We start from the raw sequence: 63,736 nt of genomic DNA on the forward strand, positions 1-63,736 counted from the left end.
GAACCTGTTAAGAGTCATCAGTTGCTTCCAAGAGTGGTTCACTTTGGTCTTGTGGGACAGGGACAGCAGAGTTGGCCTGACCTTCACCACCATTAGCAGCAGTGGGTTGTGCAGCGGCAGCCGCTGTAGTAGCAGCCTCTGTAGCTGTGCAACCTCTTCATCAGCAGCTCTCTTTGGACAGTTCCTTTTGGTGTGTCCTGCTTTACCACAATAACGACATCGACCTTTTTTATAAATTCTTTTCATCTTGGTCTTCAACTTCTTACTCCCACTTGGCTCCTCATCTGCATCCTTTCTTCTTTTTTTCTTAAGTGGTCCTAGCTTATTTCTAAATTTTGGTGCTTGTGGTATGTTATATGAAGACTTTTTTCATAGTGCTTGACCTGGAATTAGATTGATATGGAAGCCATATGTGTTATTATATGCTTCCATGGTCAACAACTGATGACAAAACTCCTCCGGTCTCTTCTCAACCCTTGCCAGTGCAGCACACGCATGCACACATGGCATCCCTAAACAACATTCACACAACAACAAAGACAACAACAGTAAGCCAACAACAAAGGCTGATAATGATAATAAGACTAAAACAATGAATTTAAAAAACATTACCACTCAGTTGCCAGAAACCACATGTGCAGAGCCTCTTTTTCAAGTCCACAACTATGTTAGTTGGCCAGCCATGAACTTCGAACTTCTCATAGTCTGCGTCACCAGACCACATCGGGACCCAACTTTTTTATTCCTTCTGTATCTTTTCTAACCTGCTGCGCTGTATAGGAGGTAGAATTCCAGTGTTTGAATTAAGCTTCACCTTGTTCCTAGCTATCGATCTCATTGCATACATCCTGACTTCTTCCAAGAGTGTGATAATAGGCTTAGCTCTAGTATCTTTGTTCCTGGAGTTGAATACTTCACAGGCATTATTGCAGATGTTGTCTATTTTAGGTACATTACTGAAGAATGCCCTGCTTTAAGAGTCTCTAAGCCACTTGTTCAAATACTCCCAGGCTTTCTTATTAACCCTCTCAATCTTTTTGATGATTTCAAGGAATCCATCTTGGCTAGTACACCTTGCACAATCCCATAGTAGCCCTCTAAGCTGGAGATCCTTCCATTGGTTATTAAAGTTTTTCCACAAATGCCAAACACAGAATTTGTGATGGACATCTAGAAAACCTCCTTAACTGCATTTATAAGGCCCTGTTTTAGGTAAAAAAAAAAGGTGTCAGATACTTGTTGTCGAGCACCACGATAGTCCCTACACTTAGTATAAGTGATATCAAACTAGTCCCTAAACTTATGTAAGTGACATCAAACTAGTCCCTACACTTATGTAAGTGACATCAGACTAGTCTCTAAACAACACTGTTACATACAAACAGAACATTATGCAGCATGTTATCAGCCCAAGAATAATTTATCATGTATAAACAGCAGCCCAGTTTATAAACAACATGTTGAAGCACACCCAATAAGTAACAACTAATAAGTAACAATAGATTCACACTTAATAAGTAAGAACTAATAAGTAACAACCAATAAAGACAATAAATATTGCATACCTTATGCATATATGAGATAAAACACAGCTTGTTCTTCTTATAATCCCTCAAGTTTTGATGAAGTAATTCCAAGAACCATCTCTAGTTCTCAGTATTCTCAACAGGGATAATTGCATAGGCAATCACATATATATGGTTGTTTGCATCTTGGCCAATAGCAGACAGGATCTGACCACAATGTCGGGTCTTTAGAAAAGCTCCATCCAAGCCTATGAGGGGTCTGCAACTAGCCAGAAATCCTTTTTTATATCCCTCCAAACAAACATACATCTTCTCAAATATTGGATCATCATCAAGGTTGGACTGAGGTATAACACCAACTGTGACAGTGGAGCCTGGATTGCTCTTCAGCAGTGTCAGCCCATAATCCCTCACCATGCCATATTGGGCAGCAGCATCACCATACACAATAGATCTAGCATCTCCTAAGGCCCTGGTCAGTGACGACTTGTTTAGATCCAAATCACATTTTGTCTTAAAATATTGTGCAGTATCGGAGTGTCTCAGATTCATATATTTTCTTAGCTTCTTCACCAATTTGCAGGCTAGCCACTTCCTATTAGCTAGTCTATTTTTTGTCTCTCTTGCACAGGTGTGGTCATCTATGAACGTCTTGATCTGCCAGCAATTGTTCTCAGTATTATTAGAAGCATACACAAGCTAGCCACAGCTCTCATCCTTACACACAGCTCTCATCCTCACGTTATCGTTCTTCTTAAACCAAATCCTTCTACCCTCTTGTATACAATATTCACGCACAGCCTCTTTGAACTCCATCTTTGTAGTGAATGTCATTCCAACCTCAAGCCTAAGCTCTCCAAACCTCCCTCCTTTTCTGAACGCAGGGAAGACGTCATCTGAACCAACTTCCTCCAACTCATCCTCAGAGTTCGGAGGAGTCTTCATTTCTTTCGAGTGCCATGAGTCTCCACCATCAGAATCATTATAAGCCTCATCCTGCACATCATGATAAGGAGAAACTGATGATCTAAACTTAAGAATCGGTCCAAAAATGATTTCATCATCCTCAGAATCTGAGTCTGCACAAACAAGACCATCATCTTCAACCATAACAGCATTCTTTACTTTTGTAAGTTTTTTGTCTGTCCTACTTCTCAGTTTCACATTAGTCTTTGTTGCTGATCTATTCAGAGGCAAGTCTTTATCACTGGACACCTCATCACCACCAGGTCTATATGGTTCATCCTCTGCACTATCATCACTGTCATGGCTGTCTGAGGATTCATCTGAACTAGACAAAGCAACAAAGGCTGTTTTAGCCTGTTTTCCCTTACGAATTGTTCTTGCAATATTTCCAGTAGCAGCAGCTCTTGTCAGTGGCCTCCTTCCACATGTTGCTGCTATTTTTACATTCTTACAGCTTCTCTTTGGTTTAGCCTTCTTGGTTTCTTTCCCTTTGGACCAAGGTTTAAGAATTGCAGTGGGTTGGGCCATTTTTTTGTGGGATTTTGGGCTTGGTTTTACTGGGTTGGGCTTTTGTTTTTGGTGGTGGATTGGGCTTAGGTCCAAGACTTGCAGTGGGTTGGGGGAAAATTTTTTCTGGTATGTTTCAGTTACCAGCAGAAACTGAACAAGGTGGCTCCTTTGGTTTTATTGTATCAGTAGGATTTTTTGGTTCAGAAGTTGGACTGCATGGTGTTCTGGTGGGAATTGGTTCGATTGTGGCATTGGTGGTGGGTTTTGGGGTGGGAAAATGGTTGGTATCAGTATCAGCTCCTTGCCTTTAGATGCCACTGGTTCTGCTTCTTCAATATACACAGGTTCAGATACTCCATGTTCGTAGTACACATGAATAACCCCCTTATTTTGCTGAGCTAGGCAACACATCTCCATGAGCTCCTTATCATCTGTTATTGCTCTTAAACCAGTTTGCAAAGGCCTATTAGGCACCAGCCACCAAGTTTGGCTAACCTTGTCATAACCAATTTTCTTGTGATAGTCTCGGACGAAAAATACATCCAGTGTGTCTGTATCAATGTCCGACAACTCACAAATCTCTCCACCATTATAAGACATACTTCCATCAGCCTCTGTGATAAACGACTCTCCATGGTGAAATATGATGGTAATCAACGGATCACCCATCTGCAATTTAAAAAAAAAAGTTCATTGATCAGAGTCATTGTCCTGAAACACATTAACAATTTGAAAACTCCACAACTAACTGTAGTAAACCCTAACACATAAAGAACAAGTTTTCATATCATCAAAACACCAGAAACACTCTCAGTCTATAATTTTGTTGGCCAAACCACTAACTAACATAGTTCTGATCAAACCTTAGCACAGAGCACAAGACAGAGGCGTTCATACCCACAGATTACAATAAAAAAATGACTTAAACTTTTGTGAATATTAAATTAACAACAATATCAAAAAATAGAGAAACTACATATTTTTTTCATTTTTGGCTTACCTGTTTCAGAGAAACCAGCCTTCCCAACTCTGTGTATGAAGGAGATGACAACAGCGATGCTCCAAAGCCTAAGTTTTCAACTGAAATCGGTGCGGTTAATGCAATCGCACATGCGCCATTGGTGACCTATCGGAGAAGAAGAAACCTCACTTTGTGTTCTATTTGTTTTGTGTTTTGAGAGGAGGGAGACAATACGTTAGTATAACGTTGAGAGAGGGAGGTTTTCAGCGTTAAACAACGTCGTTTCATATCATGTTGGCGCCACAACCAAAACGGCGTCGTTTTTGTAATGCCCACCTGTCATGAAGGCTGCCAACTCAGCTTTCCGGTAGCGTCAGGTGGCCAGAAATTACTGGAAGGACAAGTCTGAGTCCCGGAGTACAAATTCAGAGATGAATATGGATAACTTTTAAGTTCAGGGACTACTATGAGATTCGAGTACAACTTCAGGGACAACATTGAGGCTTATCTCCTAAATGAACACACTTCTTTTAGACAAAAATTTGTTTTACATAAAAAATAAAAACACACGTATACTTTTTGTTTATTAACTATAATTAGTGTATTTCTAACTCTCAAAGTCTATTTATTCCCATCCTAACAGTAAATAGGAACATTTTTAATTTATATAAGAAAATCTTTATAATTTTCCAAATTAACCCATAATAATAATAATAAATATAATACATATAACATTCCTCTCTTACTTAATACAATTTGAAGTTATTGTAAAGCCTCTCTAATTTTTGAGTCATTTATTTTAAATTGGGTTGAAATCTAAAAATTATAGTTCTGGCTTTAATAATTCTTGTCTCAATTTTGTTATTATTTTTGGTGTCTAAGTATTTCAAGTCTCATATTTTTTGGGTCTCAATTAAATTTTTATTTTTGTGGGTAAAAAGGTGTATTACAAGTATTAAACCACTCTTGCACCTTAGTCTATGACAACAATAAAGAAGTTTAACGGTCCACAAATTCAATCCAACAGAATACAAAAATTCAATTATAATTTTAGTCTTTATTATTATCCTATCTTTATTCATCCTTATCTTATCTTTATTTGCTTTTATCTTTCATAGGTCAATACTCTATATATACTTAGTTTTACCTTCATAGTTTATAATTCAATCAATCAACAATCAATAAAATTTCTTCATCTTAGGCATTGTTCAATTTTTACCATCCTTAGTTCTTCATGATGTTCTTTATTTATTTCATTTTAACTTTAATATTATCTCCGTCTCAAAAATTACTTCAGCACTCATATGTGAACTCACTTTTTCATCTTCTTCTTGCACTCTACAAAGCAACAATTTGGGGACGATTGATTTGGGTTATATGTCTCTAAACCTAATTTCGGTAAAAATCCATCCACTACACATTCCATAAATTCTATCCAATCTCCACCCATTACACCTTCAAATATATGACATTTTCGTTTAGGACATCTTCCTGGACAAAGAATTAATCATTTACATAAACATTTTCCTTTTATCTCTATGCATCATGACTAATCTTGTGACATTTGTCATCTTTCTAAACAAAAAAAACTTTCATTTCCTCAAAGTTTTAATAAAGCTAATGCAAGTTTTGATTTATTACATTTTGATATTTGAGGTCCATTTTGACAAAATTCTATTCATAATCATAATTATTTTTTTACTATTGTTGATGATTTTAGCCGCTTTACATGGATTATTCTATTAAAATCAAAAGGAGAAGTACAAAATCATGTAAAAAATTTTATTATTTAGTTGAAACACAATTCAACTCTAAAGTCAAAATTATTCGCTCCGATAATGGACCAGAATTTATTTTACATGATTTTTATGCTTCAAAGGGCATTATTCATCAACGTAGTTGTGTTGAAACTCCTTAACAAAATAGAATGGTAGAACGCAAGTATCAACATATTTTGAATATAGCTCGTGCTCTTATGTTTCAATCTAATTTACCATCATCCTTTTGGTCTTATGGTGTTAAACATGCTGATTATTTACTTGACAGAGTTCCATCATCCGCAATTAATTTTAATACACCATTTGTGATTTTATTCAATCATCCACCAAATTATCATGACCTTAAAATTTTTTGATACTTATGTTTTGTTTCTACCCTAATGACAAACAGATCAAAATTTGATCCAAGAGCCAAAAATGCTGTGTTTATTGGCTTTCAACATGGTTTTAAAGGATATATTGTTTATGTTTTAGAATATAAAAGAATTGAGATTTCTAGAAATGTGATTTTTTATGAAATGATCTTGCCCTTAGTCATAAAAAATGTCCAATTCGATACACTCAACCCAACATTGCCAAACAGGCCTTTTCAAAAACAAGATTCAGTTAGTCTTCCAGTTGAACCCTCACCTATACCCATTGACTAAACTTCATCTAATTCTTTATTTTCTCCAACAACCTCTCCTTCTTCCTAACCAAGTTGAACCCATGACCACCATCACCTCCTCATCCCTTGTCACCTTTTTCACCACCTGAGCAACCCCATCCTCGTCATTCTGACCGGCCTCACCGACCTCCAGCATATCTCTCTGGTTACTTGTGTAATTCCTCTCTCACCTCTACAAATTAATCTTTCTCAAAGTGCAAGTATCCTTTATCTTCAGTCATGTCTTTTTCTTCTCTTTCATCTTCACATAAAAAGTTTCTTTTATCTCTACATTCTAACGTTGAGTCATAGTCTTTTAAGGACGCCAATCAACACTCTAATTAGCTTAGTGCTATGAAAGATGAGCTGGATGCTCTTGAGCTGAATAAAACTTGGCGTATTGTTGATTGCCTTGCAGGCGCTAAGTTGGTTAGCCGTACATGGGTCTATCGCATCAAATGTAAGCCTGATGGTTCAGTTGATCGATATAAAGCACACCTTGTGGCTAAAGAATTCATTCAGACCGAAGGTGTTGATTTCTTAAAAACTTTCTCCCATATTGTCAAGCCTATATATGAAAGATAAAAGCAAATAAAGATAAGATAAGGATAAACAAATATAAGATGATAATAAATACTAAAATTATAACTGAATTTGTGTATTTTATTAGGTTGAATTTGTGGGCTGTGAGACATTTTTATTGTTGTCATGTGCTAAGGTGGAAAAATGGTTTAATAACAAGTTCTACATTTTATATCAATGATATAATTTCTATAATGTTAGTTTATAAGTGTACGACAACTAACATTCACCTAAATTCTTAAATTATAGCTTAGCTTTTATTAAGATCTAGTTAAACCTATGATAATACTAATTAATAAAAAAAATTAACCATTTGAAAACTTAGGTCTAAAAAATGAATCACTTTATAAGTAGTCAAGATGTACTCAACAAAGAAATGCAGCATATAGCTGGTCAACAAATTAAAGGTCAATAATGGAATAATACAATTGTTGATCATGCGGACATGATTATTAACTAATAAACCAATTTAGGATGGTCGAATGGTCAACTTATTCGTTCGCGTTGAGAATTTGAATTTCGTCTTATGCATGCAGCAATCCATTGACCAACAATAAACCTTTAAATGATCTACGACTAATCTTCTCCGTGATCTATTACGACTTCTTTAGTCTGTCCTAGCATATTAGATTTTTTTTTTTAATCTAAATAACAAGTCATTTAATTCCGATTTATCTTAGTTTTGAAGGCATGCTAATGAACATTAACAAACTAATACATTTGTGAAAGAGGAGTGTTAGGGAGTCAGTAAATTTTGTGATTTGTAGCCATTAATTAGCCATTGTTAGTATTTTTAATGATGTGAGATTACATCCAATAACCATGTTCAAAATCGATCCAATCCGAATAAAACCGACCGACCGAGCCGAAAAAACCGATTACCGAAAATCGAAAAAAAACCAAAAACCGAAAAAATGATATTTTGCAGTTTTTTTACAGTTCGATTCGGTTTTCGATTTTAATTTGAAAAGCCCTAACCAAACCGAACCGAACCGGTTATACTAAAAAACCCTATATAAAAACCAAACCCCCACCCCCTTCCAGTAAGATACAGCCGCCACTCATGAACCCTAGCTCTTTCCTCTCCCCCACTCTCCACTCTCTTTTTCCACACCGTAGAAAATTCCACATCCCACCCTCACACACCGTCGTCCTCTAAGCCCCTGACATGCCGGACAGCACCCTCGCGGTGGCCTTCCTTGTCGTGCTTCCCTCTTCTTGGCGCGGCCCTTTCTCTCCTTCCCTTCCTCATCGCGATTCCCTCTCCTTGGCGCTGCCCTTTCTCCACGCACAGAAGCCGCCGTCTCCTCCACGCACAGAAGCCGGCATCTCCTCCCATCGTCTTCCTCCTGTTGTCCTCCTAGCGTCCTCCTCCACGCCGTCGTTTTCTTCTCTGCAGTTTGCAGTATCGTGGTCTTCATAGTTCGATGGCGCTTCGCATCTCTGATTCGCAGTTCTAAATTTGTTGGATCTGACTATTTGTTGTCGTTTTGTTTTTGGGTTCTGATCTTGTATACGTTCTGATTTGTTATTTTGATTTTTAGCTTTGATTACTAATTATTTGTTCTTGGTTGTGAGTTTTGTTTAGGGTTTTGGATTTGATTACTTCTTTATTTTGATTGTATGTTTTGTTCTGAGGTTTGCTTAGGATTTTGGATCTAATTACTTCTTCTTTGGTTGTGATTACTGATCATCTGTTATTTTGGTTTTTTATTATTTGTTCTTGATTTGAGTTCTGCTCTGGTGTTTGATTTTAGGGTATGGATAGAAGTTTAGAACAGGATATTTTTTTGAATTATTTGAAAAACCAAAAAAATCGAACCGAACCAAACCAGTTTTAATTGGTTTGGTTTGGTTTGGTTGGTGTTAATAAAAAAATCGAACCAAACCGAATCGAAGAATAAATATAAAATTAGATCGGATGACTTTTTTCTTAAATAACCGAACCAAACTGCACCGCAAACACTTCTAACATCCAATGATGTGGAATTACTCAATTTTTTTATGATTAAGTACTGACTAAATTTTAATAAAAGTATTGACCCCTAAACTTTCTCTTTTTGAAAAATAAAATTTAAAATTAACCCTAAACTTAAGATGGTACGGTATGCAGTCTAATGAGCATATATATAAGGTGACTCAAGAAATTATAATTATAAGAAGACAAAAAAAGATGACACAAAATAATAATAATAATAATAATAATAATAATAATACAAAAATATTATTCAAAAAATTATAATTATATATAATAGCACTCCACAAAGTAATGATGAGTGAATCAGAGTAATAAAAAAAAACACCTAAAAATTTCGTTAATGTTATAATGTGATAAGCTAAAAATAATGCACAAATATTTGAAGATAGAGCAGCAAAAGTGGGCATGGATGAGAATGTTATAGGACAAAAAATGTTACTTTTTTCTTTTTTATGTAAGAAAAACAAAAGTAAAGTTAAACCAAAAAGAAAATTAAATAATTAAAAGTCAGAGCTACTTATGGAGAATGCTCTCTTCCTTTTTCCTTTCAAGGTCACTTTAAATTCAAAGCTTTGAAAAGGGTAAAGATGAAAACTCACAAAAGGGATATGTATAACCTTATTATAATTATATTATAACCTGAAACATTGTTCGTTCCTTTATGAATAATATATTAATTATTATTAAGGTATATATTCCTATGTTTGCCAAATGGTTCTTACTTATTATTAATTGCATTCACTTTCAAACTCATCTATATATCTTTTTGGGATTTTCAAATTCAAGCCCTTAATTCCCTTTTTTTCTAGTTCCATAGAATATAACTACTTATCTTATTATGGAATCTACCAACCATAATAATAATCTCCTTCATCATCATCATCTTCTTCAAGACCAACAAAAACCACATGATGATAATAATGTTGAGGCTTGTTCTTCATCTTGCTATGGTGTTGGAAGCAACCATTCTTGGAGCTCACCAAATACAACTATGTAAGTTGTTCATTCCTTCATGTAATTAATGCTTCTTCATATTCATTATCATAGCAACTTTACTTCATTAATATTAAGTTTTCTTAAAAGGGTTTTATTTCTTAAGATCTTATCAACATGCATCATAACAAAAAAATCCATTGACCATTTTGTATTAATAAATATGTGTAAGTAATTGCTACGGCTATAATACAGCAAAAACTTGCCTTATTTAGCATTCATTAATTGTCGTAACAATCAATAAATGCTAAATAAGGCAAGTTATGACTGTTTTTGCCTAATTTTTTTTGTTACCAAACATTTCCGAATCAAAATGTATTAATTAATGATGCATATATTCATTGTATTAGGGTTGGTGATGATAACTTGAAGCCAAACCTGAATGGTTCAATGATCCAAGATTATTTAGGTTACAATAATAATGAAGAGAACAAAGATATGATGATGAGTAATGGGAGGCTCTTAATGAAGAACCTTTCTCAAGAAGAGCAATATTACTCCACTTCTTCCACTAATGCACAAAGTCATTATCATAATTATATTGGTGGTAATAATAATAATATTAATAAGGCCTATATTAGTATATATCCAACCATAAATGTCTCAAATTTGAACCACCCATCAGCAGAAATTTCTTCAAGCATAATGCATCATCATCAGCAGCCCTTAGATCTATTAACCTCAACAACAACAACATCATCATATTCAAAGGATCATCATCATCATCATGGTCTTAATGGTCAATTATTTACAGAAAACCTTTTCCATAATATTATTGGTCTTGATGATCATCATCATATGCAGCACTCCACTACTAGTATTGTAAGTATTTCTAATTTTTCTTTATTTATTTCTTTCTCCATCAAGTAAATTAATAAAGGTGAAAGCTCAGGTACAGTCGAAAGTTAATATCTGAGAGCCGTTAGATGATTTGACTAATTTGACTAAATTTTCATCTAACGGCTCTGAAATATCAACTTCACGTGAAGTCGACTTCACCTGAGTTTTCACCGTTAATAAAACATATAAAGGGTAAATTCATTTAAGTTTACCAACATTAGGTAATATTATTAATAATTCATAGATATAATAATAATATTTCATTTGCATTTTTTCTTCATTCCTTTTCTCAACATTTTTCTTACTCAGTGGTATCAGTATTTGCTTCCAATAAACCATAAAAATTTTGTTAATTCTATATATATATTGAGAAATATAATGTTTATCAACATTATTAGTATGTATAAAATAAGAACAAAAAAGAACTAGAGAATAGGGAAGAAAAATATAACTAAAAAAAAAAAGAAATTTTGAGATGAATTGAACTTGACTAATATATACTACTTAATTAATTAGCTATTTATTAATACAATTGGTCAATATATAAACTTTTGAATATTTTTAGAAAAGAAAAGCCTATATCCTTTACTATTGTAAAAGTTATTATTACTAGCTTAGCATGAAATAGTTAAAAGTCTTCACTTTAAATTTTGCTAGATTATTAGAGGTATCTTATAGCTTCAGCTTTAAACACACACATATATCTTTAATCAGATTTTTTTTTTTTCTTTTTTCTTTTGGCTTCATGCTGTCTTTCTTTCTTTATCGTTGAAAGATCAAAGACCCACACTTTCAATTATTACACTCTCAATTAATTAATAATATTTTGGTATTATTTTCATATTTTTTTGTTGCATATATATGTAGCCATCACAACACTTCACCAATAATAATAATGGCATGATGGTAGAAACAAAAAGATCTTCAAGCACTTTGATGGAGTCATCAAATGCATCGAAGAAATCAAGACCCCAATCATCACGCTCTTCATGCCAACACCTTAAGGTGACCAAATTTTAATTTATCTCTTCCATATATATAAGATGAAAACAAATTTGATACCCTATTAAAATTAAACAATTTTTTTATTCAACGCGACCATGAAAATTTTACTTATTGGGTGAGAATTGAGAATATATATTCATGAAAATTGCTTATTATTACTAATGAAAGAAGCTATATATATATATAGAAAAGAAGACACATAAATAATTATATTTTTAATACGTTTTTTTAAGTATATTTTTTTAGTTTGCTTAAATTTTTATATAATTTTAATTTATTTTATATTATTTTTTTGAAAATAATAATAATTGAATTTTAAATTTTTTAATTATAAAATTTAATACTATATCATGATATTATTTTTTTAATTAATAAAAAAATATATAAATAATTATATTTTTAATAACTTCGCATAAATAAAATAAAATCAATCAATTAAAACTTATTTTGTGGGTACTAATGATTGATTTTTTTAAAAGAGGAAAAGAATTGAAAGGATGATCGAATCTATTCGGACTTTGGAGTAGTACACAATTCTAGACTTATCATCAATACATATGTTTCGAAGTTTCATTTGTTACATTATATTATATTATTTCCAAATAGCAATATGTGTGTGGTTTACTACATATATGTCTAGTTATTAATTAATTAGTGTATGTGTAGGTTGCTTTATTTTGCTTTATTTTTTGGTTGTAATAATTTTAGATTAGAAAGGAGAAATTAGGAGATAGGATTGCGGCTCTTCAGCAATTGGTGGCTCCTTTTGGCAAGGTATATATATATATTAGCCAAACTTAAATATATCTGCTAATAATAATTGTTAGGTAAATTGATATATTTAGTTAATAAATTGTTTAGTATAATTATAGAAAAAATTATTCTAAAGAACCGTTAGAAAAATTTAATTATTAAAAAAGATTTTTAATATCAAAATTATTAAGAAGGACTAAATGTTTTTATAATATTTAAAAAGAAGAATAAAATCTTTTTATAAGGAGATAAATATATTCTTAACTATTTTTTATAATATTTAATATATACTATTTGATTCTCAACGCTATATAGATATGTATGAGTATTCATTTGAGATTAATTAGTTAATTAATTTAAAAAAATTACTTTAAAAAATCGTTAGGAAGATTTAATTATTAAAATATTAATTCTTAACTATTTATTTATTTATTTTTATAGTTTTATATTAAAATTTTTATTATTTATTTATTTTTTATTTTTATGATCTTTTATCTTTTTTTCTCTTTAGCTAAAGATCTCAAAAATAAAAAAATAAATAAAAATAAATAAATACTTAATAAAATTACTAAAATTTTAAGAGAAATAAAATTTATCAACATAAAGATTATAAAAAATTATTAAAAATATATTTATTTTCTTATAAAAAGATTTGGTTCATTTTCTTAAATATTATAAAAAAATTTAATTCTTTTTAATAATTTTAGTATTAAAAATTCTTTTTAATAATTAAATCTTTCTAGCGCTCCTTTAAATAATTTTTCCTAATTTATATATTAACATTTTAACTACATCTTCATCTAAGTCATCTAATAAGAGAGTGCAATTTTTTTTAAAATAAATAACGAAAAAAAAAACATTTTGTGGATTTTGCAGACAGATACAGCATCCGTACTTCTAGAGGCAATTGGATACATTAAATTCCTTCAAAGCCAAGTGGAGGTATATATAATATATATTATGAACTCAAGTTAATTTCTAAAGTAATTTTTGAAATTATTCCTGTATATTTAAATAATTTATGATATTTTAATTGTATTAATTATATTTTTTAAATTGATAAAAATATATCATGTTAGTCGATCTTTAATAACATGATAAGTCGTTTAATAAAAGAGAATCAAAAGATTAACATAATATATTTTTATTAATCTCAAAAGATATAATTGATACAAATAAAATTTCGTGACTATTTTCTTAATAGTCACGACTAATTTAACATACCATTTTAGAGTTTAATTCTAAACATCTATCTCAATATACATATTATTTAATTTATATTCTACCTTAGCTAGGGTTTCAAATTTTCATTTGACTAATTATTAAGGATCTTCATCATGGTTTGATTGTTACATACACAACAGACACTAAGTGTTCCATATATGAAGTCATCAAGGAACCAAATCAGCAGAGGACTCATAATGAGGCAAGGGGTAAGGACCCTATAAATATTATTTGATCATCATCATGTACAAATCCTTAAATTTAATAATTGGTCTAGATAAAGTAAAGTTCATACTATTAATTAATTAGTGCACATTATTATTAAACATACTTAATTATGGCTAGAAATATTATTATTTATGTCTTTTTTTTCATCAATTTAAAATTTTAAGAGAAGTAATTTCATGTCATAGTATCAAATTTTCTATGACATAAAGGTCTAAATTTGATCTTTGTTTGACATAATTTTTTTTTTAGCATATATCAAATAAAAAATAAAAAAATAAAACTATACGAAAATTCATGTCGATTTTATTTTGAGAAGCTTAATCATCATCATCATCATCATCATCATCATCATCATCATCATCATCATCATCATCATCATCACCTCAATTATATTTATATCACTATTTTTATATAACACCTACTCTAATGAAGATGTCAAAAAAATATTTTTTTATAAATTTTTTTATTTAAAAGTGTAATTTATTTTTTCAGCCACATTTTAAATAAAGATAACATACATTTTTATAACGTATCAAAATTAAATCCTACCATCAACCATTCAATAATAAAATAAAATATTTTTATACGAAAAAAATTATAAAATTTTGATTGAAATATCCACTTTTTTATATTCATTACTTTAGAATTAGTTAAGTTTAACCGAAATTGCATGCATCATATGTACATTTTTTTTTCCGTAGGTTTCAGCAAGAGATAATATTATGAACTCGGAGGCAAAGCATGAAGACCTTAGAAGCCGAGGCCTCTGCCTTGTACCAATGTCGTGCATGGCATACATAGCCGGCGATGATGGTGGCGGTTGTGGAGCGTGGCAGCAACCGCCAAATTTTGGCGGCCCAACCTAATAGTAAGGAGAGGATCGGATCTTCTTACATGCATGCAATTTGCATGCACATTCTATACGTACGTCTCTAATGTTAGTCACATTATGTTAGGAGAAAAAACTTAAAAAGGATATATAGGAAATTAATATTAATCTGAGGATGTCTATATATATTTGAGTTTAATTTTGATGCACTTCGTATAATCACATCTATTCTTTTGGATGATTATTCACTCGATTAATATGAAAAGTAATTATTTTTGTTGATGTGACGTTACGTAATTAGATGTACATATAAAATTTCTTTACACTGATAGTACATCAAAATTAAATTCTATACGTATTTAGGCTTCTCCCCTCTCTTCTCTTTTTTATTTTAAATCTTGAGACCAAACAAAAAATTCAGAATCTATATTAATTAATTATTGTATGATTTTTTATTGTTCACTAAATTTATCGTAACTTAATTTAGAGATAAAATGTTATTGCTTCTTTTTTTTTTTTTTTTTGTTGCTCACGGTATTCTCCAGTTCGACTGGTCAAAGACTAATTCGTCGCGGATCGGAGCTTCATTTAAGAGTCTGCCGCTGGCCAATGGGTTGTTGCATGCATAAGGCGGGATTCGAACTCCCGATACTTGTTTAAGCGGACAAGTGAGCTGACCACTCGACCAACCCATGATTAAATGTTATTGCTTCTTAAATTTACAAATTAAGTGTTTCTTAATTTCTTTTCTTTTTGTTTTTTTTTTGTCAGGCTTTTTTTTTTTTTATCATATTAGTTATCTTTTGTGCCCAAGAAGAAGTTTCTTACATGGAGAGGGAAAAGGAAAACATATTGAAATGGGCTGTTTGATGATATGATCCATTATTATTTGGATAAAGGCCCATTTGAGGTTAACAATGATTTGACCTATGCTCATGTTCATGTCCAAAAAAAGAATATTGTCATCTTCTTTAGGACCAAAACTAATGAGCTTGGAATAATTTGAATTTGTCTAATGGTTAGTTTATTGGTCCACTTAAATAAATGTTAGTGTTCGAATCTCATCTTGTACATACAACAATTTATTGACCAATAAAATAAATTATTAAAAATAAAAATGTTGACCATTGATTTTTGAATGAATAAGAGAGTAAAAATAAAAGAAAAACTTCGGATTACTAAAAGATTGACAAATACCCAATATAATAAAAAGGGAATAATAGCCAAACTCAATATTTAAGATTCAACAAAAGATAGCTCAAATAATGAAACATCATGCAACAATAGAATAGGGTGTTATGTATTCTAAAACTTATAAAGGGCAGTGACTATATATACAGGAATGATAATGAAATATTGACAAAAGTGTAAAAGGGAAAGGGACAGTGTTGGACGGGTTACATGATTGGAAAAATATTGATGCTAATAGTAATCAAGAGTAGTAAATATTAGGGGTGTTATCGGTTCGGTTTGGTTTGGTTTTAGATAAAAAATTAATCGAATCGATTTATTCGGTTTTCACAGGGTATCAATCAATCGGTTTGTTGTTTGTGCAATAATCGAATCGAACCGAACCAAAAACAGTTTGGTTTGGTCGATTTTTTTAATCTTTAAATCCTAACTAATAGAAAATTAATCTCAGTAAAATGATGTTCAAAACAATTAATAAACTGAAATAACATTACATTACATTCAAATTCAACACAATTTCAACTCATTCCAACAACTAAACATAAAACAAACACATTTGTTAAGTCTAAAATTTATATTTCAATGCGTTACTAAGCTACTTCTTCAATTTGATTCGGTTTCTGTCGAACCAAACCGATCGATTTAATACGAAAAAATTCAAAAAAATTGATTTTTTGATTTTCTATTTGGTTGTTGTAAATTTTGGCTCGATTTTACGGTAAATTTTGATTCAGTTTAGTAACTTACACCCCTAGTAAATAGAAGTCATAAACAAGGAAAAGAAATTGTACCTGCACGTTAATGTGAATGTGAAGGAAAAAGATTGAAATATTGTTCTAATAATAATAATAATAATAATAATAGTGTCTGTTTCTAAGATTGTCTATTTCTAAACTTCAGTACAAAGATTCCTCTTCAGAAGAAAACAGAGGTTGATATTTTTAAGGAGCATAGACCATGGTTTCTTCAATAAGAAGGCAGATATTTTAAGATTCTAACAATAGTGATGATTGATATGAAACCTTATCCATATCTGGCAATAGCTGTTTATGCACGTGGCACTCATCTAACATTCATGTATCAATTAATATCATTTTTATTTCAGTTAAAATAAAGTATTATAGTTTCAATTTAACTTTTAAGTAAGACTTTCTTTATTCAAAGAAATATCAAATACTATAATTTTTTTCCCCATAAATATGTTTTAGAACAACGTGGCAATATTATTAGTTTTGTTTAGTTCATAAGTTTAACTACTTAATATCACCTAATTATCTAATTCCTTGTATTAACTATATTTCCGAAAAAAAAAAAGGGGTTCTAGATATATTCTTGTGGTTGAGTAGCATTGTTCATTGACTTCATTCATATATATTAATACTTATTTAGTATTTTATTTTTTAATGATTATACTAATCTTATTATTATAAGTGTATGTAGTAATTATTATATTATAATAAAAAGTATTCTGAAATATTCTTGTGCTGCAAATGCTTCTTTTTTTATATTTGTAATTTAAAAATTTAAAAAGGATGTATTATATTATAATAAAAATTAGAAAGTGTTAGATATGGATTGGCCGAAAACCGCCGGCAATATAACACCGCCTACTGTCTAATGATGAGTATCGGAGGTTTCCAATCTAATTCTTGAAAACCCATAATTGCCCTTACAAGCTTATGTACCTATCCGGTATCCACAAGCTTCTTTTCCTTCAACATTTAAAAAAAAAAGGAAAAAAAGAAGACCAAAAAAAATGTTATGCAATAAATTAAACGAGTTATTTGTTAAAGTAGTCTCTGAATTTGTATTCGAGTCTCAATGTCGTCTTTGAATTTAAAATTATCTTAAATTTGTCTCTAAACTTAACAATAGTCGTCCATAAAATACTTTTTGATGACAAAACGATGACATAATTGAACGGAAACCATGCTAAAAGCCACGCTGGACTGGTAAAACGTTGTCGTTACATTTTTAGTTCCCAAATATAACAAAAACGAGGTTGTTTAGGGTAATTTGAGGGATTTCTACCTTCTAATTAACATGTTAAAAATCCTTAAAATATCTAAACAACGTTGTTTATGTTCTATTTGAGCGTCAAAAATAAAATGACGACATTTTATCTATCCAATGTAGTTTTTAGGATGGCTTCCGTCCAACCACAACATCATTCCGTCATTAAAAAATATCTCAGAGACCATCGTTGTTAAACTCAGAGACAAATTTAAAACAATTTTAAATTTATGAAGAACATTAAAATTTGACTACAAATTCAAGGATCACACTGATAGTTAACTCAAATTAAACTCCTAATTTCAAGTTATTCCTACTTATTTCAATTTATAAATGATTTATAAGATATAAAATTTTAGTTCAAATCAATAATATGTTTTACAAAAAGTTATACGAACAAAATAATTATTTAACAATCGTCGCAATAAAAATTTAATAGTACAATTTTATCTTAAAATTATAAGAGAATGATTTTGTCTATAAAGTCAATAATTTCTGCTATCTTTTCGATTTATTGATAACCATTTCCAATGTTGTTTCTTTTTTCTATAATTAATTAATATGAGTATCTTCAGTTTGATTCTCATTTTTAACTTTTCTTTATGACCTATACTTTAGAATTAGCTTACTATTAAAGAATGATTTTTCTTTGCCAATCTTACATAAGGTCATAATGGAAATGAATCAATCTTCTCTTATTTTACTACCAAGTCTATAAGAAGGTACAATAATATAGTCCTCTCTTACACCATCTACAGTAATATAGTCAAGAAAAGAAAAAGGTACAATAATATATTAATAAAGTTAGGTATGTATAGAATTATATATTATTCAGATAGGTTTAAAAGAAAGAATAAAACTAAAACATAAAAGTTATAACACAGAAATTAAAATATTGAGATTAAATTAGATTTTCGTCTCATATTTAGTGTAAAATATATAAAATTAAGTTATGGTAGAAGGGGATGCAGCAACAAAATACTGTCATAGCAGAAAAGATGTAGAAAGAATACAACGATTTATTAAAAAAGAAGAAGCAGCGAATATGAGAACATGGCAAGATATTGTCATGGCGAAAGGAGATGTAACAGCGTGTCATAGTAGTCTAGCGGAAAGAGACACAAAAAGAGATGCAGCGGCGTGTTGAAGAAGAAAAAACAGCAAACACGAAGAAGGCGACGAGGTGCAGCGGCGTGCCATGGCGGTCTTCTTCAGCTGCTATGGCGGAAGGGAATACAGCGACGCGTTGAATAAGAAGAAGCAACAAACACGAAGAAGAAGAAGGTCACCAGAGCTCTTCCGACCGTTCACTGCGATGTTATCTTTTTATGGGTGATTTTGTTAAATTTTAAAATCTTTTAAGGAGTTATTTTATCAATAACAAAAATCAAATACCATTTTGTCAGTTTAAAAATATTTCGAATACCAATTTAGTATTTACCCCTACATTTTACAACTAAACTAACTTACTAACAGTAAATAAGTACTAAGTAGAGAAGTAAGGGGCAAAAGTGTAATTGTGCCTTCATGGTCTCTGATTCAGACACACACATGCTCTTACCTTGTCTATCTTCTATGTATGATGGAATTGATGACTATGAATTATGAAAACTACTTTAATATACTTTGCTTTGCTTTCAGCCTTTCTCTCACACACACACACATAACTACGTAATCTCTTATCTTCCTTTCTCTTCTCTTCTCTTCATTCATTCATATTCATTCCATTTTCATTTTCATTTTATCCTCCTTTTCTCCACTTTCCTCTTACTTCCAATTTCATATGTTTCCTTTTCTTTTTTAAATAAAACCATGTATCAATAATAAAAATCTTAACATGCTCAACTGAATATATATACATATATATATTTTTTTACTTGTTCTTGCTGTGACTCAAAACACCGTCTGATTGTTGACCCTGCATCTCTTCCAGGTGTGGATTTTTTTGCTTTTGAATTTTATCCATTTCATATTTTCTCAGCTTTCTGTTAATTTGTTTCATAATTTAGAATCACATGCTAACCTAATATTGTTCAAGCCTTATTTTGTTTTTCTCTTAGGCGATCATCAACTACGTTAATTGAAGTTTCAATTATATGAAATAAAGTAGTGCCAGAAAAAAATTGGCTGTGTAGGGTTTTTCTTTTTTTAATTGTAGATTTTGTTTGTAATGCTAACGTTTAAACGTTTTGTATGAAAATCGATTAACTGTTAGCTAGTCATCAATGAATTTTTCAAAGATATTATTGGACTATAAAACTGTGCTTTGAAACTGTCTCAATAAGTAGACATTGAATCTCACAAATTTATTCAGAGAGAGAGTTAGTTAGATATAGAACTATGTGAAATTGTCTCTTTCCTGAAAGAATTTTGTAAAGTGATGACAGATATTTTGTGTCTCGAAGTCGTTACCGAATAAGAGCCTAATATTCTTTATTTGTTGAATTTGGGGGTTTAGGGTTTATAAGATGGGTTCTCTGCAAGGACCAGTTTTGTGCCCTTCTGTTCATGCTAAACTAGCAGGGTTGTTCAGCCTTCCTATGATTGGACCAATGAATGTTAGCTGTGTTAGAAGTGAATTCTGGGGATTCAAGGAACTCGGTGGCGGCAGCGGCGGTGGTGCAAAAGTAAAGCCAGGGATCCTTTCTTGCAATGTGCACATGAGGAAGTGCAAGACAGCAGTGCATTGTAGTTTCAACTCGTCTTCGAATGACAGCAGTGGAAGTGCCGCGGAGAATTTCAATGAGAAAGATGAAGATTATGTCAACTCTAGCATTGTTGAAGCTGGTATGTTGTTTGTAGCTACTACAATTTTGATTTAAAAAATGAGCATGTATTAGTATGATCAATTTGTGAAGGGAGCCTTGGAGCAACGGTTGAGTTTCTGTGATCTTGAGATCATGGGTTCAAGCTGTGGAAATAGCCACTGATGTGATTTTCTAGGCTGTGTACATTACATCTTTTGGGTGCGGCTCTTCCCCGGACCTGCGTCAACGTGGGATGCTTGTGCACCGAGCTGCTTTTTTATTATTAGTATGATCATATGCTGAAGAGCATCTATAACTAGCTTCGTTTCTTTTTATCTGTCACGGTCACTTTTTGGCACATCATTAGATCAATGTATTTGGAAAATAATTGATTTGGTTTAGTGCTAGAAGCTTTGATTAATGTATCTGGATACAAATTCGGTTGAGCAGTTGAGGTGAAGAGCGGAGCAGATGGCTTCATAATCAAAATGAGGGACGGAAGACACTTACGATGTGTTCATAACAATCCTCAGGGAGGGCATCTTCCAGAGTATGCACCACATCCTGCTATTGTTTTGAAGATGGAAGATGGCACCGGCTTGCTTCTGCCGATAATTGTTTGTAAGTCCCTGTACTCTGATTATGATAGAATGCAATGTTACTTCTCATTTTTTGATAGTTATATTATCCTTTCCAATGTAAATTTCTGTTATGTTTTTATTGGCAGTGGAGATGCCGAGCGTTTTACTAATGGCAGCCATGCGCAATGTTCCCATAGTATGTCCTTTTCTCATTTGAATTTTGCCGCATCACCCTTAAATGTAGCTGAGTTTTTTTTATTGTTCAAGATTTATAGTTGATTGATTACCAGAACGGGAAAGGTTGTGGTTTTTTATGCAAATATAGCAGTGTGCTAGATATATAACTATTCATATGTCTCCTTCTGTCGGCTTGAGTTTTTAATACTAATTACTTTGTTGGTGTATCAGGCTAGGCCTACTTTATATCAAGTAGTGAAGGAGATGGTTGACAAGATGGGTTACGAAGTATGGTTTTTGTTTGTCTTATGAATTCGTGTCCAGTTCTGATTTCATTTGTTATTGTCCTATGGAACTTCTGTGCTGATATTAATTACCGAACGACGTTATTTCCGGCTTCTTGCGCAGGTTAGACATGTCAGGGTTACAAGAAGAGTTCATGAGGCATATTTCGCTCAGTTGTATCTTACCAAGGCATGTATACTCTGTATTCTTTCTCTTCTAAATGGAACAAAAACTATGAATTCCCTTAAAGTGTTGTTTGACACTTTGGTATAGGTTGGAAACGAGGCAGAGTCTATGAGCTTTGATCTTCGACCTTCGGATGCTATCAATATTGCAGTAAGATGCAAGGTAATCTTTCAAAATATGAATGCATCTTGTTCTGCAGCATATTGCATTCTCCTGTTGAGGGAAGTATCATCACGTCCTTGTATGCACATTTAGAATGTTTTGATCGAAAGCCAAATCTTGAGGTTACATTAGTTGAAATTGAATATTTTTCATCGTTGATTTTAAGTTCTGTATCAATGTTGTTGTAGGTGCCAATTCAAGTCAACAAATACTTGGCATTCAGTGATGGAATGAGAGTAGTTGAATCTGGAAAGCTTTCGACGCAGTTCCCTTTGGACGGTCAAATATTTGCCGAATTGGACAAGTATGTTTTCGAAACATATAACATTACAAAGCAATATGATTGTGTTGTATTGTATGTGTCGAAAACAATGAATTTCTGTTTCTTTAAAAGCGAGTTTTGGAATCCGTCTCGCGATTTTGAACTTCTTTTTGAAAGAAAAGTATATTAACTAAAAGAAATTGTTTCAGGCCAAGTGGTCAGCCTTGTGTTGAAACTCAGGAGTTCAATCTCTTGCATGAAATGCTGAAAGCTGTTAACGAAGAGCGCTATCAAGATGCCGGTAATTGCTTTCTTATGATTATTAATTCGATTGTTGGAGTATATTGAACTTATTATCTCTTAAGAATTTGGTATCATCATCACTTGGCATGCCATATTCCCTTAGCTATGGTATAGTGAAAATTACATTGATCTTCGCTGATGTTAGACGATATTTACACACGGCACCCCTTGATTTCTAATAATTACACTAACCTCCCGAGGTTGAAATGTTAGCGTAAATATGACAAATTAAGGAGTGTCGAGTGTAATATCGTATAACGATGGGGTAGTTTGTTGTAATTTAAGCTGAGCTATGAAAAAAGCTATGATAGATGAGGTATCTTAAATGATCATCATCAGAACATGTTTTCTTAACTTTATATTTTTCTATGAACTAATCATAAGTTCTGATGTTAATTATCACCATATCCTTGTGTCAGCTTTGTGGAGGGACCAACTCAATCAACTTAGGTCTGGAAAAAATGTGAATAACAGGTATGAACCCTTTATTTTGATATGCCAATTCACAACTTTCTTATTAAATCAAGTTGACATTTTGTTTTTAAAATTTGATGCAGATAATGAAGGGATAAATTTGTAAATACAATCAAACATTAGCATGTTAAGGGGAATATGCTATGTTTTTTTAATTGAATGTGTGAATATTTGTATATATATTTCCTAACATTGATGCTAATGCTTCATGTATAACTTTTATGAAACTTGTTTCAATTCTCAATAGTTGTTGATTTGAAATGTACTATTTGGCTAATGGTTGTGTTTGTGGCTTCACTTGGTTGAAAAAAAAAAAGGCTAAATTGCAAATTTTTTGTTTTAGTGATTCTCTCATATCTGAATTTTATTACTAAGAATTTTATTAATATAGGTATCTGTCTCTAGAACTTCAAAGTGGTGTCTAGGGCATACAGTGATAATGATGATTACCTAAAAAATATTCCTACATTATATAATAATTTTACAATTCAGCATTTTCAATCAAGTAGTATTTGATGGTATGTTTGCATGTGCATTGAGATGGCTCATAGTGATGTGGAAATTCAAATATTATTTACTTCTATTTCGTTATGGCAATATGTGGCTCACAAATTTTGAATTGTTATAATCTGCTACCAAATCATTATTTGGTTTGGTTAAAAGTAAGAAATTTGTTGCTTCTACGTTGGGTTTTACTTTAGGCTTTAACAATATTACTGTGTTAGAAAAAAAAAAAGGGAATCAAATGATTAGTCATACTAGGGTTTTCTAGATATTTGACTAGTTATCTAATAAAATTACTAGTAAAAAAAAAAATATATAATTATATAATCGTTTTATAAACTAAAGGAAAGATAGTGTCAATTATTATTCTGGAAAATCCAATTACTAGTAACATGATCTAATCCAAAAAAAAAAAAAGGTAATGTTTGTGTTTAGATAATTTAATCTATGATTATTGTTAATAATTCAGGTAGATTACCTATATCAATTTGCAAATGCACGCTACCTATCTCCCAAAGTTCTTACCTATCAACCTACCATTTTGCCAAATTGACTGCTTAAATTGCTCGATATATAGGAAAAGTGTAGAGATCAGTAACTTTTGTGTTTTCTGGCTATTATTTAACCATCAAAACAAAGTGAGTGATCTTTTACTATTAAATATAATTTCAAACCATTAAAAATATTATTGATGGCCAATTGATGGTTACAAAACACTAAAATTGCTGGTCCCTAGCATCCGTTGGATATATATGCGGAGAACCAATTTTCAATTACGCCTCACGGGATTGTTTCACAATTTTGAGTTTATATTATATTAATTTAAAATGTGTTTGATTTGGTTTTTTATTTTTATGCTTTCGTAGAAACTAGTAATGTTTGACAATTTCATGATACCCATCCATTACAACCATAGAATTCGAAGGATTACATATCATAAATATTGACATTCAATCAATAATATATATAATACAAAAATTTAGTAAATAATACAAAAATTCTTAAAAAATCATAATTGATTCTTCTAACCAATAAAATATATTTATAGCAAAAAATTATATATTATGTATAAAATTTTTTGTGTTATATATAAATTTTTGTTATATCAATAAATTTGTGTTATGCGCAAAAATTTTGATACCAGGTCAATAAATTTTTGTAAGCTCTAACAAAAAATTCTATAATAAAAAAAACACAGAAAAAGAGAAACGATAACGTATATATATTATTTATTAAACTTGTGCCAAACTTAATTATATTTGATTATAAAATATTTGTAAGTGTAGTATCACTGTATAGTTTATATTTATAGAAATTAGTAAACTTAAAAAGTTAAGTGACTTAAGGTTAAAGAAAAGTTCGTAGTCTAAACTCATATTTTGGTCCTAACTGGCGTGCCAATTAAACATAAATGCCTAGTCAGTAGTCGCAACCCCGGCCCCTTGCGTGAATAAACAATTTCTAAACTTTTCTTAGCAAATTAAGTTGAAGTGTCCCTAAATTTTGAAAAAGGATAAAATAGTAAAATAATAATAATAATTTAATTTTAATATATTATCAATATAAAATATTTTATATCATCATCTAAATGTATATGATTTTTAGATAAATATTTATCGGTCAATATAAAAATAATTATTTTATTAATTCAATGTTAGATAATTGTTTTCCGTTTAGTATATTAAAATTAAATTTAAAAAATAAATTATGACTATACGTACCGTTAAGGAAGTTGATGCTTTCAGAATCTGTATCGTTAAGCAAAATAATAATAGGAAAAGTTTAGGACCAATTTATTAAAATCTGGTCAGCACTTAGTCAAAAAAATGAGTAATTTTTTACTATTAGATGAAATTTCACACCATTAAATACATTATTAATGGCTACGATTCACAAAATTTGCTGGTCCTTAGCACTCCTCATAATAATAATAATAATAATAATAATAATAATAATAATAATAGATGATACAATGAAAGTAGAAATAAAGAAACAGTAAATAATCCAAGAATTGAAGGTTGTGGGCGGCGTAATAACTAATAAGCCACCACCAACTGCCACCGCACCAAACCACATTCTCGCCAAAAAGAGAGCCAATAATTCTTGACCCACCACACAAAAGAAAAAAAAAAAATAAATGGAAGAAAAAGACACACAATTTCTCATAATAATGCAAATAATACATGTGGGCCAACAAGGATCAAAACCCATCCCACGTGCATGTAGTAAGATTTTGTTTAACTTATTCACAATGAATTCTCTTAAAGTTTTTGGTTTAGTTAATCTAAGACACATGATAAAATTATTATTAAAAAAATTTTAAAATTTTTTGTAATAAATATAAAATAATTATTTAAAAATTTAAATTTTTTATATTCTTAATATTTTTTTATTTATGATTTTAATATGTATTTTTAAAGCACAAAATAATTAAACTCTTTTTTTTATGTTGTTAAATGTATTTTTTAATATATAATATATTTTTTATATGAGTTTTTTTTGTCTCATTAAAAAATATATAATGAAAAATCATACATAATAATATCTATTTCGGTTAATTGTGTAACGCATTTCTCCTTTAATGAACGTTTAATTGATGATATTCAACGGGTTATACTATTAAAAAGAAAAATGTTACTAGTTTGGTAATTTTATATTCAATTCATTCTCAAATCTAAATAACAACTTGATTTGTATATACTATCTGTATATTCTGTATTTTCACATAAAAATTATTTTGCTTAAAATTAATGAGTAATTTTAACTAGTAACAGGTCATGTCATATATTAGTAAAAAATAATTAAAATTTATCTTATTTAATATTTATTAAAATTTTTATTTTTTATTTTTCTAACATTATTATTATTATTACAAATATAATTTTGTAATAAATTATAATAAAAGTTAAATTTTACAATAAAATTACATCAAAGTTGCTGAAATTATGAAATATTCTCTCATTAAAGGCAACTAGAGTTGGATATAACTACATCTTTCTTCTATATTAAAGTGAATTTAAATTAGAATTTAAAAGCCATAAACACTAATAATATATAATATAATTGATAATTAATAATGAGAGCCTTTTCAAAATAAAAATTAATATGGAGAATTATTATAATATCTTATAAAATTAAAGAGTGCCATAATTTGTATAATATGTATAGTTGAAAAATTGTTACATTAACTAAAATTTGTTTTAGAAATTATAAATAATTAATTTGATAATGCTATTATCTTATGTGAAGAATGATTTGGTAAAGTAACAAATCCCTTGATATCATATCATTTCATTGTCATTATAAAGAAAAACAAATCTTACCATGACAAAACTAAACTCAGTACTATCTTCATCCTTGAGACGATTTCTAAATACTTTTCAACGTTCCATAATAACCATAAATCCATAACTGATTCCTTCTCTTTTGTTTTCTTTTCTTTCTTTTAATTTTGGATCTAATTTTTCAACTTTCTTTCTCTTTTCTTCTTCTGCCGACACCTTCTATCCATTTCACGCTCCTTGCCTTTGCCGCACAACAAATCTCAAAATATAAATAATAAAAATAGTAATAAAGTAATATTATTAATAATAGTAATAATAATAATAATAATAATCCCTAAAAAAAATTATTCATTATTTCAGTTCTAATTTTTTGAGCTTTTGCTCTGTCTCTCTGTGTTTGTGTGTGTGTGTTCTTGCTCCCTCTTCAATTTCGATTTTTCGATTTCAACTTGATGATTTCTGTATCGTAAAACTAAGATCTTAGCTCAACAATAATGTCCGGTTCGCTCGATCGGTTCGCACGCCCTTGTGAGTATCACTTTAACGCTCACAACTATTTTTTCTCTAATTTTTTTTTTGTTAAATAATGATGTTTTTTATTTATTTTGTTTCTGATTGAATTGGAATTTCGATATTAATTTTTTTTTCTTCAGCCTTAATCTATCGTTTTTATTGATTGATTAATTCACTATTTCGATGGATCCGATAATTCTGGATTACTAAAGTCAGCTGGAGTTGTTGTCTAATTGAGCTGAATTCAGTTCAATAGCGATGGAATACTCTCTTAGATTTAACAAATTTTCAGTGTTAGTTTTGGTTTTCCTTTTTTTTTTTTTTGTAATGAAAATTTTAGGTTGTTAATTAAGCTCATAATTCGCAATCCTTGGATTATATTAACTTGATTCGATTGTGCTGGATTTGTAATGAAGAATTTTAGGCTAATTAGGTTACTTTTCATTCTGCATTTGCCTATGATATGAGTTCTGGTGGAGGAGGAGGAGGAGTAGTAGTAGTAGAATGGAATTGTGAAATGTGTTTGAGACTTTTTCCTTTTCTGGATTAGGCTTTGAAGGTTTTTCTGGTCATGATGAAAGGAGAGAGCGGAAATCAGATTTCGAGAACTCAGAAGACGATCGGCGGACGCGAATTGGCAGCCTGAAGAAGAAGGCCATCAATGCGTCCAGCAAATTCAGACATTCTCTTAGGAAGAAGAGCAGCCGGAGGAAGAGCACTGGCCGGACCAATTCGGTCTCCATTGAGGATGTTCGAGATGTTAAGGAGCTCCAGGCAGTGGAGTCATTTCGGCAGGCTCTTATGTCGGATAACTTGTTGCCAACGAGACATGATGACTACCATATGTTGTTGAGGTTACTATCCCGTATTCCTCTCCTGTCATGTTCAAACTCCAAGCATATCCATCGATTGCATAGTTTTTGTTCTAGCTACTAATAAAGGTTGTGATAATTGCAACAGATGCATGATTGATAATATGTTATACCTCTGATCATAATGAGTACCTATAATATATTGGTAGCAATCGCAATTCACCTTTTTGCTCTTGGCATTTAGGGTTTTACTAGATCATCTTTTGGTGTATTCACATTTTACATGGTTCTTAGACAAACTATACACTAACAAAATGACTTGCTTCCCTTGGAATATAATTTGAAACAATTTAACGGATTGTTTCTGCAGATTCTTGAAAGCTAGGAAATTTGATATCGAAAAAGCAAAGCACATGTGGGCTAACATGCTCCAATGGAGGAAGGACTACGGCACTGATACAATCATAGAGGTGAATCATTTTATTTGGAAAATATAACCAAACATCTATTTCTTTTCTTCTTTTGTTCATGTTTTATTTATTTATTTATTTAATGATCATTAGTACATTTCACTTTCTCAAACTTGTGTTCATACTTTTCTACTTTTGTTTCCACTCTTTCTGTCTAGGATTTTGAGTTCTCTGAGTTGAATGAAGTCCTACAGTACTATCCACATGGTTATCACGGAGTGGACAAGGAAGGAAAACCCGTCTATATTGAAAGGCTAGGTAAAGTTGATCCCAATAAGCTTATGCAAGTAACTACAATGGAAAGGTATTTGAGATACCATGTTCAGGGTTTTGAGAAAACGTTTGCTCTTAAGTTTCCTGCATGTTCTATTGCCGCAAAGAGACATATTGATTCGAGCACAACCATTTTGGATGTTCACGGCGTGGTATGTTGTTTGTCTAAAACAGTCTTCAAATTGTCATTGTCACCATTTTAGCTTATTTCAGTCCATACTTGGTTTGACAATGCCTCCTTGTGCTTTGTAGGGTTTCAAAAACCTAACCAAATCTGCGCGGGAACTCATCATGCGGCTGCAGAAGATTGATGGTGACTACTATCCGGAAGTAAGAAAGCCTTAATCATCAATTATTTTGTAGTTTCCACTTTTTGGTGGCTTCAGAGTTGTTTGTTCATGTGTATTTTCTAATATGTAAATGCTACTATGCAGACATTATGCAGAATGTTTATAATCAATGCTGGCCCTGGTTTTAAGCTACTCTGGAACACTATCAAATCATTTATTGATCCAAAAACAACTTCAAAGATAAATGTGAGTGCAAAGTGTTTGACCATTCTTTCTATTTTTTATTTTTATGTGATTTCTATGATGTAATTATGTTTTCCAGTTGAAAGAGCAAGTAAAATTCTACACATGGTAGTATTAACTGCTACTTTGATGTTTCATTAGGTTCTGGGAAACAAGTTTCAGAATAAATTACTTGAATTTATTGATGCAAGGTAACTGTGATTTGATTTTAATGGTGATATTTCTCAATTAACTCATATCCCTGACAAAGATTCGCAATGACTGTGTTGTTCTTCCAGTGAGCTGCCAGAATTTCTTGGCGGTATTTGTAATTGTGCAGATGAAGGTGGTTGCATGAGATCTGATAAAGGGCCATGGCAAGACCCAAACATTCTAAAGGTTTTTTGTACACTCCGTTTTTGATCAAATAAGTATCTTCTGTTTGCTTCTTCTATGCATCTGTAACTGAACTAGAATGGTTGCGCGGATGCAGGTGATTCTTAGTGGTGAAGTAACCTCTAGACAGATAGTAACAGTTTCAAATGACGAGGGAACAGTGATTGAATGTGAAAAGACGTGTTATCCATTGGTATAGTTCCTGACACCATCTTAGAGACTTCATGAATGAGAACTTTTAGATTATATAATACTGAGCATCTCCTCCTCCTGAATTTGAGAGCAGATACGGAGTAGTGATACATCTACAGGAGAATCAGGATCTGAAGTTGAAGACATTACTTCTCCCAAAGCAAGTGGGAATTATACAAACCCTAGGTTGACTCCTGTCCATGAAGAAGTGAGTGATCATGTGCTTAATATTGATATTGTTGAAAGTGAGGAAAAGAAAGAACAATGTCTCAATTGAATGATATATAACATCTTTTGTGTTTGTCCAGGCAAGATTGGTTGGCAAAAATAGCCATGCTAGTGGTTTATCTGAGTATGATGAGTATGTTCCAATGGTTGACAAGACCGTTGATGTTGCATGGAAGGAGAAGCAAGCCAAAACTCAAAATACATTTGGCTCCAAAGGTTAGAATACTTTATGCTATCTTCCTTTAAGTTATTGATTTTTGGCATGCCATGATTATCAACGTCTCTTCATTTTATTGAAGCATGGTAGGCGGGAGCTAAACACGTGTTTCATTTTCTCTCCCTGTCCCTCGCATAAGGGTGTGAGGAATGCAAAAGACCAAATTATGTGATTCTACATGATAAAATATGAAAGGGAATTATATAGTTTTTTACAAACTAGACTTAGACCTATGCAAGATGGATTCATTTTTTTTAAAAGAAAAAGATTATTAGCATATGATAGTTTTTTCTTCTTAAAGATAGAAATTATGTGCTAGTTTATTGATAAATCTGGTAATCTTGCATAGAATGAACCAAAAATAATATTTATTTAGAATGAATACAAAGAATAAAAGTATATATGCCTTGGCTTAAATGACTTGTGGTATATAAATATTTGAGTTAACATATTGTAATTTAAATATGAAAAGAAATATATCCTTCTGGTAAGAAGATAAGAAATTTTTATCTTTTCATCTAGATAAAGAGAAATTCGATTGCGAGCATAAGTTTAAGAATTTGGTTTATACATGCATAAAAGAGTGATTAACTGACCCAATTTATTGTGCTATCATTTTTACCTGTGAGTACATATCTTGGGTGTTGGACTCGTGCTCATGCAAGAATTTTTCATAGATAAATTGAACAGAATCAGCTATATAGTAGGTTTTGGATTGGAATTTTAGTTCTCTGTGATTGGCATTCAACAAAAGTATGCTTATAACACATTTGTTCTTTCCAACAGAAAAGCTTACATTGATTACCACAAAATCTCCGGACGGAAGATTTTCATATATATGGGCTATTATAGTGGGCTTCTTTGTCTCCATCTTCGCGTTCGTTCATTCAATAGCACGTCATATAAAGGTAATAAAGGATTCTAAATCCATTGCTGCCCAAAATATGTCAAACATAGCAGCGGATTCACTACCCAAGGAGGAATCATGTTCCCTTTCACCCGTACTTGGATTCAGAAAGAACGAACTCGTCTCAGCTGCTTTGAGACGCCTTGGTGAGCTTGAAGAGAAGGTTGGCATGCTACAGTCAAAACCTAATGTGATGCCATGCGAGAAAGAGGAACTATTGAATGCCGCGGTCTATCGTGTGGACGCATTGGAAGCTGAACTGATTGCTACGAAAAAGGTAACTTTATTTAGTTTAAATGTTTAATTTACAATCGTAATATTTACTTCAAACTAAATAACTGAAACACTGCTGTTTTACTACGTTCCAAATTCTAATAAATTGTTAGTTTGTTCCTTGGTTTCCTCATTAATCTGTGTGTACTAAATAGCCCACTCTCCATAGCATGTACGATATATATATATAAAACTAATGTGCTCCAATTTCTAAACAGGCGTTGTACGAAGCTTTGATAAGACAAGAAGAACTTCTAGCTTACATAGACAGACAAGAGAGAAGGAAATTTGAGGTAAATCAAGATAATTGCATCTGGTGTATATTTAAGGTAAGGGTTTGGTTCTGTCTTGAGACAAAAAAATCTGGAGATAATGGGACAGTAAATAGGTGTCTCCGGCATCCCTTCTTTTTAGATTCACAGAAATTTGCTTAAAAATCATATATCATCATATCTCCCTGACCGGACAATTTTTTTTATCTCCGTTTTCGTTGCCAACGTCGAACTCCATTGTCTCAAGACAACAACCAAAAGTTGCCTAATAGATAAAAACCAAATGTTTTTCCCATTTCTTTTTTCTGCATGGAACTCTTGAAAGTTATGTCCATTCTGTTTGTTATGCAGAAAAAGAAGTTTTGCTGGTGAAAGAGATAACTGTACAGGACGGAGCAGTTTGGTGGGTTGATCCCTAATAGGCTCATACCTATTTATCTCATCTTTTTTTTTTCTGTAATTTATTTTGCGTGTATAGATAAAGTCGCTTCATTGGTTCTCTCTAAATTGAGTAATCGGCATAAAATTCTATTATGCTGGAATTCTATATGAATGGCTACTTGTCTCTCTTTCCCTCTCCCTCTCTTCTATAACGCTTCACGATGATGAATTTGAGTATTGATTAATAAGTTGATCCGTGATATTTCAAACTGTTAACATTATATTCCAGTTTCCACTGTATAGATGTATCTTAACAATATTTTGTACATACTTTGCCAAACAAAATCGTATTGAATATATTAGAAATTTAAACATACTTATAGTAAAGGATTGTAAAAATGTAAAGTATATATTAAAAATTAGTTATCAAATCAGTGATTATATGTGTGTATAAATAAGAATTTAATTTTGATATATTGTGGTGTAAAGTAGTTTTACACATGCATTCATTTATGTAACATTATATCAGCAAAAATAATTACCTTTTATATTAACTGCGTGTATGATCATCTAAAAAAACGGATGTGATTGCACGACAATATCAGTGCATCAAAATTAAATTCGTATAAATAAATGTATTGTTTGTTTGTTTCATATATTTTTATTATGTATATTTTATATCAATATGTATATTATACAAGTGACTAAGTTTTCTAATGTGTAGCACATTTAAATACAAAGTGCTTCTTTGATACACAAATTTTCAATATTTAATGATTAAATGTGTTCATGACTTCAAATTCCAATCAGTTTTTGTATTTTCGTAAGCAAAATTGGGTTTATGTCTTCTGAGGTAAATAGATTTATAGAGAAAAATAAGTACTCTTGGATTGTAAACTTTTATTTGAGTATTTTAAAAATAATCTAAAGATAATCAATCACATTTTTACTTTGCAAAACTCATTTCAGAGAAGTCAAAATCAAGCAAACTTAATCCTGTGTCCAATAAGAAAATTATATATAGAAAATTAAGAGAGAGAGAGAGAGAGATTCATGCTAAAGAGATGATGCTATAGCCATTTTTTTACTTCATGAATAACACGTTAACTTTCCTGAGGTAATCACTGGTTTGAGTTTAATAACTATAATTATTTGGAAGTATTGTGCTTGCTTTGGAGGAAGTTGATGAGGCCTTTGAGTGCAATGTCTACATTTTCACTCTTCATCAACTCTCCTGCAACCTCAGCAGGTGTTGCATTAACCTTGTCCAGCAAACCTTGTATGTCATCAAACATAGGATGATGATGGTTCTGAATTCCTAGGTAGTTAGAAGCCAGTGTCTTGAAAGCAGTGAAAGAGCAATATGACATGTGAATGTGCAAGTCCATTCTACCAGGTCTCAACAATGCAGGGTCAAGACGTTCTTTGTGATTTGTTGTGCATATCACTATTCTTTCTTCTCCACAACTCGACCACAATCCATCAATGAAATTTAGTAGCCCCGACAGAGTAACCTTAATTAGAACAAACATATATACATACATAATTAAAATCATAAAATTTCATCACATGATGCTTATGTTTTGCATGCTTCGGTAGAATAAGGAGTCACATTTTAATGATATATAAGGTGCCAAAAGTGAGGAATTTTAAACAAAGTGGGATTCAAATGTTATATTTGAATAAAAAAAAGGTTTACCTTATCATCATCATTGGTTCCATGAGCATCTTCCCTATTGTGCAATTGAAGAGAGCAATCAATGTCTTCAATGACCAAAATTGACTTGCTTCCTGTCCCAATCAACAACCTCCTAAGATCTGAATTGCATTGCACTTCTTTCAAATCCAAGTCATATATATCAAACCTTAGATAGTTAGCCATGGCAGCTATCAAGCTTGATTTCCCAGTTCCTGGTGGTCCGTACAAAAGGTACCCTCTTTTCCAAGCCTTCCCAACTCTCTTATAATATTCTTTCCTCCCCAAAAACAAGTTCAAATCTTCCAACAACATTCCTAATAACACAATACAAACCCATTACTACATCGTTTCTAGAATTAGATTAGTCATATTTTTTATAATAATATCTAAAGTAACACATTTTATTTTGTTAAACAAATCAGTTTCATCCTCGAGATAAAAATTTATGGACTAATTTGGTAACTAAAATTTGTTAGATATTAAAATGTAGGACAAAAAAATTTGAGAGACTAATTTAAGGTATTAAAGAGAGTTGTATCATACCTTTTATCTCTGGTTCCATTGCTATAGAATCAAAAGTTGAAGGGTGATTAAGAACAATAGAGTTCCAATAATCTGTTCCATTATAATCAATGGTGTGAAGCTTCACCGACTTCTTCTCTTCTTCAATGTCCTTAGCCTTTTGAAGAATGTAAGGAAAGTAAGAACCCAAAACCATGTCCAAATGTTTCTTGTGAAATGTTACTTCAAAGTAACGAACTTCATAGGAAACACTATGATCACGCTTTTTGTTAAGGTTGTTACTACTAACATTGTTGTTAATCATAGAAACAAGCACCCACTTGAGTTTCACATTCTTGTAGTAATCACATAACTCTTGATCCTTGTCCATGCAAACTTGTAAATTCTCTTCCTTTTGGGGCTTGTAAACCTTTAATTTTTTCATTGGAGGGGATAACTTGGACCCCAAGTAAACGTTTGCGGCCGCGAACATTTGGTTCCCGGCGAGGCCATTATGTTCTTCAATGATGACGGTGAGCTTGGAGGAGAGACGGTTGCTTAACTTGTAAAGATTGGACTGGACACAATTGTAGAGGGATTCCGGGATTAGGTCGGTGGTGATTGACCGGAGGAGAACTGCCGTGGCAGCAAGAGAGGCAGCGACGGAGAGGGCGGCTTTGGTGGAAGAGATGGTCTCTTGTGAAGGTGGCCACATGGTGGTGGGCTGGTGGCTATGACAAGAAACTTGAATATGGAACTTGTGGTTTTAGGAGGGTTTTAGAAGGTTTTATATATATATTTTAATTAAAAAATATATTACTACTATTTGTTTTGCTTGTATAAAAAGTTAGCATTTAGTGATGTATCTAGAAGAAGGAATAAGTAGTCACAAAAAAAAAAAAAAAAAAAGAAGGAATAAGTTAGCTGGCGCCACGTAATAATTGGCAAATAGATAGGAAACTTTATAAGGTTGACAATTTCGTTTGATTTTGATGCCGTCACACTTGGAGGTTATTTACTTCTGAGATGTTAACATCATCAACATTTTTATTTGGACAGAATCATTAATCTTATTTTTTTAACAATTAAATAAATGACATAGTTAAAATTATAAATTAAATTGATACTTATAGTTATTTTTTTTTTCATACTAATCTGTCATGAATCTTAGTTCTATTTAATGATATATCGTTGATCAATAAATAACTATATATATAAGACGAAATTTGAATAGGCAACACCACAACACCTATTTATTAAAAATTTGTTTGCACTATGCCACTATTATTTAATAAAAATTCAAAGTCTACAGCTTAGTGATTATTTTTTTACGTCTTATTCAAGTTTAGATTATATGTATGTCTTACTTTTCCTTCCCAAATATCCTCTATTTTTGAAAAATAAATAAATAAAAATGTTAAAAACAGCTTTATTATAATGAACAATTTATAACATTTTGTATACTAAGATAATTACCTTGGTATATTTTAGTTTATATTAGATGACATTATGAAATTGATTTTTATTTTCGACACATAAAAATTAATGTTCTTATATTCCCAAATCATTTATCTCCTAAAATATTTTTGATTGCACATTAATATAAAAGTCAAGGTTATTTTATGATTTCTGTAATTATAATTAAACTTAGGTATTAGAAAATAGGAAAGAATAAGAGGAGAAAAAATCATTCATCTCAATTAATTAAAAGGGGTTTGCCTCAATTTAACAAGCAAAGATTTCCCTTATTAATCCTTGCAAATTGTACTTCTAACTCTAATAGATGAAACATGAAATTTCATGAGACAATAATAAGTTAATTTTGATATACAAACCATTTTATATGACCGTTCAATCATGTTTATTCTTTTAAATAATCATTCACATGTTGATTGTAAAAATGGTTACTTTTACTAACATGATGATATGTAACTAGATACACATATAAAACTTATTTATACTTCAGTGTGTTAAAATTAAATTCCAATAATAATTAATAAGCCATGGAAAATAAATTAAAAAGCAAAAAATCGAAAGTAGAACCTCAAATTACAAGTAGTTTTGGCCTTCATTTTTGGATTATAGTATTACAACAACATTAAGTGAGGAGGAAGAACATCATCGTCAAACTGAAGTTATTGAAATCTCAATATGCTGTCTCAAGAAGTTCCCTGCACATTTGTTACTTCTTGATCCATTTTGTTGATGACTTCGTTTCTTTCTTGATGATCCATGTTCATACTTTGTTTATAACAGCTCACTATTTTCTTATCTAACTCATAATATTCTTCCATTTTATTCAATCGCTTCAAATCAAGGTCGATAAAATACACCTAAACAAAGATCAATTCACAACTAAGCTAAGTATTCAATGTCAAGCATAACTTTAATCATTTTCCATATATGAACATATAAATAACAGAATTAATGTACTTTTATAGTTTTATGTAGTTGTAAATTATTTTTGCCTTTTTCTTTAGGAGGGGAAATCTTTTTTTTTTATTGAAATGAATTCAGAATAGTAAAAAATTAAACCAAGAATGACAAATGTAAAGTGCTGTTTACCTTAAAATCAAAGGCTTGCTTAGTTGACTCAAGATATATGTTATTGTATATAGATGACGAATCCTCCTTTGTCCTTTGTCTAAAACATATCATCAAACTGCAGTCTTTCGCCGTCGCTGCTATAAGGTAGTTCTTCACAATTCTCAAACTTTCATCCAATGAAGCCGAATGAAAAGACTTGTATTGTTTTGCCTGCTCTTCATTCAATTCTCTACAAGCCATGCATGGTTGAGAAATAACGTTATAATATGCATGGATGGCTCCTTCTATGTCGAAATTGTCGAGCTTCTGAACCTCAAGGAGCTGATCAAGGACTCTTGATTTGTGCATGGTCTCAGCAACGAGTGTAAACAAGTTCTCCGTACAATGACCTTTATCGGCTTCAATGACAGACTTCAGCCTTTCTTCAAATGCTTCAGCCAAGTGTGAATCTGTTTTCCTTGTGCCACCTCCCAGTCCTCCGAGTATGAGAACGCCATTCAAAAATACTCGAAAATTGTTCTGAGGAGTAATAAAGAGATCCTTGATAGCCTTACGAATCCTCTCTTTAGATCCGGAGAATAGATCAAGTGGATTGTATTGACTTAGCTCTGATATCTGCAAGCATATTTTTAACTTAAAACCACAAAAAAGGAAATAGCATTGAGTCCTAAATCACCATGATAAGTTAACTTTTGTGTGCTATACCGCGCCTTGATGCAACTTCAGAGCTTGATGCATTTCAAATCGAGTTACTCTCGTTTTGATGGCATTTCCTTCAGATACAAATCTAGATTGAGGAAGAAATCCCCATTTGGGCTGCATTTTTTAAAAAGTAGTTTAAATTGTTACAAGCAGGGTAAAACAAGGGGTGAACAATGAAAGTGCAGCTAGATTAGTGGGAAAAGATTGAACCGAAGAATAATAATATATGAACATAATGGAAACCATGCCTTTATCTCAACAGAAATGCAGGGCTTCGATCCTTGGCTATCTGAAATGAAAACAAGAAACAGAATTTCAAATTGGTGATAAGCCTATGTACAAATGTCTTCTCAGCAAGATAATGTTATATTGTTCTAAATTCTAATACTTAAATTTTTTTCTTTTCAACAAATTAACCGAAATAGGGGAGAAAATAAAATCCAGTACCATGAGGGAACACAGAATGATCAGACATAAGAAGACCAAAATCACATTGTTTATCAATCTGGGCAGCATCGACTCGCCACACAGGACGTTGGCTAATAACAATCTTCTCAATTGATTCAAGGAATTTCCTAGACACCAAAACATGCACCTAACAAAATATCAAAACACCGTATTAAGATATCCCTAATCATTAACTTTCTCATGCCATAATTAACCACAGTATCATAGAAACTCTTATTACTAGCAAAACCCATTTTTTTCAACAGTAAAATTAGTCAGAGTGTAGTACTGAAATAAACAAAAACTAAACAATGAAACAAACAATGCTGGAGCACCTTTTACATTTACATGTACATACCCCAGCATCAACATACTTAGAACCAAGCAATGGCATCATAACATGCTCGACATATAGCTGGTCGATGATATCCTTTTCTGAAGAGGAAACAAGTTCATTCACATCTTTCCAAAGCAGAAGTTCATGTGCAGTCACAGTTATGGTACTCTTCAAACCATGTTTACTGTTCTTTGGAGCCTTACGTATCCTCATCACTTTCCCAACCTACACACACATTCATGATGCTTCAAACACATTTACTTGGTAAGGTGCATCTAATCACAAGTTAATTACAACCAAAACATCATATTCCTTAATGAAAAATTGCAAATAACATGACTTATTATCATGGCATACAATTGTGTCATTCAATCCATGTAGTTAAACCCCAATTAGTGAAGAAAAAATAACTCACAAAAGAAGGATTTGATCCATTGTAAGCAAGAACAAGATTAACAGCTCCTTCACCCCTGTAAACCCAATTAACTGCATCTTCTTCCCTTAGAGTTAGCTCCATCAGTTTTCACCTGAAAAAAACACTCATTTTTAATTCAGGCATTTTATCAAACACCAAGAAGACACCCAATGAAAAGCTTCAAAAAATGTAAACTTGAGTTCAATTTGAAGAACGAAACTTATGAAAAAACAAAAGGGTACCTCTGACTTGTCAGCGAAATACAAGAACTCACGCAGCTAGTTCCAATTCCAAGCACTTTCAAGCCCCAAAATTAGAAAGAAGAGGAAAATGGGACCTGCATGAAAATAACCAAGGTAAAAGAATCCAAAAAGAGGGGGAAAAAGAAAAAAAAATGTTAATATTCTATTCTACTAATATTCTATATTCGAATTCCAATATAAATCATCAATAGATTATAATAAAACCAATATATTGAAGGACAATAGTGAGCGTGAAATGGAAATGGAATAGAGTGGTGCCAATATTCTAGGGACATATTAATTAATTAATTTAATTAATTAAATTAAGCTGGGTTTGTTAAAGCTTTTTTTTGGGATGCTCCTGCTCTGAAAAAGTAGGATCTCATTTTTTGGCGTTTGGTAAATTAAAAAATTAAGAACTTTTTTTGCTCTTGGCTTTTGACAGCAGGGTGCTCTTGGAAGCCCACAAGACTAGTTTTTTAGAGTCAGCTTTGGGTCTCTAAAATGTGAAAAGAGGTCATTTAGCTTTATTTAATTATTTTATATTTTGAGAGTCATTTCTAGGCTAATTTTTTTTTCTTATGGAAAAAATGTTAGTGAAGTGCAATAAAATGGACGTGGATAAAAAATTTTCACTGTTGTGGTGTGAGCCCAAAACGCAACTTACATTTTACTCCTTTTTTATTTTCTTAAATTTTTTTTGATAGGCAAAATAAACAAACGCATGCTGCGTTTTTAATTTTTGAAGCTTTCCAAATTTTTTTTAATTTCATTTCAGCCCAAAACATGCGTTTAGCCCGGGCTTTTAATTTTTTTTTTGGAATCACAAAATGCAGCTTGCGTTTTATTATTTTGGGTCAGTTTTTTAGTTTTTGAAAACACAAAACATAGGTTGCGTTTTGTTTTTTGTGTCAGGTTTTTTTTGGAAGAGGTAAAACGTAGGTTGCATTTTATGTGCTGTTAGTGTTTTTTTTGGGAAACGAAAGACGTAAATTGCGTTTTGTTTTAAAAGAATATTTTAATCAAGAGTCTTGCCTATGAATACAAAGCAAGATTCGTTCAACTTGCTTCACTCCACTTCTACTCATCATATTCTTCTTTTTTGCACATATGTCGTAGTTCTTAGGTTTTTTTTTTTTTTTTTGCAGTTAGGTTGTCAAAAAAAGTCGGATTAGGTGAGGTTGAAGTTATGAAAAATATTGCGAATTTGCAAGTGTATTATAACGGTGAGGTTATATAAAACACACATGAAAGACTGACTTTTGTTTGTGAATATTTGTTATTCCATGTACCATGAGTTTTGTAGAGTTGCAAAATGGGCTTTGTAATAACATTCAAAGCCACATTTTTCGAAGAGGGTGAGCAACATTTTATACAGGAATCCTGTACAAGTATTTGGTGGGCTGATACAGTTTCAAATGATGCCTATCACTAACGATGGCAGTATGCAGCAGATGTTATGTATTTATCAACAAACCCAATTTCACATGCCGATGATAGAGCTGTACGTTGAGTTCGAACGGCAGTCGGGGTTGGGCGCGATTGGTGAGGAGGTCAATGTTGATGAGCTCGGGGATATAGATTGGAAAGAAGATAATAATGACAGTGAAGAGGAGTTGATTACACTGTATATGAGTCTGAGCCGTAGAGATTCTATACGAAATGCAAGGGTTATGGTGCAGGTTGTGATTGGCTTATCCAAGCTAGCTTGATTCGAAAGAAAGCTTATTGGGAGATCAGAAGATACAATGGCAAACACACGTGCACCATGGGCACGATTTCACAAGATCATGCCAAGTTGGACTCAGACACAATTGCAGAGGCTATTAGGCCGTTGGTCGAAGCAGATCCGTCGATAAAGGTGAAGTCTATTATTGCAGAAGTTCAATCCAGGTCCAACTACACTGTAAGTTACCGCAAGGCTTGGTTGGCAAAGTAAAAATTATCGCAAAAGTTTTCGATGATTGGGAAGTTTCTTACCAGACTCTGCCAGTATGGTTGAAAGCAATGACTGTGAAGATGCCAAGGTCTCGTGTGCAAATTAAAATGCTCCTCGTTTACCGTGAGAGTGAGGAGATTCAAGGTGTAAGAGTACTGCACCGCATTTTTTGGAGCTTCTATCCATGTATTGTAGCATTCAGACACTGCAAGCCACTGGTGCAGGTTGATGGCACGCACCTGTACGGTAAATATAAAGGTGTACTTCTGGTTGCGGTTGCACAAGATGGGAACCAAAATATTGTTCCCATTGCATTTGCGATAGTCGAGGGTGAGACGGCAGACGCATGGGAGTTTTTCTGACCAATTTGCGGAGATATGTTGTTACCATTGATGGCGTGGGCATTATTTCTGACCGACATACCTCTATCAACGCTGTAGTAGCTCGCAGTAACGGTGCATGGTCACCACCAAGAGCGTGGCACATGTACTGCATCAGGTACATCGGGTCCAACTTCTTAAGGAGGTTCAAGGCTCCGTATTTGCATAAACTGGTGGTTAACACAGGCATTTTATTTCGCTGTTATGGTCCTATTCATAGTAATTTTGTGGTTTCTGCTTACGATTAAATGAATTATTGAACAGGCTATTCTAGGATAGAACAGAAGTACAACAAAAACTATCAGAGGCTTAAAGAGCAGGATGAGGCAAATACTCAATGGTGCGATGACATCGATGTTGAGAGATGGGTGTTGGCATTCGATGGGTCATCGTTGGGGACATATGACGACAAACTTGGTAGAGTGTATAAATTCTGTCCTAAAGGGTGCACGCAACCTTCCTGTGACTGCCATTGTTAGGTCTACTTTCTATCGGCTGAATGAATTGTTTACTCAGAAGAGCGCCGAGGCTCATGAGCATGTCTGCAACGAATTCATGTATTCATAATTTGCAACGAAGAGAGTTAAAGAAAGCTTACGATGTGTAGGAAATATTGTGGTCAACCGGTTCGACAGGCGGAATGAGATGTTTGAGGTTTGCGAAATGTAAGATGGTTTCCTTTACATTGTTAACCTTGCGCAACGACACTGCGACTGTGGCCATTTTCAGGTCGAGCGACTCCCATGTTGCCCTACATAGCCACAGCTGATGTCCTCAGCGCGCAGATCCAAGTTCCACTGGAAGTCATCAGTGGTTAAGCTTTTCAATGTAACTTTGTTATGACCTACTTCACAATTATATGTTACTTTTTATGTAACCTCGTCATTTATTTTAACCTAGTTAACAATTTATAATAAATAAAGTTTTTAACCTCGTTACATAATTTTTTGATAAATAAACATTTCGTTACAAAAGTGCAATATGATAATCTTAAACAGAATTATATGAGAACAAAGCTAAATATATAATAATATTAATACTACACAGAATCATCTAAATATAAGATACAACACTGAATACAACTTTGAATACAACACTGAATACAAGATCAACTGTAACAGACTACTTCTTCGGCGCCTTCTTCGAATACAAGGATGGGGTGTATTTGTCCGGAGGCGCAGTCTGTGTCCGTAAGTTATACGGATGACCCTGAGACACACCGGCATCCAGACTACTGCCAACTTCAGGACCACCGATATCTGGCATGCTCGCACCACCAGTGTCATACAAACCGGAACCACTCATCCCCGGAGCACTCGCTCCACCAAGATCATACCAGTGCTACAAGTCATGTCCCAAATCTCTCTCTTTCTGCTGCGGGTACTCATTCAAATCAAACAACTGGGTACGCGGTGGTGCGGAAGGACCGGGCGGATCTACATGACCCGTTGATCGATCAAAGTCAAAGTCACTGGCATGACCTGATGTGGCGCGACGACCACCAGACTGCTGAGATGGAGCAGGCCCTTCCTGCGGTGACGTCGTAAATAAACAATCTGTATCTCTCAGGACCTGAGACAAGCTAAGAGTGTCAGATCCACCCAACGGACTAAAGTAACCATTGGCTGGAATTACCAGCTGTGGTATGTAGGGCTCAGGTGCCTGATGTGACTGTGGTTCTGGTATGTATGGTACCTATTGCTCATATGCCGGCCACTGCTGTTGCTGTTGGCCGTATGCCGGATCCTGAAACTGATGGGCATATGCCGGGACCTGATAGTGGTGCTCATATGCCGGAACCTAGTTAACAATTAATTACAATTAATAGTAATTAATGATAATAGATAAACCTAAACAATAATAACTAATAATAATTTAAAACAGTAAAAATTAATAATAATAATAATAATAATAATAATAATAATAATAATAATAATAATAATAATAATAATAAACCCTAAACCCTAAACCCTAAACCCTAAACCCTTCATGAAGCGGGACTTGCTGCTGAGGTCCAGCTGGTTCTTCCTGTTGCTGCTGTGGTTCATTTGCGCCAACCTCTTCACCTGCAACTCTATCTCACAATCGTAGGAGAACCCCGTACTGCTGTGTGTACCACACGTAGTACACTGGGAGAGGATGAAAGTCTATAATCTCCTCGCCTAACTGCAATGTGTTATAGTGGTCAGATCTCCACCTGTTAACCCATTGACTGTAAATCTCTCTCCAGTCATGGTTCTGTGCTCCTGTCAACCGCTTGCAATGATCACAACTAAGGTCAAATGTCGGGCCTGGTGGAAGCTATTGCATCCCAAACTATTATCTAACTCGGTCTGTCGGGTGCCACTCTATGCACTCGAATGACACTAGCGGCGACTGCGTGGAGCACAAAAACAAATGGGCAGCGAGGTCATCCGGAACCCCATTCCCATATACGGCCGCCATATAAACTGCACATTAGTTACTAAGAGGCCGATTAGAAAATTATTCTCCTGAATAAAAACATTGGACATTAATGGTTAAAACTTACATCGTCAACTCCCATGTCATCGAGTCCTCGCCTAAAATGCGTAGTAGGCCTCCGTATATATCTTGTATGTCGGCGCCAATGACTCCACCTAAACAACAACAACAACAACAACAACAAGTACAGTAAAAAATAATACCGTCGCACAAGTGGAATACCAACATCACCGAGCTAATCGCGGGGTATAGGTGCCAGGAGCGGCATACGCTCCCACGCCCAAACAAAAAGCAGTATGAATGGGCCATCAATCTCTTTACAGTTGTATCATGATTCACGACACAACGATCTGTATAGGAGTGTCAGACTGGCTGCCTCCCAACTGTAAACTGGAATCCGGTAAAAATTGTGAAGCAGAGGCAGAAACTTTGAGTTCAATGAAGTGGTGGACTTATCCGGAAACACAACTGTTCCAAGCACGTAAAAAATATGAGTCCGGATATACCCTCAATGGACTCCTGTGTGTCACACGGTTCGGTGTCTCTGCACCGCCGAACCCATGCAAGATTCACCGTACCCAAGACGTGATCCTGCAGACCTAGCTCTCGACCAAAACAAGCAATGCAGTTCTCCACTAGAAACTGATGACTGCTGTCTGTTCTACCTGTGACGGCCTCCCCATTAATCGGGAGACCAAGTATATATGTAATGTCTTCCAACGTCACTGTCACTTCCCCAACTGAAAGGTAACCTGCGTTTTTGGGTTCATGTATTATATATAATATTTTAAATAAATTATATTTTTAAAATATTTTGATGAAAAATTATATTATATAATAATATCTTTAATAAAATTAGTTAGTTAATAAATTTTAAATATAATGATCTAATTATTTATCAAGTAATATAAAATAAAATTTCAATTATTTTATATTTTTATGTGACAGTTTAAAATTTTATTTTAATATAATTTTTTAATATCATAAAAATTTCTTACATAATAATTAATCTTATTGAATAAAGAATATTTATATTTTTGTATTTATATGTTTTATATTTAATTATTTAAAAATAAAAGATTTTGTTACTATTTAAAGTATTGTGTATTAAAGTATTGTTATTTAAAGCATTTATTTATGTACTAAGATATTCTGTGTTTAATAGAGTCTATCAATACTCTTTTTTTATATTAGTCTTTAATTTTTATCTAATCAAATCTAATAGTCTGTGACGTATCCAATAAACATATAACAAGTTGATAAACATAAGTATTACTGGAAAGTATATTAGTTGCAAAGTTTGACTAATTTAAAGGTCAAAAGTTAATTATTTGGTCAAAAATTATCGACTTACAACTCACAAATATGTAAGATAATACTGTTATAAGTTGTCATATATATTTGCCATGTAAGTTTACCTGTGAATTATATAAATAGGTAGCTTTGATTAGCTTAGTTTGATATGAGTGTTAGAAAAAAAATGGTGTGTTATATCTTTATATTTGTTTTGTAAGTTATTAGTCATTCTTTTAGTTAGAAAAAATTAATTTTGTACTTTTAACATTTTTTTAATTTAATTATTCTGTTGATCTCTATAATTTTACTAAATTTTTAATTAAATTTTTATATATTTTTTTAATTGGGTCTCAATTACTGTTTTTAATTTTGTAATTACATTATTTTCATATTAAAAATATTAAAATTAATATAATATTTTTACCAAAATATATGCGGTCACAAATTTAATTAAGTTTTTAATTATAAATAATTTCAATTTGCGAAAAATATTTAGTTAACTCTAATATTTTTTACATAAGGAAAGACTTAATTACAAAATTAAAACAGTATAGGAACCTAATTTAAAAAAAAAAGTATAGAAATTTAATTAAAAATTTGATAAAACTATATGAACCAACAGAATAATTAAATTTTTTTCAACAATGCTAGGGAATCAAGAGGGTACCAGCTAAAAACCAGCCAAATGTCTCTGGGTGAATCCAAAACCTCTACGTGGATGATGCTTATGCTAGGCATTAGGATGTTTCTTCTACTAAGTATTAGAATGTTTCTTTTTCATACTAAATGGATGTTCTTTTATATATTTTATAAATTTTTTTATATACTAAGAATCTGGATTGTTGGAAGTTCTGTGATCTCCGCCCATATTTCTTCAACGTATCATTCAGAATTTTAATTTGGGATGAGAAGCAATTAATATCAAATATTATAAATTAAAAACAAATAAAATTAATTAAATATAATTATAAATTAATTAAGTTGTTTACTTTTTGGCTGATCACCTTTTGATTCCATATACTTTTTCAATTTTTTTTTAAACAAATTAAGTGTTCACATTTAATTCAGTATTTTGGGTGACTTGATTTTAAAAGGAATATCACAAATTATCAATATGTATCTCTGTATCAGAAATAAATTGATTTGGATAAAATAGAATAACATCACCAATTATCAGTTATCACTTTATTCTGGTTAGAAATTTAATTAGAACATAATAATTATCTAATTTTATAATTTTATTATATTATGTTGTTTTCCTAATATATTTAATGTTCTTCTTATAACAATTGTGTAAATTTTACGATTTTCTCCTCGTGGTTCATTTTCTAACAAGAGTAGGTGCTAGTGTAAGTGTAGTCACTCTATTAAATAGCATTATTCTTATAGCAATTATTTTTTTTTTTATCAAATATAAGAGACTCGAATCCGCAACCTCTTAATTGAGTATGAGGAGACTATTTGAGTTATAACTTATTAGCTTATAGCAATTACTTTGCTCTCGTTGAAATTCAGAATCACATAGCGACAGACATCAAAGATTGCATATTTCACCACAATTACATAAGTTTGTGAGACTCAACAACATTTTGACGGACTTCAAAAATATTTATATACTAAAATTAATCATTAAAATTAATCACTATATATTTATATATAAATATGTGTTATTCAATTTATTTTTAATATATAATTTTATATTTTAATATATATTTATATTAATAACTAATTTTAATTAAATTATTTACGAGTCGAGTTGGTTCGAGTTTAAAAAAAAATTAAAAACTGAACTGATTATATTCTAATATGTTTTAAATTAGTTTCAATTTGTGATTTTTATTTTCCAATGAATTGACTCGAACTACCGGATTGAATTGGTTTCGAGTAATTAGATATCTGATTGAAAATAAAATTAAAAACAACTAAAAAAATTAAAAAAGCAAATTCATCTAAATAATAATAATAATAATAATACATGGTTAATTTAAATTTAAATAATTATTATAATTTAAAAGATTTTAGAATTATAAAATAAATTTATATATATTTTTAGATTTTATTTATTTTATAATTAATATTAAATTAATTGAGTTGGTTTGAACTTTACAACTAATACTTGAACTAATTAATGTTTGGTTGTTCAGGTTTGACTCGATTATATCTAGCTTATATACGTGGAAACTGGAAACAGTAGGAACTAGGAAGTGAGAACACGGCACTGTAAACAATGTGCAAGAATATCAGAATCCAAATTTGAGAGTCCATTGAGTCATTAAAACGATCATTACACCCACGACCCTAAATAGAGAAAACTAAAAATATAACCTAACTCCATAATATTTTTTTTTTGGAAAAAGTCAATATTTGATGCTGACTTTTGTAAGCACACAGTCAAGAACACCGAGTTCAAGTTCTCAAAAGGATTTTTTACAAAAAATACAAATACATTAAAAAATATAGAAATTTAACCAGTAGTGTATCAGAATCAAATAAATTTAAAAATAAAAAAGTTTGTGTTCATTGTATAATACGTTAATCATATAGAAAAACTTTTAAGTATACTAATATATTAGTGTTTCAGTCATTTTTAATCGTTAATTTTAATTATAAAAAATATATAATTATTAAAATCAACATTAAATTTTACTGAAATATGGATACACTAGCATACTTAAAAAATTTTCCATTATATATTATTGGCTGTATAAAAAAATATAAAAAATATATTGATATAAATTCTATGATGCATAGACACTGACACGAATACGGGACACACTACGACATAGGACACGCCGACACGCAAATTTTAAAATCTTACATGACACAGGAACACACATACATGTAAAATATAAAGTATTTTTTAGATAAATCGTAATGATATTTTGATATTTTATTGATATTAAAATATAAATTAAAATTTTTAATTATTTTTAATGTCTTATCTTAATTATATCAAGTATTTAAAATATTTTTGTGTGTTAATAAATAATAATATATAATATATCTAAATTTATTTTAAAAATATATGTTACACGCTGACATGTGATAGTATTTAGGTGTGTTCAGATATGTCCGAAGAAAAATTTTTTATTTTTTATTAAGACACGATCGGACACAGCAAATACGCGTGTTGAACGAATGTAAGTGAATATCATATCCGAAATGTGTCCGACACGGACACGACAACTCAACGAAGTGTCCGTCCTTCGTATCACAGAGTACAAACTTATGTGGGAGGTTGTGCAAGTAACAACATTGAAATATCAATCCAACTTGATTTCTTTATTTCTTCCAAGTTCCAATTGGTAAGAACTTTTTGAAGGCACAAGTCAAAGCTGAAAACAGAGTTGGAACTGCCACTAGTAAGCACACGGGTCATATTTTGCGTCTTTTAACTTCCGAATTTAATCATCTATATTAACACTAGCACATAGTGCAGGTAAAGTGGTAAACACTCAAACCAAGAAGAAAAGACAGTTAGTATGATTTCAACATATTTATATTACTATATATTAAAAGTCCAACTTCATTCATAAACTATTATAGTTTTCCTTTGACTTAAGAGGAAAAAGCAACAATAATGTCGAAAGGCAAAAGAAATGAAGAAAACACTAACACAGGTTGTTCAAAGATACTGGTTATTCAAAGTACTGTTATACACTCCAATGACGATAGTCACACGTCTTAGTATTTTCCGATATTCGTAGAACAAACACTCAGTTTCTGTTACATATTGACTAAACAAAATTTAACAGAAAAAAAAAATGTAGAGAAGACAAGGCAAACATTTTGTGATTTCCCTATCCCAATTAAAAACACTAGAATTTTATTCTAATAGTACTGCTGAATGGTAACATAAACCTAAACATATGGAACAGTTCTGTTGCTGTAAGAACTCTGCTGTTCTGACAGTTCAGGAGGTACTTGTTCCTCTTCATTCTCACCTGACATCTCCTCCAAAGATTTCCCCTTTGCCTCAGGCACCAAGAATGTAAAACAGAATCCTAAAATGTTAACTACACCTAACACAATCAGTGCATTCTTCACACCAATACCTGCAGGGTACCCTGCATCTGCTTTGCTCTTGTCCTTGTTTTGTGCCAAATACAAGAACCCAAATGCTCCTACGATAGCTCCGAGCTTCCCGGATGCCGATGATATCCCATGGCATGTAGACCGGAACCTAGCAGGGAAAATCTCTGCCGGCACCACAAACGTGGTGGCGTTAGGCCCGAAATTTGCGAAGAAGAAAGTTAAGGAATACATCACCACAAATCCAATGCGGTTCTCCTTGTGTGTCCAGTGATCGTAAGGAATGGCGAGAGCAAACATGAAGACAGTCATAAAGAAGAACCCCATCAATTGGATGGCAAATCTTCCGATCTTGTCAATGAAAGCCACTGTAAACCAATAGCCAGGAACTGTACTGCATAGAGCAATAAGTGTTTGAGCCCTTGCAATTCTGTAAACCTCCTCAAGGGCATTCATGGTTTTTGCAGGAGGGATCCAACCAACTGCGCTGAAGATATCTTTTTGGAAAAGATTCTGGCTGTAAAATGCAATGTCAAGCAAGAACCATGTGGTTGTTGTGCCGAGCAGATGTAAACCATGGCGACTAAGGAACTCCTTTGAGAACAAGGCATATTTAGCCTTTTCCTGCTCCTCCTTCCTTGGCTCAGCTTGAATCTCCACCTGCAGAACCTTAGACATATCTGCTGCAGCTTGCTCTTGATTCTTTGCAACTAAGGCAGTATAACGGGCAGTTTCCGGCATCTTCATACGCCAGTAATAAGTCAATGCAGCCGGGAGTGCTCCAACCATCACAATTATTCTCCAAACATAATCTGCTTGTGGAACAGTTGAACCAACTGGATCAACCTCATAGGGTGCAGCATTAAACCTGTCTCTGAATGCAGCTGAAATTATGATCGCAAATATACCACCTGCCAAGATTCCAAAACCTTGCATAGCAAAGACCGCGGCAATGAAAGCACCACGAGTCTTCTTGTTAGAATACTCGGACATTATGGTAGCAGAAAGCGGGTAATCTCCACCAATACCAAAACCAAGCCAAAACCTGAAGAAGCAGAGAGTTGCCATGACGGATTTCGGACTATGCCCAAAGGAAAGGCCAGAACCAATGGAGCATATTACCATCATCATCAGAGTCATGCCATACACCTTTTTTCGGCCTAACTTATCTCCAAGCCATCCAAAGAAGAGTTGTCCTGACAGCGTTCCACAGAAAGCTACACCATTTACAGCAGCTGATACGTTAGGAGGCAATGTACCGGGCTTTTCCGCACCATCAACGTGGTAGTATATGCGGCCTAGCAACTTTGTCACAAGGGATATGCAGAATAGATCGTATGCATCCGTGAAGAACCCCATTCCAGCTATGATTATTGCAGTGAAATGATACCATTGTGTTTTTGCCACATCAAGTGCATTCAGAACTTGCATTTGCTCCTTCGCCATGACTCCAAAATTTCAAGCTCCCTTCTGTTTCTCTCTCTCTGTCAAATGCCTTGCTTTCTCTGCAAAAAATTGGAACCAAGAGGCAGATTTGACAATTTATGAGGTCTCTGATTTTTATTTCTGGAACTTAAGCATACAAATATTTTGTGTTAAATCAAGCACCAGAACATAATTGAAATTGAAATTCTGAATTCAAAATTGAAAATCTGATACTCAAAAATCGAGGCACGTTATTCACAAGACATGCAAATTAACAAAACCCTATGTATTAGAAAATTGCTGAGGGCACACATAATCTCCTAAAGTTTCAAACTCCATGCGGTAATTGAATTGAACAAAATACTATAAAATAAAATAAAAGATTTATAAAAATGAAAAACCCTGTGAATGAATTCCTGAGAGGAATACCTAGCTCCCTCACACACACGAACACACCTCCCGAAAATAAAAGAAATTGACATTATCACTGGGCGCCGCCATTAACAAACAGAGAAAATAATTAACATATCAGGATCCGTTAAAATACGGAGAAGCTCCGCAAAGAAAAATATCAGCAGGAAATATCTAACTTTATGATGAGATAGAGAAAATTACTAGGTTCCTAAAACTTATTAATCCTTCGTAAGGAACAACTGAAATTAATTAAAGGCCAACTGACTCTGATTGATTCAGTCAGGTATGCAAAACCATGAAGCCATGCAAATAGCTGAAAGATCATGAAATAGGAGGACGATTATATATTGCGGAAAACGTGAAAACTGTAAAATTGATAAATATACGAAAAAAAAAAAAAAAAAAACAAGAACGTTTGTAAGTAGCCATGGCAAATATGTTGCATGCATGGGGCATGGTAGTCATACAGTTAAGTAATAATATGAATGCGAAAGCAAAGGGCAAAGAAAACGTAGGAATCATGAGAGAGCTAGGGAATTAACAAGAAAATGTTGTGAACACTAACCTGCAAGTCCAAGAAGGTTACGACTTATGGTGGGAATCAGAGAGAGAGGTAGTTGTGAAAGTGATGAAAGGGGGAGTGTAAAGATTTATAGGCGACGCAAAGAAAGGGGAAAAAAGAAAAAAAGAAAAAAAGAAAAAAAGGGAAACAATAACATAACCGCACTGAGTTCAATAACCAAATATTCCACTCGCATATACCCTTCAACCCCTTCTTTTGCGCTCTATTCTCCCTCCTCACTTATAACCCGTTCAAGTCACTTACGACGTCGTTTCCTTCCTCCCACCATTCTTTTTTCTTTTATATCCCATTCAACCGTCAACATTTCAGGTAGATTCAATCATGATTTATGAGTATTATCCTTAAATATGTGCATATATATAATGAATTATAGAACTAATAGTCTATTAAAAAGTAAATTATAATGTATGTTTTGCAAGTGTTGAGGAATAAAAATGCTGTTTACCCCAAAAGTTGGTGTAAAGAAGAAAACGAATAAGAAATAAATGATGTCCAATTTTATCTAACCAAGCGCTGCTGATGAATAATTAGTTAATTACATAGATTTTATTTTTAAAGAATATATACGACAAATCCCGAGAAAATATATTCTCTAAGTCTAAATAGTATATATAGGTTTTCGGAAAAGGGAAGAATAAATTTTCTTTTATTTCACATTCATAAAATTATGACCGTCTTTTGTTGGATTTTTTATTTAAATAAATTAAATAAATATTTTATTCACTAAAATAAATAATTATAAAAATTATTACGAAAATATGTCTTCAGCATTATCTCGTTTACATAAGTTTGTATGTATCTCTTTTGTACTGAAAATGAGATAAAGTTAGTGCGCGTAACACATGTATATCTCGCTTATCTCATTTACACTGTAAATAAGATAAGGCTGGGAGATGCCTATATATATGTCGTTTATAGCGTGGTTCTAAATCCCAGTTCGAACCTTTCGACTACTTTCTCCTATCTTCTATCATTTTCTGACCATATTATCGAGTAAGACGAAGATGGCGCGCGTAGATGCATGTGATCGGAATATCAACAGGCTGAACGCGACATGGCACTACGCCGAGACAGCCGACTTTGCGGTTAGTTTTGTTATCTTGAGTTTTATGTAATCCCATATATGTATAGCCATGGTTAGGGTACTTGCCAATAATTATAATACAATTTATATTATTAGGAACAAGTCACTAACAGTAATTAATAATTCTAGGAATGTGGTTATTATTTTTTGGTAATTAAGTTGTTAACTACATAATTATTAATTTAGAATTTAAATGCTGGGGTAAATATTTTACAACTGCTGACGTTAGTTTATTTATCACACGTTTCTTAATTTCTTAATTTAGTTATTAACTATCCAAGTTTGATAATTAGATTATTAAGTTAAGTCAAAGTTTGATAGTTAGATTATTAATTAATTTATTGAATGTTTTAATTTCACGTAACGTATTGAAAAAAATGTGTATTAGTTAAGTCTACTGCCAATTTACCTGCGGACGTCCTCGATGATCCGAGGCTAGCCGATTTACTTGTGGACGTCCAGCCTACTGCTAGCCAGCTGAGGGACGTTCTCTACCTTCCTCGGGACATCCCTGATCGGCGTAGGCGTGCAAGGGAGGCCAAGGAGGACACCTGACGGCCTGTTAGGAGGGAAAGGGATGCCAAAGAGCACGGACCAAGAGCAGGGGTTAGGAGATACAAGGTCAGGCCTCGCTGGGAGCGATTGGATATGGAGTTGGACGAGGAGGCGGAGTTTGATAGACATGAGGATCATGGAGACATCCCAGCAGGTGGCGATGATTCACCCCACAGCCACCGCCTCCACCTCCCGCACCGCGTGATCTATATGGTTCAGAAGGTCAGCAGCATCGGGCCGTCTGGGACACCTCACCACCTAGATGGCATGATGTCAGTCCATCTAACAGCTACCAAGAGGAGTAGATGGTTGAGAAGATATTCTTCGAGGATGCATTCCAGTTTTATACTGCTGACCAGGAACTGATGCAACGCCTCGCCGATCAATTCCAGACTGGCAGGGAGTAGAGTATTGGACAGTTTCATCATCCATCTACTCCCGCGCATACTTCAGCTTGGATGCCACATATATCTCTGGGTTCAGGCTCGTTATACGGGGCAAGGGTGAGATGGGTTCCCAGTATGTGACACCTCTGTTAGTGGACTATGGTCTGTTGCTGACCTTATCCCGTCCTCAGCTGACACCTCCTTCAGCTCCACTGTCTCATCCTCACCCTCAGTTGCACTAGTATGCCCCCGTTCCTTACTCCGGGGGCTACTATATCCCACATCTCCCACCGCCTCCGCAGTAGCCACAAGACCATTATGCGCAGCCCCGACCTAATGTAGACCCTCGACCTAGCTGACCTCAGTGCCAGACACAGCCTCCACCATGTAAGATTGGGCATCGGCTCCACTACCAAGATCCCCACCATCGATGATGTCTTATAGTTTATTATGTAGAGTATCTTATTATTAACTTTATATACTAGACTATGAATGATGTATTGTATAAGTGAAGCTTGTATGACTTGTTGATGTATAGTCCTTTTATGTGATTCTTTTTTTGGTGTTTGGTATTATGAAAAAATCTGTTAGAACTTTTAACGATAGGATGCAAAAGATATATAATTTATTGATTTACAGACATGATCAGGATTTCCAAATCCATTGATGATTACGTATATATTACATAAACCACTATCACACTGATAAGCATTTAATACAACTAGAATAACATGAAACAACTAGGTAACATTGAGCCCAGTAAACAAATATCACCCCTAAGCTTCGTCCGTGGATTGGTTAGGACAACCCCTCCTAATATGACCGATTTACCTGCATAGACCACACCACTTCTCCTGTCGCTTGACCTCATCCATGTCATTCCAGAACCTAGTAGAGACAGGTCTTCTAGTAGCCTTCCTGCCATGAGTAGGTTAGGACGAAGCAAAGTCTCATACCACTCCGGCCATAGGGACTCATCGGGTATCGGTGGAAACTCCATCTTGTATACCTTGAACACAATCTCCTGCTTGTAAACTGAATGAACATACAGAGCCCATTCGATGCTTGTGGCGGCACACCTGGCAAGTGCATGTCGGCATGGGTAGTGGAGAGACTAAAAGTGGCCACAGTCACACGTACTCACCGCTAGCTAAACTCGGAAAGAACCTTGCGACCAACCCCTCGAATGGCTCTAACTCCTCCACAACAAACACAGAAGCTCGTTGATCACAATGAGTAACACGCATCTTCGGGATGCCTTCTCTGTTCTTCTCAATGGCTGCCATCAGCCTCTGGGAGAAGCGATTTTCAGTAGCCAGTTGTGATGTGCCTCCCTGCTCTTTGTAACGAACAACTTTTGCAACCTCTCATATGTAATGCGCACGATGGCAGAAATCAACAAGTACTGTGTACCCTTGAGAACTGCATTGATGCATGATGAGCGGATATTTTATACGCTTTTTGGGGATAATTTCATATAGTTTTGAGTATGTTTTAGTTAGTTTTTAGTTTATTTCCAGTAGTTTTTAGGAAAAATTCATGTTTCTGGACTTTACTATGAGTTGTGTGTTTTTCTGTAATTTCAGGTATTTTTCTGGCTGAAATTGAAGGAGCTGAGCAAAAATCTGATTCAGGCTGAAAAAGGACTGCTGATGCTATTGGATTCTGACCTCCCTGCACTCAAAGTGGATTTTCTGGAGCTACAGAACTCGAAATGGCGTGCTTCCAAATGCGTTGGAAAGTAGACATCCAGGACTTTCCAGCAATATATAATAGTCCATACTTTGCACAAGAATTGACGACGTAAACTGGCGTTCAACGCCAGCCTTCTGCCCAAATCTGGCGTCCAGCGCCAGAAAAGGATAAAAAACTGGAGTTGAACGCCCAAACTGGCACAAAAACTGGCGTTCAACTCCACAAATGGCCTCTGCACGTGAATTGCTTAAAGTCTCAGCCCCAGCACACACCAAGTGGGCCCCAGCACATCAAGTGGGCCCCAGAAGTGGATCTCTGCATCATCCATCATAGTCCACTCATATTTTGTAACCCTAGGCTACTGGTTTAGTATTTAAACAACTTTTAGAGACTTATTTTGTATCTCATGACATTTCAGATCTAAACTTTGTATTCTCTGACGGCATGAGTCTCTAAACCCCATTGTTGGGGGTGAGGAGCTCTGCTGTGTCTCGATGAATTAATGCAAGTATTTCTGTTTTCCATTCAATTACGCTTGTTCCTATCTAAGATGTTCATTCGCGCTTAACTGTGATGAAGGTGATGATCTGTGACATTCATCACCTTCCTCAACCCATGAACGTGTGCCTGACAACCACCTCTGTTCTATATCCGATTGAATGAGTGTCTCTTAGATTCCTTAATCAGAATCTCCGTGGTATAAGCTAGAACTGATGGCGGCATTCATGAGAATCCGGAAAGTCTAAACCTTGTCTGTGGTATTCCGAGTAGGATTCAAGGATTGAATGACTGTGACGAGCTTCAAACTCCTGAAGGCTGGGCGTTAGTGACAGACGCAAAAGGATAGTAAATCCTATTCCAACCAGATCGAGAACCAACCGGTGATTAGCCGTGCTGTGACAGAGCGCGTGAGCGTAGTTTTCACTGGAAGGATGGAAGGTAGCCATTGACAACGGTGATCCACCAACACACAGCTTGCCATAGGAGGACGTGCGTGCGTGAATCAGAAGACAGAGGAAAGCAGAGATTCAGAGGACAAAGCATCTCCAAAACTCCAACATATTCTCCATTACTGCAAAACAAGTAACTTTTAATTTATGCTCTACTGGTTATTCACAATTCAACTGATAAACATAATTGACTTCCTGACTAAGATTTACAAAATAACCATAGATTGCTTCAAACCAACAATCTCCGTGGGATTCGACCCTTACTCACGTAAGGTATTACTTGGACGACCCAGTGCACTTGCTGGTTAGTGGTACGCGTTGTGAAAAGTGTGATTCACGTAAGGTCCCATAACTCATTTGGCTAGAGCATTAATTTGATTGGGTTAGACTCTTTTATACTCTTTTCAAAACCTTCTTTTTCAAAAATATTTTTTTCTCTTAAATCTTGTGCCAAACGTTAAGTTTGGTGTTTTCTTGTTGATTCCCCTTTGATTTTCGAAAATTTTGGTTTGGTTTTCTAAAAATTTTAAGTTTGGTGTTCTTCCTTCATGTTCTTGTGTTCTTGTGAGTCTTCAAAGTGTTCTTGAGTTTTCCTTGTGTCTTGATCTTAAAATTTTTAAGTTTGGTGTTCCTTGGTGTTCTCCCTCCAAAATTTTCAAAAACAAGGAGCATTAGATCTAAAAATTTTAAATCTTGTACTATCTTATTATTTTTCTCTCTCCTCACTAAATTCAAAAATATCTTTTTAAAATATCTTTTCTAACTTCCTATCTTTTCAAAATTTGTTTCAACTAACTAACCAACTTTTTGTTTGTTTCTTAACTTTTTCAAAACTACCTAACTAACTCTCTCTCTCTCAAAATTTTCGAAAATATCTCCCCTCTTTTTCAAAAATTTCTTTTTTTTTTAACTAATTATTTTTAATTTTTTTTACGAAAAAAAAATTTATTTCAAAATTCAAATTCTTTTTAGTTATTTTATTTTATTTAAGTATTTACTTCTTATAAAATAAAATAAATAAAAAGATAAATCAGTCCAAGTTATACCCATATATCCATCATGGACATAAGAGGAGATGGACAGTCCAGGAGGACTTTGGGGTCATATTCTAACCCCTCTACTGCTTCATATGGGAGTAGCATATGCATACCCTCCATTGGAGTTAGTAGCTTTGAGTTGAATCCTCAGCTCATTATCATGGTGCAGCAAAGTTGCCAGTATTCCGGTCTTCCACAGGAAGAACCTACAGAGTTTCTGGCACAATTTTTACAAATTGCTGACACAGTACATGATAAGGAAATAGATCAGGATGTCTACAGACTATTACTGTTTCCATTTGCTGTAAAAGATCAAGCCAAGAGGTGGTTAAATAACCAACCAAAGGCCAGCATAAGAACATGGAAACAGCTGACAGAAAAATTCCTGAATCAATATTTCCCTCCAAAAAGGATGACACAGCTAAGGCTGGACATCCAAGGCTTTAAACAAGGAGATAATGAATCTCTTTATGATGCCTGGGAGAGATACAGAGAGATGCTACGAAAATGCCCCTCTGAAATGATTTCAGAGTGGGTTCAGTTAGACATCTTCTACTATGGGCTTGCAGAAGGAGCTCAGATGTCTTTAGATTACTCAGCTGGTGGATCTATCCATATGAGAAAGACAATCGAAGAGGCTCAAGAGCTCATTGATACAGTTGCCAGGAATCAGCATCTGTATCTAAGCAGCAACCCTTCCATGAATGAAGAGGTTAAAACAGTAACTGCTGAAGAATGCCAAGCAGTTCAATTAAGAAGTGGGAAAACATTAAATACCCCACCTCAAGGCATCAAAAATTCAAGAAATAAGCAACCCACCAAAGATTCCCCTGAGGACAGTAAGAGCCCAGGAAAAAATAATTCTGGCACTAAAACGCCAGAAAATGGGTGGAAGGCTGGCGCTGAACGCCCAAACCATGCCCAAAACTGGCGTTCAGCGCCAGAAACAAGGCAGGATTGGCGTTCAACGCCAGAAATGGGCAAGAATCTGGCGTTGAACGCCCAACAGGGGCACATTTCTGGCGTTCAGGCGCCAGGAACAGACAGTGAGTTGACGTCTAACGTCACTCCAGCTTCTGACTCTGGTACTCAATTGCCAGTGAGGGATCAGACACACACAAGTGCTGATAACAACCCCTCTAAAAAGGCTTCTTTAACCACTAAGGTTGAGGAATATAAAGCCAAGATACCTTATCCTCAAAAACTCCGGAAAGAGGAGCAGGATAAGCAATTTGCTCGCTTTGCAGATTATCTAAGGACTCTTGAAATAAAGATTCCATTTGCAGAGGCACTTGAGCAAATACCTTCTTATGCCAAGTTCATGAAAGAGATCTTGAGTCATAAGAAGGAGTGGAGAGAAACAGAAAGAGTTCTCCTCACTGAAGAATGCAGTGCAGTCATTCTGAAAAGCTTTCCTGAAAAGCTTAAAGACCCTGGGAGTTTTCTGATACCATGCATATTAGAAGGTGATTGCACCAAGACAGCTCTATGCGATCTTGGGGCGAGCATCAACCTGATACCTGCATCCACTATCAGGAAGCTTGGCTTAACTAAAGAAGTTAAACCAACCCGGATATGTCTCCAACTTGCTGATGGTTCCACTAAATACCCATCAGGCATGATTGAGGACATGATTGTCAGAGTTGGGCCATTCGCCTTTCCCACTGACTTTGTTGTGCTGGAAATGGAGGAGCACAAGAGTGCTACTCTCATTCTAGGAAGACCCTTCCTAGCAACTGGACGATCCCTCATTGACGTCCAGCAAGGGGAAATAACCCTGAGAGTCAACGATGACGAGTTCAAATTGAACGCTGTCAAAGCCATGCAGCATCCAGACACATCAACAGACTGCATGAAAGTTGACCTTATTGACTCTTTGGTAGAAGAGATCAACATGGCTGAGAGTCTCGAATCAGAGTTGGAAAACATCTTTAAAGATGTTCAGCCTGATTTGGAGGATTCAGGGGACATGAAAGAGCCTCTGAACTTTCTTCTGAAAGAGGAAAAACCTCCTAAACCAGAGCTCAAGCCACTGCCACCATCCTTGAAATATGCATTTCTAGGAGAAGGTGACACTTTTCCAGTGATCATAAGCTCTGCTTTAAATTCACAGGAAGAGGAAGCACTTATTCAAGTGCTAAGGACACACAAGACAGCTCTTGGGTGGTCCATAGGTGATCTTAAGGGCATAAGCCCAGCTAGATGCATGCACAAAATCCTATTGGAGGATAATGCCAAACCAGTGGTTCAACCACAGAGGCGGCTAAATCCAGCCATGAAGGAAGTGGTGCAGAAAGAGGTCACCAAATTACTGGAGGCTGGGATTATTTATCCTATTTCTGACAACCCCTGGGTGAGCCCTGTTCAAGTCGTCCCAAAAAAGGGAGGCATGACAGTGATTCATAATGAAAAAAATGAACTGGTTCCTACAAGAACAATTACAGGGTGGCGCATGTGTATTGACTACAGAAGGCTCAATACAGCCACCAGAAAGGATCATTTTCCTTTACCATTCATAGACCAGAAGCTAGAAAGACTAGCAGGTCATGATTATTACTGCTTTTTGGATGGCTACTCAGGCTATAACCAGATTGCAGTAGATCCCCAGGATCAAGAGAAAACAGCATTCACATGTCCATCCGGAGTGTTTGCTTATAGAAGGATGCCCTTTGGGCTATGCAATGCACCTGCAACCTTCCAGAGATGCATGATCTCTATTTTCTCTGACATGGTGGAAAAATTTCTGGAAGTCTTCATGGATGACTTCTCAGTATATGGAGACTCATTCAGCTCCTGTCTTGATCACCTGAAACTTGTTCTGAAAAGATGCCAAGAAACCAACCTAGTTTTAAACTGGGAAAAGTGTCACTTCATGGTGACTGAAGGAATTGTTCTTGGGCATAAAATCTCAAACAAGGGAATAGAGGTGGATCAAGCAAAAATAGAGGTAATTGAAAAATTACCACCACCTGCCAATGTTAAGGCAATCAGAAGCTTTCTGGGGCATGCAGGATTCTATAGGAGGTTTATAAAGGATTTTTCAAAAATTGCAAAACCTCTAAGCAATCTGCTAGCTGCTGACACACCATTTGTGTTTGACACAGCATGCCTGCAGGCGTTTGAAACGCTGAAAGCTAAGCTGGTCACAGCACCAGTCATTTCTGCACCAGACTGGACATTGCCATTTGAGTTAATGTGTGATGCCAGTGATCATGCCATTGGTGCAGTATTGGGACAGAGGCATGACAAGCTTCTGCATGTCATTTATTATGCCAGTCGCGTTTTAAATGATGCCCAGAAAAATTACACAACCACAGAAAAGGAATTACTTGCAGTGGTTTACGCCATTGACAAGTTCAGATCCTACTTAGTAGGATCAAAGGTGATTGTGTACACTGACCATGCTGCTCTTAAGTATCTACTCACAAAGCAGGATTCAAAACCCAGGCTCATCAGATGGGTATTGCTTCTGCAAGAGTTTGATATAGAAATAAGAAATAGAAAAGGGACAGAGAACCAAGTAGCTGATCACCTGTCCCGGATAGAGCCAGTGGAAGGGACGTCTCTCCCCTTCCTTGAGATCTCTGAGACATTCCCTGATGAGCATCTATTTGCCATTCAGGAAGCACCATGGTTTGCCGATATTGCAAACTATAAAGCTGCAAGGTTCATACCCAAGGAATACAATAGAATACAAAAAAAGAAACTAATTACTGATGCAAAGTACTACTTGTGGGATGAGCCCTATCTCTTTAAGAGATGTGCAGACGGAATTATCCGTAGGTGTGTCCCCAGAGAGGAAGCACAGAGAATCCTATGGCATTGCCATGGATCTCAATATGGAGGCCATTTCGGAGGTGAGCGAACAGCCACCAAGGTCCTCCAATGTGGCTTCTATTGGCCCACACTCTATAAAGATTCCCGAGAGTTTGTACGTAATTGTGACAGTTGCCAAAGAGCTGGTAATCTGCCTCATGGTTACGCCATGCCTCAACAAGGAATCTTGGAAATAGAGTTGTTTGATGTATGGGGAATTGACTTCATGGGACCTTTCCCACCATCATACTCAAACACTTATATTCTGGTGGCAGTTGACTATGTATCAAAATGGGTTGAGGCTATTGCCACACCCACAAATGATACTAAAACAGTGCTGAAGTTCCTCCAGAAACATATCTTTAGCAGGTTTGGTGTCCCTAGAGTGTTAATCAGTGATGGGGGCACTCACTTCTGCAATAAACAGCTTTACTCTGCCATGGTTCGGTATGGAATTCGCCACAAAGTGGCCACACCATATCATCCACAAACCAATGGGCAAGCTGAAGTCTCTAATAGAGAATTAAAGAGAATCCTGGAACAGACAGTAAGTACCCCTAGAAAGGATTGGGCAAGGAGCTTGGATGATGCTCTGTGGGCTTACAGAACAGCATTCAAGACCCCTATAGGGACCTCTCCATACCAACTCGTGTATGGTAAGGCATGCCACTTGCCCGTGGAACTGGAACATAAGGCCTACTGGGCAACCAGATTTCTAAACTTAGATGCCAAATTAGCAGGAGAAAAACGATTGCTCCAGCTAAATGAGCTAGAGGAATTCAGATTCACAGCTTTCGAAAATGCCAAGCTTTATAAAGAAAAATAAAAAAAGTGGCATGACAGAAAGCTGTCATCTAGAATCTTTGAACCAGGACAGAAGGTTCTGTTGTTTAACTCTAGACTCAGGCTATTCCCCGGGAAACTGAAATCCCGGTGGAGGGGACCATACGTGATTACAAGTGTATCACCATATGGTTATGTGGAGCTTCAAGATATTGATTCTGATAAGAAGTTCATTGTCAATGGACAGAGAATCAAGCATTATCTTGAGGGCAACATTGAGCAAGAATGCTCAAGGCTGAAGCTAGATTAAAAGCTCAGCAAGGTCCAGCTAAAGACAATAAAGAAGCGCTTGCTGGGAGGCAACCCAGCCATGGGGCAACAATCCTCTAAGCATTTTGCCCTATTTTTATTTTTATTTGTTTATATAAAGTTCACTGACACTAAGGTAAAGAATCATTTGCATAAGATTACAGGGTTACAGAAGGAATCTACACACAAAACAGAGATAGGGAGCTTACTGGCAAGAAAACGCCAGTGAAGGCCATTTTGGGCGTTCAGCGCCCAAAATGGGCATCCAGTGGGCGCTGAACGCCAGTAAGGATAGCTATCTGGCGTTCAACGCCAGAAAAGGGCAACAACTGGGCGTTGAACGCCCAGGATAGCAGCATTTGGGCATTGAACGCCCAAAACAGGCAGTGTTTGGGCGTTCAAACGCCAGGATGGGGGGGAGGAGCTCTCCTTCTACCCATCTCCTTCTTTTTCTTTTGCTTGAGGACAAGCAAAGCTCTAAGTTTGGTGTGCTTATCCGTGATCACTAAGATCATGGCCCCTAAAGGAAAACAACCCACTCCAAGAGGAGCAAGGGCGTGATTTAAAGGAACTGAAGCGCCAGAAATTCTCTTTTGAAGGACCAAGCACCTCACAGACTAGAGGAACATCCACTTCCCAAACCTCAAGGTTGTTGAGTTCTAATCTTAGCCTTAACTCTGTGATAACTGTTCTTATTTTAATTTTACCTTAGGAGTCATATAGTAGTAATTAGTCTATTTTGATTTTATCTCCAATTAAGCTATAGTTTATTTTTCTCATCATCAGCAAACATGAATAAAATAGTAGATCTTTTAAATAAGAAGCAATAAAATTTCGAGTTTTAATAAGAGAAATTCTAATTAGTTAAATGTGGTGGCAATGCTTTCTGTCTTCTGAATGAATGCTTGAACAGTGCATATATCTTTTGAATTTGTTGTTTAAGACTGTTAAATATGTTGGCTCTTGAAAGAATGATGAACATGAGACATGTTATTGAGAATTTGAAAAATCATAAAAATGATTCTTGAAGCAAGAAAAAGCAGCAAAGAACAAAGCTTGCAGAAAAAAAAAAAAAAGAGAGAAAGAAAAAAGAGAAAGCAAGCAGAAAAAGCCAAAGCCCTTAAAACCAAAAGGCAAGGGTAATAAAAAGGATCCCAAGGCTTTGAGCATCAGTGGATAGGAGGGCCAAAAAGGAATAAAATCCTGGCCTAAGCGGCTAAATCAAGCTGTCCCTAACCATGTGCTTGTGGCGTGAAGGTGTCAAG

The 63,736-nt window shown here is 33.9% G+C and overlaps 6 protein-coding genes across 7 annotated transcripts; 3 read left to right on the plus strand and 3 right to left on the minus strand.

Annotated features, from left to right (window-relative positions):
* The first annotated feature begins 9,663 nt into the window (after nt 1–9,663).
* On the plus strand, nt 9,664–15,041 carry LOC112757346 (uncharacterized). The gene is made up of 7 exons (XM_025805936.3): nt 9,664–9,940; nt 10,291–10,762; nt 11,648–11,785; nt 12,494–12,559; nt 13,415–13,480; nt 13,903–13,971; nt 14,692–15,041. The coding sequence occupies exons 1-7, from the start codon at nt 9,786–9,788 to the stop codon at nt 14,854–14,856; spliced, it is 1,131 nt and encodes a 376-aa protein (XP_025661721.1). The 5' UTR covers nt 9,664–9,785; the 3' UTR covers nt 14,857–15,041.
* A 4,495-nt stretch (nt 15,042–19,536) lies between these two features.
* LOC112756432 (bifunctional nuclease 1) lies at nt 19,537–23,477 on the plus strand. The gene is made up of 11 exons (XM_025805024.3): nt 19,537–19,956; nt 20,482–20,810; nt 21,221–21,391; nt 21,498–21,547; nt 21,760–21,816; nt 21,937–22,002; nt 22,087–22,161; nt 22,350–22,465; nt 22,633–22,724; nt 23,146–23,200; nt 23,284–23,477. Exons 2-11 carry the CDS (start codon nt 20,492–20,494, stop codon nt 23,285–23,287), a joined length of 1,005 nt encoding a protein of 334 aa, XP_025660809.1. The 5' UTR covers nt 19,537–19,956; nt 20,482–20,491; the 3' UTR covers nt 23,288–23,477.
* A 3,515-nt stretch (nt 23,478–26,992) lies between these two features.
* Nucleotides 26,993–32,715, plus strand: LOC112754519 (phosphatidylinositol/phosphatidylcholine transfer protein SFH8). The gene is made up of 14 exons (XM_025802183.3): nt 26,993–27,516; nt 28,052–28,355; nt 28,684–28,783; nt 28,942–29,208; nt 29,309–29,386; nt 29,491–29,592; nt 29,731–29,780; nt 29,868–29,967; nt 30,062–30,157; nt 30,251–30,364; nt 30,465–30,600; nt 31,388–31,785; nt 32,000–32,074; nt 32,405–32,715. The coding sequence occupies exons 1-14, from the start codon at nt 27,483–27,485 to the stop codon at nt 32,423–32,425; spliced, it is 1,875 nt and encodes a 624-aa protein (XP_025657968.1). The 5' UTR covers nt 26,993–27,482; the 3' UTR covers nt 32,426–32,715.
* Nucleotides 32,716–33,431: 716 nt separating this feature from the next.
* Nucleotides 33,432–35,466, minus strand: LOC112754520 (AAA-ATPase At3g50940-like). Its single transcript, XM_025802184.3, has 3 exons — nt 34,677–35,466; nt 34,134–34,447; nt 33,432–33,948 (listed from the first exon to the last, which is right to left on the minus strand). Exons 1-3 carry the CDS (start codon nt 35,347–35,349, stop codon nt 33,583–33,585), a joined length of 1,353 nt encoding a protein of 450 aa, XP_025657969.1. The 5' UTR covers nt 35,350–35,466; the 3' UTR covers nt 33,432–33,582.
* Nucleotides 35,467–36,577: 1,111 nt separating this feature from the next.
* LOC112758039 (inositol-pentakisphosphate 2-kinase) lies at nt 36,578–39,825 on the minus strand. The gene is made up of 8 exons (XM_025806601.3): nt 39,325–39,825; nt 39,083–39,194; nt 38,689–38,892; nt 38,331–38,478; nt 38,132–38,172; nt 37,887–37,997; nt 37,200–37,796; nt 36,578–36,967 (listed from the first exon to the last, which is right to left on the minus strand). Exons 2-8 carry the CDS (start codon nt 39,182–39,184, stop codon nt 36,794–36,796), a joined length of 1,377 nt encoding a protein of 458 aa, XP_025662386.1. The 5' UTR covers nt 39,185–39,194; nt 39,325–39,825; the 3' UTR covers nt 36,578–36,793.
* Nucleotides 39,826–49,023: 9,198 nt separating this feature from the next.
* LOC112755876 (inorganic phosphate transporter 1-4) lies at nt 49,024–52,295 on the minus strand. Of its 2 annotated transcripts, XM_025804193.3 has the most exons (3): nt 51,839–52,031; nt 51,539–51,586; nt 49,024–50,939 (listed from the first exon to the last, which is right to left on the minus strand). In XM_025804193.3, the coding sequence occupies exon 3, from the start codon at nt 50,878–50,880 to the stop codon at nt 49,264–49,266; it is 1,617 nt and encodes a 538-aa protein (XP_025659978.1). In that variant the 5' UTR covers nt 50,881–50,939; nt 51,539–51,586; nt 51,839–52,031; the 3' UTR covers nt 49,024–49,263. The 2 variants fall into 2 exon arrangements, with proteins under 2 accessions (XP_025659978.1, XP_025659977.1); XM_025804192.3 differs by lacking the exon at nt 51,539–51,586 and having other exon boundaries at nt 51,839–52,295.
* Nucleotides 52,296–63,736: the final 11,441 nt, after the last annotated feature.

Source organism: Arachis hypogaea, chromosome 16 (assembly GCF_003086295.3).
Source record: "Arachis hypogaea cultivar Tifrunner chromosome 16, arahy.Tifrunner.gnm2.J5K5, whole genome shotgun sequence".
Lineage (NCBI taxonomy): Eukaryota > Viridiplantae > Streptophyta > Magnoliopsida > Fabales > Fabaceae > Arachis > Arachis hypogaea.

Bases quoted from the DNA above. Each gene is read 5' to 3' on its own strand.
- LOC112754519 (XM_025802183.3), top strand. From the start codon at position 27,483: ATGTCCGGTTCGCTCGATCGGTTCGCACGCCCTT. The intron at 29,209-29,308 runs GTATGTTGTTTG...TGTGCTTTGTAG, and splicing joins TTTTGGATGTTCACGGCGTG to GGTTTCAAAAACCTAACCAA. The intron at 31,786-31,999 runs GTAACTTTATTT...ATTTCTAAACAG, and splicing joins AACTGATTGCTACGAAAAAG to GCGTTGTACGAAGCTTTGAT.
- LOC112756432 (XM_025805024.3), top strand. From the start codon at position 20,492: ATGGGTTCTCTGCAAGGACCAGTTTTGTGCCCTTCTGTTCATGCTAAA. The intron at 21,392-21,497 runs GTAAGTCCCTGT...TTTTATTGGCAG, and splicing joins GCTTCTGCCGATAATTGTTT to TGGAGATGCCGAGCGTTTTA. The intron at 22,162-22,349 runs GTAATCTTTCAA...ATGTTGTTGTAG, and splicing joins ATATTGCAGTAAGATGCAAG to GTGCCAATTCAAGTCAACAA.
- LOC112754520 (XM_025802184.3), bottom strand. From the start codon at position 35,349: ATGTGGCCACCTTCACAAGAGACCATCTCTTCCACCAAAGCCGCCCTC. The intron at 34,448-34,676 runs GTATGATACAAC...TTGTGTTATTAG, and splicing joins AATGGAACCAGAGATAAAAG to GAATGTTGTTGGAAGATTTG. The intron at 33,949-34,133 runs GTAAACCTTTTT...GTTCTAATTAAG, and splicing joins GAACCAATGATGATGATAAG to GTTACTCTGTCGGGGCTACT.
- LOC112755876 (XM_025804192.3), bottom strand. From the start codon at position 50,880: ATGGCGAAGGAGCAAATGCAAGTTCTGAATGCACTTGATGTGGCAAAA.
- LOC112757346 (XM_025805936.3), top strand. From the start codon at position 9,786: ATGGAATCTACCAACCATAATAATAATCTCCTTCATCATCATCATCTT. The intron at 9,941-10,290 runs GTAAGTTGTTCA...TCATTGTATTAG, and splicing joins AGCTCACCAAATACAACTAT to GGTTGGTGATGATAACTTGA. The intron at 10,763-11,647 runs GTAAGTATTTCT...ATATATATGTAG, and splicing joins AGCACTCCACTACTAGTATT to CCATCACAACACTTCACCAA.
- LOC112758039 (XM_025806601.3), bottom strand. From the start codon at position 39,184: ATGGAGCTAACTCTAAGGGAAGAAGATGCAGTTAATTGGGTTTACAGG. The intron at 38,479-38,688 runs GTATGTACATGT...ATATTTTGTTAG, and splicing joins CTAAGTATGTTGATGCTGGG to GTGCATGTTTTGGTGTCTAG. The intron at 38,173-38,330 runs GTACTGGATTTT...TTTTCATTTCAG, and splicing joins TCATTCTGTGTTCCCTCATG to ATAGCCAAGGATCGAAGCCC.